Raw genomic sequence first — 70,818 nt, 5'->3', positions numbered from 1 at the left:
CAGGGAGACCTCTCTCACCACCTATCCCCACGCTGGCTCCAGTACAGTACAGCAAAAGCCAGCCACACATCCTCTGCTATTCACTTCCCAGCCCAAACTCCAATTTCTGCATCAACAGCACTGATGGTCTGAGGCTGTTTCATCTGAGAGCCCTGAGGGAGCCCCAGGGTGACAGAGAATCAGGGTGACAGAGAATCAGACATCCATCCTTTCAAGGATGATTCTTCCATTTAATGTGGGAGCATAACATGAATACATTATTATGTCTTGTTGCTTCTAGCAAGCCACAGAATTAATGCCTTGCTAGGTGTGGAGGTTTTCCAGTTCAAATAACTACAGTATCATATGGATTATAACAAACATTTATCAAGGCATTTTATTTTTAAATGGTAATTCTGCATACTTTTAAACTGGCTAAAAGACATAATCTTTACATTCCCTGCAAATGTGAACAATTTTCTGTCTGAGGTTTATCTTGAGGCCATTATCTATACAGGAAAACTTGAGTATTTAACATTACATGGGCTTGCATGCAGGCTACCAGGACCACCTTGCTCAGACTGACCATAATGAGTGTCTGTGTTGGCACTTTTCAGAATTAGTCCACCCCCTACAATGCCCTGGTGTAAATTAATGGCCTGACCAAGGCTCCAGTGTGGATCTCTGGGGTAAGAAGACACTCCCATGTTTGCCTCAGCATGCAGTTCTGAGAACAGCTGCCTGGAAGAGAGCAGACCAGCTTTCCTAACTTCACAAACCTTGTCTTGATACCTTCATATTGCCAAGGGTGATAAGAAAATGCATGCCAAACCCCTTGGAGAACCGACAGAGAGGGAGGTGAGGAGTGTCTTTAAATCAAACAGCTCTCCAGGATCCTTTCTAGGACTGGCTGTTAGTTTTCAGCCCCAGTAGTCTCTGTTAATTCACTTGCTCCCACAGCTGAGCTTTCAGATCACTCAAAACTCCTCCAGGTCAGCAGAGTTCCTCTGCTAGTCGTGTTCTGTAGTCTTGGACAAATGCTTGGTTGACCATCCTCATTTTAGAATAAAGTCAGTTAATTCGATCTGAAGGTGAAAAATCCCCTTGTGCCCTAACTCTCTGCTTCTGTGAATACCCTAAGGATTTGTTTCTTATTCTTTAGAGATAACTGCATTTAAATAATTCACTGAACAGGAATAAAATTTGCTTATGATGCAGTTCCAGGGGGTTTTCTTAACTCACAGCAGACTGGGTGTTCTGCTTCCTTAGAAACATGCAAGTGTTGTAACAATTGAGAGATCTTCTATTACAAAGGGAAATCCATCCAGACATTTTCAGCAGGCAGCTGGCATGTCTTGGAAAGTAAACCTGCTTTTGCATCAGCCCAATACTGATGCTACTGAAGAGAGGGCTGACTATTGCCCAACTTCCAAAACCATTGAAGATCAGCTGAAAACAAGGTTAAAATATGAGAGAAATTGAGCAGTGAACTGACAACTGCAGAACAGTGAGGAGCTACTGCTACTCCTAAAATGAAATGTATTTAAGTCAATTTGGCTATTTGTGTCTCTAAGAATGTGGTTTGTTGAGGGTTAGGTTGGTTGCATTTTTTTTTGATCCTGAAATCTTTCCTTTTCCTGTTGCATTTATGTACTTTGTTCTTTTTTTCTGCAGGTGGAGAATTTGTTAAGAAGTGTTCAGAGGTGAATAATGGTATATGGAAAAGAAGTCCTGTGGCATTTCCAAGCCAGGTATCTGTCATGTCTGTCACATGCCTCAATAACTCCAGCCTTCTGCCCTTCCCTGCTTTTAAATATAACATTTTAGTAAATTAACAAACAATCACAGAGATAGGAAATTTTTTGGAGAAGAAGGTGTTGAGGGCCTTTTCCTTTTCCTCTGTCAGATGTTTCTTGTGGGTCAATAACTCCATCTACAGTTCATCACTGAAATAGTTCCAGAAATACTGGAAACGTGAGCCTGAACCAGGGCACTAAGAAGATAAAACCCAGATTCTATTCACATTGTAAGCATGGGCAGTGAGGAGAATGCACCAGTGTGAGGGTAAGAATGCACAATTTTCATGTGCTTTGCTGAAACTGCTTTTCAGTGGCACTGTGTAGGAGCTGTTCACACACGGCTGGAGTTGTTCTGCAATGGGTGAAGGGCAGCCTGGTTTGGTTTTGGAGACTTCAGGCCCTTCAGGCCAGTGGGAAGCTGCTAATGGGCTTTCTCCAGGGGGATATGAACTCCCTGAGACCCTACTCAGGATGGGCAAGAGGCAGGGATTTTATCCCAGAGCCCAGAGGCAAAGTTGGAAGGGGAAAAAACTGGGTAAAAAAGCTCTGCTCAGTTGCAGACAGATCTGATTTCTCCATTCCCTGAGGAGACAGACAAGCTAGTTTCTCTCTGAAAGCCCTCCTTCCCACCAGCCAACTCAGGACACACTGAAGGCACTTTTCTGAGCTTGAGGCATCGATAAAGCTCCAGGCGCTGGGGTCCAGTGGAGGATGAACAACAGGGGGTCTGATAAGGGTCAGGGATGTTCCCATCCTACACAGAAATCAATTTTCACTCATTATTCTTCTGTTTCTGCTGGTCTTACTTGTGCCAATAGATCTGGGTAGCAGTAAACAAGCATGAAGTCCTTGTGCACGAGCTACAGAGACAGTCTGTGTTCAGTACTTTTACCTCAGTGTGCTCAGCTGTTTGTGCCCTGCTTTGCCCTGTACAAAACAGGCATATTAAAAATTACTATTATCTATTAGTCTAAAATAAAGGGGCAATGACAATGAACTCCAAAAAGGAGGTTAACTACCAATTAGTTACCATGACAGAGGTTATAAACTTTGTGGGCATCAGCTTTAATGTGCATGTCCACATGCGGGCAGAGGTATTGAAACAGCTCTGCTTTCAGAGCTTTCACTTCTTTGGAAGCTGTAGGGGTTCTGTGCTTCTGTGATCATTATTTTCTAGGACTCTAAATAGGCATTCTGGTGTATTCATTACTTCATATTCCCACATATTGTTTTTTTAAAAAAAATTATCAGCCGTAAATTTATTAACAACAGATTTATCTGGTGAGTGGCTTTTAAAAGAAAGCAGTTAAAAATTAAGGACAGGAATAAAAAAAATTGTTTTCTAAGCCCAAAAAGCAAGTAGGAAAAAGAACCAGGGTATCATGGTACTCACAGTATTTTTAGCATGTTACAAATATAAATGTATTTTCTGGCACAGTAGGACTCCGCTATATGAACCATATTGTAGGCGTGGAGGTTAGATTCCTGCAAAAAACATGAAGCAATGCCTTTCATCTTTGTCATTGGTGAATTCTGACTGTGGCACCATCTTATTCCTATGTGATTGTCATTCCACACTGTTTGCTGGCACCTTTTATAGAATCTTCTGTCAAAATAACTCTAAAAACAGTAGTTGAACTAGGCATTTAAGAAAATAATGTGGTTTATTCTCAATGATCATGATAGCTAAACATTTCTTTGTGAATCAATTTTTTCCTAGTGTTATTTGCTCTTGGAATCCTTGGAGATTATATTCTAGTGACATCTGTTAACACTGCTACACTTAACATGTAATTGGGAAGGGGAAAAAAAGAGAAAACAGAAAACAAAAGCCCGTGCCAATCTAAATGTGCTTGAAAGGTGCCAGATTGATAACTCTGGAGAATTGAGTCCTCTGTTTATCCTCTGAATTAGTGCAGCAAAATCAATGGCAGCATAAACTTGCTCCTGTCACCCTGAAATGTCTTGTGCTCGCTCAGCTGTGAGGGCAGCCTGGCTCTGCTCCCCCACAGCATCCTGCTAGGAAGGAGATGAAGGCTGCTGTCCCATGGTGGATGGGCTGCTCTGAGAACCCCAAACTCATTTCAAACCAACCCCTGGCCACCCATCTGAGGTCAAACTTCAGGCTGCACTTCACAGCTCCGGCATAGATCACAAATGGAGATTTTGAATTAAAAGGCTCCGTGGTGCATTTCCAGTCTCTTAACTGTGTAATCCCCTGGTGTGCTTTATTTAATGCATAAACTGCCTGTGACATGACAGAGCCAGAGGCATTACAATCTATCATGTCAAGCCTTCATACATTAGCAGCACTTGTTAGCACCCCCTGGCACAGTGCATGGAAGAGCTCTGAGTTATGCTAATGATCCATGGATAATGGGGCACGGGGAGAGTTCTGCACCCACCTCCCAACCAGTGCCACAGCGCTTTTAGGATGTGTCAGAGTCACACAGGCTTGGCACTGGAACTCGCTTTAATGCAGCTTCAGAGCACCTTATCTTGTACGCTCTGCTTTAATTGAGATTAAATGGCTTTGAAGGTCCAAACACAATTTCAAGGACAATGCAATAGCTCATATCCTCAGTGAAAGGTTTTTAATGTATTTCCTTAAAGCCAAGACAAATATACCATACAAATACATTACACCAGGCTGATGTTAAAGGTCTGTCTCAAACTTAGAGAAGCCAATACAATTTGAATTTAAAACAGAGTATTCCCAAAGCTGTGGCTGGGATGGGGTGAGAGAATTGCAGAGGGGCTTGGGGCCTGCAAGAGCACCAGTAGCAAAGTAACAACAGAAGCAAAGTTTTTTAAAGGGACACAGAAGAACCTGGATCTTGTGGAAAGTCAGATAGGATTTGTTCCAGGGAAGGCTTGTGAGAGTATTCTTCCGGGGGTACATAATCTGAATTCTCTGTGCAGTGTCAAGGCACAAGCAAAACCATCCTGAAAATTTGGGTTTGTTTGTCCCCCTTGCCTTTACAGCACTGCTGTAATAATGGTTTAAGAAAATTTAAATAGGTGCCATATGAAAAGAGAAATGCCAAAACAGAGGCTTGGCTCACTCCCCTTTTTTTTTGTAGTTTCAATTTAATACTTAGCATTTTCTTTAGTTACAAATTTGTCCACTCTGCCTCGCTTCACTGATGATATAAAGGTGCTGCAGTACCTTGGAAGATGTTGCTGCATTCCAATAATGATAACTGTGTAGTTTCATGACCCTCCTGAGCTTACATTTGAGACCTCATTGGAAAATCTGCCATCATATCACAAGGATATGAAGTCTAATACTGCCAATTTTGTGAATTATTCATTAGTCTGAAGGAACAAGAAGCAACAAAGACACAGGCAGCTTCTTTTTATTTATGGTTTTACTACTCGTCATATTTTTTAAGTGAAGGGAATACAATTCTTCCATCTTTTCCACAACAACAGCAGAAAAGAAAAGAAAAGAAATTGTGTGTGCTTGAAAAGTTGGGATTTTGGGGAATATAGTTTCCTCTTTTAGCTAGCATTTTAACATAAGGTAAAACATTTTTTTGACAAGGTAAGTAGAGTAAACAAAGATCAGTGAGAAAGCAGAAATTACTGAAGTACTGGAAAAACTGCTGCAGGCTACTTTTTCACACATTGCTGCTCAAGTCAGGATTATGCTATGACAGTTCTAACTCTCCTGCTGACATCCTTATAGACTCTATTACATTATTTACTTCTTGTAAAATAACATTCTATTACAGCTCCTTCATGTCCTGCTGCTAGTCTAAGTTCAAGGGGAAGAAATTCTGCTCTCCTCACTTCCAGCTCGTTAATACAGCTCTGAGGAGATCATTATTAAACAGACTGATCTGCAGCCCCTATTTCATGGCCCATTTTCTATTGCAGTAACAACTGTATTTCCAGAGTGTTGGTCTTTATTTACATCAACAGCACAGGTAAAATCTGTCAGGCTGTGTCTGGAAGGAGCAGGTGAAGCATCCCACCCTGTGCTGAGGAAGTAATGTCATTTTTATGTCCCTAAGGGGGAAAGCTTTCAGATGTTTCCCTTGCTTTTCCATTGCAGGGAAAAGTGAAGCCAGGCATGCAGTCATACCTGATTTCAAAAGGAAAAGAGCTGATTCTCAGTAGGGCTGCAAGAACATCTGTGGATAAACCGGGGCTAACAGCAGACAGGTTGCTCAAACGCTCTCTGAAAACTGTCTTTTTCAGTGTCAAGAGATATTCAAATACATATCACTGAGTCCCATGTCAGGATTCTGCTGAAACTTGTTTTCTGGTCCATACTTATTAGGACCTAGAAAATTAATTTACCTATCTCTGAATTCTCACTCTAAGACCAGTTAGGTGTGCCACTAGCAAAAGATTCCCTCAGTCTGGCAGAATTCTCCCAAAGCACCAGCCTTTGAAAAGTCCTGCTTTCATCAGTGCCCAAAATCACCCTGGCAAGTCAATCACCTGCCCTTCTCCTTGCAGTGAGAACCTTGAAAGCAGCACTCAGTGCTTGAAGAACTGGCATCAAACCAGACAGCAGTGACCACACGCTTTGAGATGGTCAGGGGACAGGCAGCCCCTGGCACTGCTCACACAGCTCTGAGCAGTGCACTCCATCAGCCTGCCAAACCTGCTTGAATATCCTAACAAAATGGAGGTAGCATTTCAGCACTAATAATGCAGGCAACGTGGTAATTATCTCCTTATTCGGCCCTTGAGAAGAGATAGGTGCTAAAACTCTCAACAAAAAGCGACTCACATGTGCTCCTTCTTGAAGGCAAACAGTGAAACTACTGGAAAATCAGCACTGGATGGAAAGTAAATGAATGGAGCCTCATTCCTTCAACTTTCAAACCTGAGTTTACTTTCTTGACAAAGCAGCAGTAATTCCTTATGGAGGTGGTGGGTCCTGATCGGAGTAAAGCATCTGACCATTGATCTCTGAAGCATGGCAGGGACTGTGTGAGAATTAAGGGTGGCTTTTGCCACTTGCCTCTATGTGAACCAGGATTTGAGTCACTGTCTCCAGCATTTTCAGAGTTTGCTGTTAAGTTATGGCACTGAAATCAGGGATAAATTTACATATCCGAGTGTGCTCTGGCAAAACTGCAGATTGTTAACTGTTTCATGGCAATGGACATGGCTAATTAAATGTATCATTCCTCAGGACAAGATCCTGTGATGTCTTCCACAGAGGCAAGAGGTAAAAGTGGCAGGAGGTCCAATTAAAATTATGCAGTCACCAATTCTACCAGAGTAATCAAACAGGATACATAACTGATATTTCTTTCAGTTATGGGGATATTGGTCAACGTAAAAGAATTTGTTTTGATTATTGGTGCCCTTTGACTTCCTGATATTTTGTTTTACAGCCTTGGTGGGTTGGTCTATGGAGTCCCTGGGTGGGGAGCCCACGGGCACTGGGATTCACCACACAGTTATGACTGCCAAAGGAAAAAGCAGGTCGTTCACTAGTGCTGCAAAATTTCACTTCCCTTAGGCATGAAAGATGATCCCCTTCCTCATCCTCCTACTCCTCTATCTCCCCAGTCTGCTCTTTTTGTATAAGAAGTGATTATTCCCCAGAAAACATGTTTTCAAGGAATTCCAATAAAAATACCATGAATATCTGACCAGCTGTTGAAGTCAAGTGCCTGTGGAATGTTTTTAAGACCCCATGTCCTAACTCAGTTTGTTAGGATTGCTAATTCAATCTTTGAACCAGGGAGTCATTATATTTATCTGTTTGCATTTCGTTTTTATAGACCACCAATTACTGTTATCAAAATATGTTAAATTAACTGTGTTCTAGGGAAGCAGATCATTTCTGTGTAGACTGGTAAATATCCGATTATAAATGAAGCTACCTTCATTTACTGCAAAGGCTAGCACATTCATCAGCATGCCTAATTAAAATTTAACAATTAATAAGCAGTGGCAAACCCTGTACGAAGGTCAGCAGCAACCTAAGCAAACTTATCAAAAATGCAGAGGGGTTTAGAGTTTTTAAAAAGTTCATTCTGTCCTTAATTAACAGATCTAATTACAGCTCTGCCATAGCAAAATACAAAATGATCTCTTCAAAAGACAAGGAGTCAAAGGTTTAATAGTGCAGATAACCTTCTTCAGTACACACTGACCCAAGTGTAGAAGGGAATTTTACCAAGCAGTCAACAGAGTTGATTGGATGGCTTTGAGAGAAATTTAAGCCAAGCAATACACAAAAATCCCCCAACAACAAAGGAATTGAGAGGAAATAAAAACTCTCTTGTGTCTTGGGATTTGAAATAACACCAAGTCAAGACTTTGGGTAATCTCCTTTCTTAGCAAGTTGTCAATGTATTTATTCCATGACCTTTGTGATTAGTTTTGAATAACACTTTCTGTTCCATAGACTCCATGTGTTTCATTATCACCTCATTCAACAAAAATGGACAGTGCAAAAATCAAGGATAATCTAGCAGAGCAGGGCTAAACACAATTAAGAAAAACACTTAAAATTCCTGCAGTTAGTAGTGAGCATTTAGGCACTGAAGGGCAAATTTCCAAGTTTTACTGAAGGGTTTAGTTGTGCACTACTTCTTCAAGAAGTCCAGTTTTCTGTTTCTGAGTTTTCTGTTCTGAGTTTTTCAGGAAAAGGCTGGAAATGAACAGAACTGGTCTCATCAGTAAGCAAATTAAATCTTTCTGGCTGATTTATATGGGCAAGGGTCATTACACGTGGGTAATAGAAAGTGCTGATAGAAAAACTAAACTGCTTAAAATTAATAATACATGGCTGAAATGAATTGTTACTATTCATCTTTACGTTTGGATTAGCAGAAGGAGCACAGGTGTGAGAGGCAAGATGTCTTCAGGGAAGCCTGACCTGTGTGAATATCCTCAGTGTTCCCTTTCATACTCTGCTAGTGACAGAGGGAGTGCAGCCCCACAAACACAGGTATATCAAGGAGAAACAGTGGAATCACAGTAATTTTCTCGGAGAGGCTCAAAAACACAGGAGCCATAGGCACCTTGTGCTGGAATCGAAGTGCAGCATAACAAATTTTTCAACCAAAAGGTTCATTAAATGCAACATGAAAACAGAGAGGCTGTTCTGAGCCATCTCCTTGAACTGGCCACTAGCTTTACCATGACACTATCATGACCTGAATTAATTTGCTGTGGCGTGATAATTTCCTCTTGGCTGTAGGAGGGGGGAAAAATGAAGCCTGCTCGGGCTGATGAGCATTTTAAGACTTCCTTTGAATTAATTTTCTTAAAAAGAATATCACTTTCTGTTTTTAAAGTTCCTGGCTTGAACGGATAGATACCATCAGCCATCAATAACATGCTGTAGCAAGGTGGTCTTGTGCCACTCCAGTGCTGCAGAGTTGAAAGCAGAAATGGTGAGGCTTTTAAACGTCACAAACACTCCTTCTGTACTCAAAGGAGCCAAACATCCTCTGTGGCCATGACACCTTGCCTTTAAAGAGATGATCTGTCTAAAATGTGGGTGCTCAAGAACAGCTTTATCTGACATTTGGTCCTTCCCTGCCTCAGCAGAAAAAACCAGTCTTGATACTTTGCTTAAAAACACAGATAGCAGCAAACACCACATTATCACCTTCCTCTCTTCAGTAACACTTGCTTTAAGATAAGAAATGAACATAATTACTTGTGTTCTGCTGATGGGAAGTGAGCTATCAGAGGCAGGCATTATTACTGTTACTGCTGTTATTATTACCCAAGTAGCAGAGAGTGCTGTGCTATAAAAACTCTTCTAAGCAGTCACTCCCTCTTACAGACCATTAAAGGTTCACTTCACACTTAGATCTCTTTCTTCCAGACTCAATCCTGAACCATTAATTTTGCACTTGGCATTCCTAAAAGAAAGCTTTTTCTTTTTGAAGCAAAACCTTCTCTTGATGTCTGAGTGCACCCTGAAGATGTTAATCACCAGAGACATACACTTAAGACAAAACTCCATCCAGGTTCCTCACATTTATTAGGACTTGAAAACAGCAAGATGCAAAGATTTTTGGTTTGTTTTCCAGCAACATACAGTGTCCAAGCTTTAGACAATATCCTTTTCTCACAGCAATTTGAGGAAGAGCAGCTGTTAAGAGTGTGTGACCCAAGACACTGGGAAAGTGTGACAGATCAGATTGGAAACCAAACCCTTCCTCCTCTCCCTTGCCAAAGTTTACAGATCAACTGGCTCTAAAGAAAAAATATTATGGGGAGACTCCACAGTAAGGGAAAGTACAATCTTTTTGTTGTGCAGATAAGATACCTCTAACGAAGAGACATTTTTTTATGCCATGTATCTATAATTTTTTTCTTATCTTCTCCCTTTCTTTCCTTTTGTTTTTGCTTTTTTTTTTTTCTGTTTTGCCTTTTCCCTCTTCTGTCTTTTCAAAGATTTTTTTGCTGTCAGTTATTCAGCAAAATTTAAAACAAATTCAGAGTTTTTAAAACGTCCTTTAATACTTTTTTGGAAGAGACACCCCTCCCCTGTATGCAGATCTCCTTCCCAAAGTGGTTCCTCAATTTCTTTTAATACCACAATACCGTGAAAGCAAGTGATTGTTAATTTTTGGGTGTCTGTGAAGCTTTTTCTTCTTCTTTTCCTACCCCAGCACAAGTCCTTCTTTAATTAAAGCAAACACATAAAGCAAATGATGAATTAACAAATGGAGACCATCCTTGTCAGATATTCTAAGGCTCAGAAATCCTGAATATCTCATACAATATTGCCCTCTAGTGTTACTTCAGCATCTATGGAGAAGATTCTTCTGTAAAATTGAACAAAAAATGGATGTTCCACAGAGACAGGGCCAGAGCTGACCCTGAGAAGAAGTGGCCATACATCCATGAAAAGAGGCATTTTGCAATCCCTTGATTTATCCAAGGGCTTTACTGACAACCAATGTTTGGAATATTCATTTCCATACAAAGGGAGTGGGGAGAGCAAAGGATCTTTGCTCTCTATATCTCTATTTATATTCCAACAAGAATGCCCCTGATGCCATATGGACATTTTGATCTAATTCCAGTTCTCCTGTGGCTGAAAGTTTCTCAGGGAGTTTAAAATGTTTGGTTTAGCACTGGAGCAATAAAAATAAAATATATGGCAGTATAAGTTCAAAACAACATTGCTGTAGAATATCATGAACAAATTTGAATGTGACTTGTTACAAAAAGGATCAATTAATAGATATTTTTTAATCCTCTCCAAACTCCTATTAGCTTGAGAAAAGTTCTCTGAACTTCCTGAAAGTCTAGAACCCAGATCAGCAGGTAAATCCACTTTCCGCATCCATTGCACTGCCATTTAGGCAATGGTTGGAAGAAAAATCCAGAGAACTCAAATCAAGAGTCCTGAAGTGACCCATGGAAAGTTCAACATCCAGTCTGTTCTCTCACAGGTCCTCTCATCCTGCTCCCAAGCAGGAGATGATGTGCACTTCTGCTGCAAAGATTTTGCTGGCAACATGCTGGTGAAAGCCAGCAAATAACTGTGCTCATTCCTTATTCAAAACCCTGAAACGCCCAAAAAAGGTGGATCATGACTTCCCAGCAAGTTTACAAACAAGAAATGTGACTGTGGCTTTTACACATTTATGTTAGGCCTGATTTTTGTCTCATCCTGATTTCACAGCTGTATCCTGCAGTCAGCTTTGATCATATAATGTGATCTATTCTAATAAAAAGGAGCAGAGGCAGAGCAGTGCAAAGTATCCCATTACACTGTGTGATCTATTTATCTATTGCTTTAAATCTGGAAGGGTCTGTTCTACATGTTCTTTTGCCAACCATTTACAGGCACTGATGATCAGACTCTTAAAGTTTTTTGGGCATTTGCCATGCTCAGTAACTCCTGGAATTTTCAAAATAGCTGAGATGCTTCTGGGTTTTAATGGTCTTTGACAAGGGTAAGATTAAATAGCTTTTCAAAACTATCAATAGGTATTTACCTGCATCTTTAAGAATGAAAAGCCTATCAAAGTGTGACCCTAATCCCCTTCTGAGAAGAGAAGACCACAAGATGACACTGCTGGGTGTGTTGCATCACACTTTTGAAACACATTTGCCAACATTTCTTCATATCTACTTGACCTGCCTGTGAGAAGTTGGCATTCAGACAACTTAAGAAGGATGATTTAAAATCTGATCTTGAACAAGACACTATTTTTCTAAAAGATTGCAAATGTCTGTAACATTTCATGCTCTGAAGCTCATTTTTTAAATGAGCCTCATAACTAGATTTTTATGATGAATCTTTATGATTCAAAGAATTCAAATCCCAGAGTGATTTGCATTTCCCCCCCCCTTAAATATGGATATAACTTTATAGTAATCTTAGGATATGCATTGGTTGTTCTTTATATTGAAGGCTTTTTAAGGGACTTCTTTCTGAAGGTATTGAAATTTTTTCTCTGTTACATTAACAATAGAGTTTTAACTAAGACAGCACTTCAGGAGAGCAGCAATGAAAGGAGAACTCATCTGTGACTTTCAGAGTTTGCAAGGATGTCAGCAAGAGAAAATGCATCTTTTCCTGTGAAGTGGGCAAATTTATTCTGCAAGACTTTGAGAGAAAATAAATTTGGAACTTCACAATGCTATTTATTCAGAGTCACTTTTCAGCATAAAACTACTGCTGAAAGTTCTCATAATAGAGGGTAGGAATCTCATAAGCATCTCAATGCACCTTACACTCCTGCCTCTGTCAAGAGTCAGCAGCCAAGTTGATAACAAGACGTATCTTCTTTTATTTTGCTATAGAGACTCTTAATCAGGCCACTGTTGTCTGGTATGTGTCTAATTTTATGTAGCAAGGAAAAGATGAGCATATCCACACCAACTTAGCAAGTTCAGAGGTATTTTGCATTAGAACTTACAAACAGATAGGAACCATGACTGGAATTACAAAGGTAGATAAGCATAAAAGATTTAGAATTGCATTTCTTTCCTCCTAAATTGTTTCCCTGCACCTTGTCCTTGTGAAACAGAGCAGCAGGTTCGGCACAGGCACAGCACCATGAGTGTCACAGGGTCACAGTCTGAGCAGGATGCAAACTCTGGTTTCATAGATGCAAATGCATATTTAAAGACTGTTCACATTTGAAAAGAAAGCTGCACATGAGGCATATGGGAGAAAACAAGAAACAAGAGAAGTTCAATTTTAAAAGCATTCTGACTGCTATGTCTGGAAAATCTTTGCTGCATTATGTGGAGTTTGAATGTGTACTGAGAAGGAAATTTGGCCCTGGAAATAGTACAGACCAGTGTGTAGGTCTAGCCAGGAGCATGCTGAGCTAGAAGTATTGGGTCTTTGTGGTCTGAGATTATATTTTGTGCCTTGAGTCCCATAAAGCAGAATGACAGAGAAAAGCCTATTTAAGTGTCATTCTTTAACTCAGCAGCTAATGTAAGGGTGGTGGTGGTATTATATATAACTCCAAGCAGATCTCTAGCACCTAATGTGTTTCAATAGAAACAATTTGCTTCAGAACTTGAAATGTTAAGTGATATATAGGGCTTTGAAATAACTTAAACCTTTCTGGATTTGGTATGTGGAATCAAATCCCTCTTCATGTTCTCAGAGTTGTGTCTATTCTGGCTGCCTGCAAGGGCTGAGCACAAGTGTGAGCTGATCTCCAAATGCTGGCTTTCCTCTCACTGGAGAGCAAGAGCAGGCTCCACTTGTAGGGCTGCTCCTTTCACAGCAGAGTCAGGGTTCACACCCTCTGAGGGACACAGCTTGCAGCTGCCAGGAGATGCAACAGCTAATAGGCACTCAAGCTTATTCAGGATCTGGACCTCAAATGTTGGCACTAATTAGCTCCTTAAATCACTGCTAAATGGAAGTGCAGAATAAAAAAACATTTTCCCCTCAATGTGGTCCTTTCCAAATTAGGCTGAGATGTTTGCTGAGTGTAGATAACATCTTCACCATGCTGAAGTTGCACTGTACCTGTCCTTAGCTATGCAGAGAACGTGCACTTCTGGCATCTCTCCTGGACTCTGCAGTATGTTCGCTTTCATTTTCAACCACTTTAATAGTAAAAGACCCTTCCTTGGCAGAGGCTACAAATATCAGAATTCCCACTGTGAGGAAAAGTTTAAATATTCAGAATTCACCTTCAAAGCATTAGTTGAAAATCACAATAATAAATTCTGCTCTTGTCTTTGCCTTTTGTCTTGTGAAGAAAAGCAAAGCCATAAAACTGTTATAAATGAAAGCCCAAATTTATTAATTTAAGAAAAGTTATTAAATGTACCAAATATAAATTTAGAGAATGACAACAAAAAGAAAAGCCACTATCAAAAAGAAAAAAAAAGGTCAGTGCTGAGCCCAGGTTCGTGCTGGGTGAGACACAGGTTTGACCACTGCAGCAGAGGGTCCCCTATGCTTCACCCCGACTGTCCTGTCGGGCCGATTTTTATACGATTTTTTCTTGCCTGAGACAGAGTCCCTTTTCTTCCTTTTTGGACTGCAGTATTCAGGTGGAATTCTTTTCTCTGTGGCAAGTTGAACAATGCATGTCCGGAGAGTGATGAGCACCATGATCACGGGAATTCAGTATTGAGATGTATCTCCCTGATGGCTCTGGCTATCTCAATTTCGGATAATTATCTCATATTTATTGTCTGTCGTGAGTACCTCAGACCACCTTGATGGATGATCCATCTCCAGGCTGGCCATGTTCAATTGCTTGTGAATGGAGTCCTCCCTCCTTTGTCCAGGTGGTTTCAACATTGTGTTGCATTCCCCATTGTTGGCTTTTGTGTTTTTAAAAACCTCTTATAAGAGTATATCTTAACAGTACATAACTATAAAATATATGACAGTTTGCACGAATTATCATACACACATATAACAAAACCTTACGGAACAAAGCTTGTCTCCAACTTTGCCCTTGCTTGGATCAGGTGTACACGTGTGGAACAAGAGTTTTCTTAGCCAGCAGCTGAATGTGTTTGCAAATTAATGTGTCCAGACTAGTCAATTACAGCACTACAGCTAATCACACTAGTAACGAGCTCGTAGAGATCTGGGAGCCAGGATCTGCTCACACTTACTGCTTTTCTTCCTATCTCTTAGCGTGTACTTGGATATCTGCTAGCTTTGGCAAATTCAAGTTGACACTGTCTTAGAGGGGCAAGAGAAGAGCACAGCTGCATGCCCTGCTGGTAATTCCCTGAGAGCCTGAAATGGGCCAGCCATGGAAAATTAAGTCATGCTCTTGGTCTAGTACAAAAAGAGATCTGATAAGTGCTGTTCTAGTTGACTCTTTTTGTGAAGCAGGAGAAGCATTTGGGAGAAAGCCTTTAGGTAAAAACACCATTAGAAAAAAATTTCCATGTATTTTCAAGCTCTGTATTGTGACTCTCAATTACATTTCTTCAGTGGTCAGGTTGAAGAGAATTGTCCCTTTGTTCTGTGAGTTTAGAATAAAATAAATGTTCTTGTCTTTATAACAGGCTGTAACTGTAGGCTTGGAAACTGCAGTTGAAATGTTCTTGGCTTGCTGACTTTGCTTTATCCTCTTAACAGAGTAAATGTTCTCATGTAATAACAAACCTGACAGATCTTCATAATTGATCCTTATCCCTGACATATGAAGGGCACAGGATGCAAAGAGAATGAAGCACTGTAAGTACCCTGCAATGGAAATATTGATTCTCTCAATTGCAGCACTGCCTTTCTCTGTAAGTGCCCACCTCAGCAAGAAGAAATTATGGAGGAAAATGGACAGGGGAAGTAAAATTAGACCTAAATAACAAAAAAATAAATGATAACTCAGTGAGAGCCTGCCAAGGAGTCTCACTGCCTAAGGGTTCAGTTTTACATAGAGCCCTTAACTAGATCAATAGATTCCTTTTGGACTACCAGGGCTTAAAACAAGTATAAGTGGAAGAGGGCTAATAAATCAATGCTGCTTGTACCAGACACAAGTTAGTAGTGTCCAAACCCCTTTATACAGTTAGAGTGATTCACACAGGAGTGATTAGCATGGGCTGAGAAGTGCTCTGGGTAATGGGTAAAGTGCTGTGAGGAGGGCTGCTCACACTTCTCACTGCCAGATTAAAATTAAGCAAGTTGTTCTTTCAAAGCACGATGTCCTTGATAAACAAGGAATGGCAAGATTTATTAAAGTGCAGGCCAATCATTGTTATATCCTGATACTGGAAGAGATAGGTGTCAGGTTCTGTTACTGCTGAAATTTTCACAGCACCCAAATGATCTCTTTGGAGGTGTGTGAGGAGGCACATTGGCACTTAATACGTGCACACCTATTCCCAAACCTGCAAAATGACTGCAGGAACCCTTTAACCTGTTCTCATCTTCTTTTATCCATCGCTGTTGTCTCACAGCCTGCTCCCACTGAGAATGCTGCAGTTGTCTAACGAATTTCACATTCAGATGGTTGAGTCACATTACACTCCACAGGGTCATATAAATGCTCTGAAGCTGACAGTTGTGATTACAAGTTAGTTGGGTAAGAAGAGGACCCCTGGGCACAAATCTCTGATGTACCTGAAAATTTTTTTGGCAGCAGTGACTAAATCTGTCCCAAGCCTACAAGGTCAATTTGCAGCTCAGTTTCCATCCATATTTATCTGCCTCACACATTGAAATTTTGCTATGACAGTGATAAGATCTCTAGGAAACAACTCAAGTAGATTGTTTCCATGCCTAGCCTGTAACCCTCATTCTTTTGAAACAATCTTCCAGGATATGTCATTCTCATGATGATACCATCTTAAGTTAAAAAGGAAAAAAAAAAAAAAGCCACCATGAAAACCAAAGTCCAAAATAAAATATACTCTTATAGCCATAGAATTTCCCTTTATTTCAAATCTGGCTCATAATGTGGCAAGCTTTGTTTGCAGCACTGCCACCAAATGTAGGCACTGCTCTGATGAACAATAAAGGGAAAAGGTTGGCTGCTGGAAGGGACAAAGAATGCAGTGTAACTTAAATTTCCCATGTTACATTATGGAGGGACTTATGAATAGGAAAAAAAAATGCCAAAGACATGGAAAATCCTGTTTGCATATACAGCCTCTTGGCCCCTGAGCACTTCCAGTGCTTGATGATCTCTCAATTGTAGTTCCTGCTCAAAACTAATGTATTTAATCACAGTACTAGTGTGACAAAACACCAGATCAGAAAACAGCATTGACAAAAGGAATCAGTCCTACTTGTGTCACGCCTATTGTAGAAGGCGTGCAATAACAGTATTAGACACGTGTCTTGGTGGTGGGAAATCAGATGAAAACTGCTTTAAAAGTATTCATCATTTAGCAAGTTTAAAGGTATTTAAAATTAGGTGATGTTTGAGACATTTTCCACTGAATCCCTGGAGAGAACTGTTGATCTTGGTCCATGATCAAGGCAGTGCATGGCCTTGTGTTATACAGGGACAAGTATTGATATTTCCAAATGGAAACAGGTTTTAACTAGGATTCTGTCATTCACTAAATGAAATGGTTAATTCTTTTCATCTCTCAACACAATCCACATCTGATGCACTAAGTGTTGGAAAAATAAGACAGTCCTTGTCTGAAGTAGCTGTTTAATATTGAGACATGCAGCTGATATTTTTTTGTCTGGCTTTTTTTTTTTTTCCAGGAACAAAAGAATGTAAAAACAAGGAAGGTTGCTCAATGGCTTGGAGAACCTGGCCAGAGGTGTTTTGTCCCAGACTGTAACATGAGCACTGAAAGGGAGGGGAAATGTTTTTTATGTGTTTCTTAAGTTGTGAAACATCCACATTGTTCAAGAACTTCAGCGTTCAAACACAGTCCCTGCCCCCCACAGCACCAAGGGCTGAATCCAACACATGCTGAGGGCAACAGGAGTCCCTTCCATCAGCTGGAACGGGGCTGGATCAGGCTCAGCACATCACAGAAATGCAAACTGCAGCTCTGGCTTTCAGAGGAGCTCTTCACTATGGCAGCTGAATAAACCCTGGCTGGGTTGGTCCTGGTTTGGATCCTGCCAAGCAAGCCATGTGCTAAAGAGTGGCCACAGGCAGTAGATGCAGGTCAGGACATCTCTTCAGAAAAATCATCCCTGTGCTGTAGAGGTGTTACAATGTGCTCTGTGCAAAGTTCCTGCTCAGCAGAATTAGTGTCTTCAGTATTTAATTTTGATATGAAATCAAAGGCCTTTATTTTCTAGTTACTGAACAGTGTTCCCTAGTATATGCACTGATCTACCTTGAGACCCAAGGCAAAGTTGCTGTAGCTCTATCCATCATTATCCAATTGCTAAAATACCCAGAAAGTGCTATCAGTGTTCTACTGCAAATGTGCCCCCTTGCCATTCACAACCTGCAATATTAGTTCTACAAAATTTCCTTTTTATTTACAGCCCTCTAAGTACATTTCCAGAGCTAGATGATACAGTCTTTGTCAGCAATACAAGCAATGAAATATTACTATATAGCTGGCACCTCTGGAGCTGGAATACAACCCAATCAAACTGACATAACTGATAAAATTCAGTGCTGCAATTCTTGCAAAGACTGAAATGCCTGAGTACAGAATGCTCTGGAAATCAGTATGGTTTTGCCATAAAAAGCCTCTACATCAGTGCTAGGGAGTAATGTTCTTTGTTGCACTGATTCAGTGCTCCATGACAACTCCATTCTAATTAAGAACTGCTCACCAGGACAACTCAAAAGTATTTTAGTGCTTTTAAGTAAAAAATTGAAAGTAATGTGAGCTTGGAGGTGTATGTTTTCTTTTGCTACCAGAAATCCCTCTGTCATTTGCATCAATAAAACCCCTTGATTCTAAATTTGCTAATCCTGTTGGAAATGGTTTTCTCCTACTCTCCCTGAGTCTGGTAAATGGGGATGGCAGGTGAGAGCTACAGTAGGTGCAGGGTGAGATGGAAAGGCAGAGCTCCTGAAGAGGAGGCAGAGGTCCCTGCAGCATGTTAGGTCTGCTGGCTTGGTAGAAACAATCCAGGGCTGCATTCTAAATGTCCCTTCAGCCCTAAGGGTGCTTTGACTATCACTCTTTTCTTAAAAAACTAATTTTACATTCGGTAGCAAAGTATCTCTTGCTATGCAGAAGAAGATAAAGCTTTGCTCTCATGTTACCCCTGCACTTTTGATAACAGAAGCAAATATTTACCCTCTGTATCTTTGCAGCATCTGCAGTGATGTGGTACATAGAAAACCTGTAACAGAACCTGTAATAGACTCTTGCAGTCTATTGAGCCAGAAAACTCACTACCAAGATTTTAACTACTTGGGATGCTTTGTCCTCTCTTCTGCCCCTCAGGAGCAATTTAAATTTAAATGAAAGATGGTTTCAAGATAACATAGTATATGTAAAAGTGTAAGTGTCCAATATCACCAAACCCGATGGGAAGGATGATAAAGCCTGTACTCTGTGCCATGGAAAAATGTTCCATTTGGAACTGAGACTTGCAGCCAAACTCCCTCCTCAGCACATTCCCTACTGCTCCCCACTATTGCTGCAGGGGATGCAGGAGAGTGGGACAAAAAGACATTCCACTTCTTCAAAGCTGCATCTTTCCTTCTTTCATCTCTTCTCTGCTTACTTTTCAATGTTCTTCAGGCCTCCTCTTTAAGGGACAGATTAAAGAACAACATGGGAAAACAAAGGAAACAGAAGAATATTTTATTTTAAAGAAGTATTTCTCAAGACAGTCTGCTCTCAAATTCTGACCTTCAGATTCTCATTTTGTTGTTTCGGTTTTTTGTGTATTTAAACACATTCCCCCTGTCATAAACACTCCTTGTGCTATTTCCAGTGTCAGGTAGGGAGATCTGGCTCTGTAAAGGTACAGTTATAAGGAAGCAGATGGAAGATAAAACACTGGGTGAGATTTTTCTCTCTGTCTAGTCACTGTGTCATTTATTGTACCTTTCCATCTGTCTTTGCCTGCCTTCCAAGGTTGCATTGTGTCCTTCTTTCACTGATGCTAAGTGCCAGAGATTTAACCGAGCACCACACTCAGTTGCCTACAGAGCTTACATCAACAAGAAACAGTATTTAGTGATACTGGATTTGGATCGTGTTCAGTGTTTCTTATTAGATTTTTTTAAAAATATAGTTGTTCATGTGTCTGCAGAAAGCTTTTATGACAGGTTTACTGTGTAGTCCATCTTAACCACAGATATGTTACCTACTGCCTGCTTCAGAGGGTTTTTCCTTCCATGCTCATATTTTAACGTTTTGCAAATTTTTAATCCTTGTTCTCAATTTTCAGCTGGCTTGTCTCTTGCTACTTTTTCATTATTTTCCTTAATAGGATTGTAGACAGATTTTAAGGTGACTTTCCTAAGTTCTAAGCAGATCTCATTCTGAAGTAGATGTTACTTCAGGAGGGACATAAACTTCTTTCCTCTGTCTGCCCAGCTGGGGCACGGAGATGCCAGTGCTCCCTTCCTGACTGCAAGTGCCTGGGGAAAAGGACAATTAAACAGCAAGAGCTGCTGACTGCTTTACACACTATGCTGAGAGTTTTTAAGTGCTGCAGCCTCAGAAAGGCATATAAAACTGGTGGGTTTAAGCTCACTTGACTTTTTTTTTTCATTTAAACACCTGTATTTTCCATATAAGAAGAAAATCTGTATGGGTGTGTATAAATCAGAAGACAAAGTCTGTTGTTGGATTTACTGGCAGCCTTAGGTTAAAGGATTGAAATGGCCCAAAGCAAAAGCACTAAAATGTCCTAGAATGCTGCTTTGAATCATGATGGCAATGTCCAGTGAACTACATGATGTGATGCTAACAATTCCTGCATATGGAAAACGAGGTGTGGCAAGAGAGCCTGGGGTGATGACCAGGTGTTGGTGTCAGGAGCTTTTAGGAGAGGCTATGGTGAATGACCAGGTCAGCTCTGCAACTGAGAGGAGATGTGTGTTTGGACAAAAGATTGGGAGATGGAGATGAGGGTGCTTATATCCCCATGGTCAGGGTAAGATGGTAATTTTAAAGATTTAAAATACAAATCCCTGACATCTTTCAACATCTAGATGGGGTTACTGGTTTGTTCTCAGTGTGGTTCATTCAGCCTTTCTCTGATTTATTGTCCTGGTATAACAATTGTGTGAATTGGCTCCTCAAAGCTGTATGAGATTTCAACAGATTCTCAGCCTTGGGGGATGGAATCCTTCTTCCTCTCTATGTACATCATCCTTGTCCTCTCTCCCCTTGAGGGCAGGGGCACTCATTTCCTCAGGCTTTATTAGTCTCTGAAATGGTGCAGATTTTTTCCAATAATGTTTACCACAAGCTGAACTGGTTTTTGCACCAGTTCAAAACAGTGATAGTATCTACTAAAAGGAGCTGTTGCTCACCTAAAGATAGTTTAATATTCAAGATTGCTCTTTGCTTTCCATCTCATAGAGTTGAACATGTTGGGGTTTCTTGGTTTTACTTCCAACTTTCAGATTCAATTTTTAAAAGTCTTGCCAATGTGTTGCTGCAGGGCCCCAGCTGGGTAATAATTAGCATCAACTCCATGATTGCAGAAGGCTGATCAATTGCTTTATTATATAATTTTATCTGATATTATACTAACCTTATTAAGAAATTCAGTAACTCTTACATCCAGTCTGATACAGCTTTGACCTAACTGGCCAATCAGTCCAAACACCATCTAGTGTCCAATTAAGAAATCACCCTTTGGTAAATAAATCTCCATTACACATTCCACGTGTTCACAACAACCAGTGCAACAAGTGGAAATAAGAATTGTTTCTCATTCTTTCTGTGATCTTCTCACTACCTTCCCCAGGAAAATGCCTGGGAAAGTGTTGTGGTGTGTTTTTATGTTCATAAGGGTTGGATTGACATAGTTGTTTTATCAATGTTAGGTTAGAGTGGTATGTTCCTTGTACCCCCCCATTTCTTTCCCCCACGATTTGTTCGATCCAAGTTGTTTACCCCAGAAGTCCCCGCCACTTGGCTCCCCAGTTAGCTGTCAGTCTCCTCACTCCTCCCTGCTCCTTCCTTGTTTGGTTCTGCCACTCAGGTTGCCAACACCCCTCCAGCTGTCAATCCTGCAACCACCCCCAGTTTCTTGCAGAAGTTTCTATGTCAATCACCCCAGTTTAGCTTCTCTATTTGCTCCCTGATTTTGTACACACCCCTGTCATGCTGTCATTGGTTATTTTGAGCTATGTGCTCCCCTTACAGTTTACCCCCATTGGAGGAGGCAGGTTTACACCCCTGTCTGCCCACGTCATGTTTAAGTTGCTGTAACCCCTGGTTTTGCTGACACTCATCCCTGCTCTCGCGGGGAGAAGGTCTTTGCTCCTACAGTGCCTGGGGGAATAAAGACACTTTGGGCATGCGAGCGGCTGTCTGTGCCTGCCCGTTCCTGCCCGTTCCTGCCCGTTCCGCGTCTCTTTGTCTCCTCCCAGCGTGTTTGGCTATGGAAGCTGTGTAACCCACGCCGCAGCACTCAGCCCTGCCAGGGTGGCAGGAGCCATTCCCCGCAGTGCGCACCCGTGGTGGCCCCCGGCCTTACCCGAGCGGTGCTAGCTGGCGCATGTCATCTGCTCGTGGCCCTAGCTGGTAGCCACCACAGGAAAGTCTGTGCCTGCTCTCCGTAGCCAGAGAGCTGCTGCCACACCAATGTTTTCAATGATAGCAGGACTTTGACTTCTATTCCTCATTCTGTGTCCATTCCCATCATGTTCCAGGGACATGCGCTGATTTAAATGATGTATTAATTAACAAGAGAAGTACTTGGAAGTGGGGACTGTGGTATTACTTTCTAAATGAAAAGAGTAGATATACTTCTATTTCTATTTTATTTGACTGTGCTTACTGCTATGTGCTAGGGTGTTCAGCATATGCACCCAGCTTCAGCTGAACAGAATACACTCTTAATTCAATGATTCTGGAAAAGCCCTGCAGGCTCAAGGCAGGGCTGGGAGCCTGACAGAGCCGAGCTCTGCTGCCAGGGCTCGAGCTCAAGGGTGCTCTGTGCTGTCCTTGCAGTGTCCACGGGGAGCAGTTCTTGTAGGCAGGGGCTCCCCTGACACGTGGTGTGTGGGGCTCAGCAGAGGCTGTTGCAGCTCTGCCAGTTCACATACTGACCTCAAGCTTGCAATGGTTCGCTGGAGGCCAAATTCAGCCCAATTCAGCCTCTCGGCATCTTCTGCCCTTGGGTCCCACAAGCAGCAAGTTTTGGGCATTGTGGGCTAGTTTTGCCAACCAGTGGGGTCTGCTGTGTTTTGGAAGTGCTTTGTTTGGAGTTCACACAGCTCCTGTATTCTGCTTTTATTGAGGAAATTCTGCTCCTGTGGCTGCCTGAGCATTTGGGTCTACAGCACATTTGAGGAAGCTTCTGAGGGTCTGGATCCAGGCTGGTTTGCCTGGACCTGTTCCATTAGCTGATGCTTTGCTTTTCTGCCATCTTCGCCCATTCCTCCTCCTCTGATGACAGTAGTTCCCTATCTGCCTGCCCTGTCTCCAGCTCTGGGCTTTGGGGCCACACTTGGTTTGGCTGTGGGTGCTCTCAGCACCATATCAGTGTCTCAGAGCATGAGGAGACCTCACACGGTTGGTTTCTGTGCCCAGATCAATCACCTCAAATACACGACATCAGCCGTACGTCAGAAGCGGCGGGTGCTGGAGGATGGGAAATGAGAAATGGTGCAGAGGGTGTGGAAATGAGGGCTTGGTGCAGAGGGTGTGGTGTGAGCTCTGCCTTCACAGGGAGCTTTCTGCCAGGCCCATACTCAGCGTGGCTCAGTTCACCCCACAGAGCATTCCCATGAGATGTGCTTTGAAATGCCCACAGGGACCTTGCACAGAGAGCATCAGGGCTGCCTCTCAGCATATGGGGGCAATGTGCCCAACTCTCCTCAGCCTCCCCCTTGCCTGGCTGTATTTGCAGCTGCAACACTCAGTACAGAGCAGCTGCCCACTTGCAGAGGATAATCCTGGAATGGCCAGTCAAGGCTCATCCTGCTGCAGGACTGACAGACAAAACAGCCACCACACACCTTCCTGGGCATGGTGGGACAGTCTCCTGTAGTGGTGTGCTGCCAGCAGTGCCTGGGGCTCTGGCCTGCCTGTACACTCCCATGCATCTGGGGATTCAACTTAAAGGATGGAGGTTCCCAAAAGTAGTTTGCCTGTGGCCACTGGGTCTTGGAAACTGGTAGTGTGTAACAGCATGGACACAAGTGCTTCTGTGCTCACAAACAGTCCTAGGGAACTTTTAATTGCTCAAGAGATGTAACCATCTTTTGTCTGGCCTGGACCAGAGCCAAACACTAAGCAGAGATGATGACCCTTATTTCTGGCCAGCGAGAGCTGATTTGCCTCTCTCCTAGAGCTGATGTTTGCCTGATGCAGCAGTGCCAGGACAGTGTCTGGACACTGTAACCCCGAGGGCCCTTCCCATGAGCATTGCACTCCTGCATGACTAGGGGAAAATGTCTGACAGTCCATTGTACATGCACCTGCTACCAAATACCCAGTTACAGTGCACACCAGGATTCTCTCAGGACAAGGTCTGGAGCCACGGTTGGAGTTCAGCCCCCAGCACTAAAGATGGGATGGGTGCTGGTGGACAGCGATGGGGTGGAGGCCACAGCAGTGGTGAGGAACCCATGCGACTTCCCCATTGAGTTTTGCTCCCTGGATTTTGATGAGCAGTACCTTGAGGAGGAGAAGGTGAGAAGGCAGGTCTGGCCCCCATGTGCATGCTGCCCAAGCTTCACAGCACTCCAGCATTCCCAGGCTTGTGCCAGGGAGATGGAGGCAATCCCCAGGGCAAAGGCAACTCTGCTGACATGCCTTGGGAGGACTTAAATAGTTTTTGTTGTTGGGAGGAAGGGAGAAGACAGAAAATGGGTTTATTGAGTCTGTGCGATGAAAGGCAAGAAAAGGAATCTTGTGTGTGGTTTCTCTTCCCTACACACACAGATCCTGCGGATGGCAGTGGGTTCTGAGTACCAAAAGAGCTTTTTAATGCCTCCATGTGCTGTGGGTGAGACGCTGCCCCCAGAGGTGCTGGTGGACTATGAAACAGAGAAGAGAACAAAGGCCCAGCAGGCAGAGCTCAAGGCCAGGACTAAGACCAAGGCCAGGACTGAGGCTGAGGCCAAGGGCAAGGCAGCACCAGGTCAGAAAAACAGTGAGGGTTTGGCGGTGTCTGTTTTGACTGTGGTCACAGTGGGACTCCAGTCCATACACCCTGAACTCTCTGGCACCTTACTCTCCAGGGAAAGTCCATGCTTTTAGCAGCTGCCTGTTCCCCAGCTTGGTGAAGGAGCTCTTGGGTGAAGGGCTGTGGCATCCTCTACCAACCCTGTGTGTAGCCAAAGCAAGCTCCTATCTGCCTGCCACAGACTGGGGAAATAATCAGGATATTCCCTTGTGTCCCTTAGCCACAAAGACTAGGATTGGATGACTTCCTCAGCCAGTAGGACCAAGTCTAATATCAGTGGCTCTTTGATATTTGCACCTTCCTAGCAACAAAAGAACAAGAACATGTTGCTTTCACCAAGTTTCCTTTCCTGGGATCTGAGGGGATGGGGAGGATGGTGAGGATCAAAGGTAGGCCGGAGGCTGACCTGGTTTTGCACTGCAGCACATCACAGGATTCTCACGTTCTGTCCTGAGTCCATGGTGAAAGGCACTGGCAGTCCTGTCTCTCGGGCTGTCATGCGCCACCTGAGCATTGATGCATCTTCAGAGAGGCAGCCCAGAGGGATTGTTGTCATCATCCATGGGCCACCCCGGGCAGGTACGTCAGCTGCAGCCCAGGGCTGCAGGGAGAGGGCGGGCAGGAGGAACGTATCCTCGTGGGCCATGGTGCTTAAGGCAAAGTCCTCAGCTGAACAGGAGGTGGAGATGATCCTCTTGGCTCTAGAATTCAGAGCTTGTACCCACGCTCCAGCTGCCTCCCTCACAGCCTCCTCTGGAGGAGCACTTGCTTTCTCACTGCCCTTTTAACTTTGAAATCTTGCTGGAGATATTTCCATGGCCTGTCCCTGCAATGCTTCCTGTGCCAGTGTCTCCAAGCATCCTCCTCTCTCTCTCAGGAAAGACAGAGATAGCAGCAGGCCTGTGTCAGTACTATGATGCTGCTTACATATCCATTGACACCGTGGTGAAAGAGGCCATGGCCAACGATGGGAGCCCAGCAGGACTCAGTGCCCGGGAGCTCTGCACCAACGCTGCCATGGAGCCAAAAGGCAACGATGAAGATAATGGTGGTAAGGACCCAGAGCCAGTGCTTGAGAAACCCACCACAACTGTCTACTTCTGCTTACTCAGAGGAGCAGATTTTCAGTCCTTGGGTCTCTTAGGGAACATGGCTGAAGTGCATTTCTGGCTTGTCTAAAAAAAAAAATTCAATTTTAAGGGCTCAGTCAGAGGTTCTTTTATAGCCCCTTTTGCTGCCATTCTTGGCATGTGGTTGTTTTTCTAGGGGTGGTGAAGCACACCTGTCTCTTTCCCAAGTATTTTATATTTCCTCAAAGCTGAATTGAGCTTGCTCCTCGTGGGCAGCAGTTCTGCCCTGCACTTTAACAAAGAGAAAGTCTTCTGAAGTGGCTCATTAAGCCACAGGAAGACTGACTGTGAGTGTAACCTTGCAAGTGAGAGGAAGGGAAGGACAGCCTCCCAGAGCGCCAGTGTGATAGCAACAGGGTACAACTTGGAAAGAAGGAGGAGTAGGTCTATAGATGCTGCTGGAGGATGCTGGACTGTGTGCAGGGAGCCCTGGGGGAAGCTGCAGCTGCCCTTAGTTGGCAGAGCCTAAGGACAGATCCAAGCTGCTCTTAGCTGCTGCTCTTGGAACAAGGATGGCTGATGACATCTGGGTTTATGGTGCAGCTGCGAGTCCCCTGTGTGCAATGGCTGACTTACTCTTCCCTTTATTCACAGGGTAAAGACTGCTACAAGGGAGTGGTCTTTGATGGCTTGGAGACCCTCTTTGCAAGAAGCCTGGAATCTTCTTTGCTCTGTCAAGAATTGTCATCATATCTACATGGTGAACCTACATCAGGATTATGCTTCTTGGAAAGCCAAGGAAGCTGAAAGAAAGAGGAAGAAAGCTGAAAGAGAGAAGGAAGGTGAGCTATCTCAATCCCTCTCAAATCTTCTCTCTCAAGCCCTCAACCATATCTCTGTGTATCTGGATTTGCAGCAGAGCTTGTAAGAAATGTTTTTATTCATCTTTTTACCTTCTGCCTCAGTGTAACCAGCACTCCTGTTAATCTTTTTACCTTCTGCCTCGGTGTAACCAGCACTCATCTCAGAGCTGCAGGAAATCTGAGGTTTAAAGACTCGCCTTAATCTCTAACATTAAATCTTGGGCACAAGTGCCAGCTGCTGTAGCTCAGTGACAAACGACTGTCCTCAGCCTTGGTGCACTTAAGCCAGGCAAAGCCCAAGAACCACACTGCCCAGCCATAGTTTGGGGGATTGTCTGAATTTTGGAGCAGGGATATGAGCTCCCCAATATCTCCTGGTATGATAGTCTGGGTCAGGAAAGGCTGTGAATCCTTGCAGCTGACACAGAGCATCCAGCTCTGCTTGCAGTCACTCATGGTTTCTCCTCTGGTTTAAAGAACTGCAGCAGAAAAAAGCTATTCAGAGGAACAGAGAACATGTTTTGCAAATGGATGAGGATGAGTATGACACCCTCCCTGAGGAGAAGAAAGCAGAAGTGGATAAAATAATACTGGAAACGAAGACTATACAGACGGAGGGGTGAGTAAGCCGTCCATGGGTTACTGCTCAGGGTCCCTTGAGGGTTTCCAAGGACTCTGAGCTCAGAGGTGTTGGATAGCCAAAGGCCAGAAGCAACACAAGGATGGCCACTCTCTTAGCTCCCTGGCTCCCAAGAGAGGAAGCACCTTCTTCTGTTGAGCTAGAACATCATCTTCTCTATTTTAGTGGTGAGCCCTCCTGGCTTACATGCTGCCTGCAGGGAGCTGGGCTCTGGGCTTGCCTTGGCACTGCCTGTAGAAGTCTCTTCAAGTCCCTGATGTTGATTTATGCCTTCTTTATCATCTCCCTTCTTCACCAAAACGGTGGGATTGTGCTATGGGCAGGTGTGGGGCACAGGGTCCTGGTCCTGCCACAGATGAAGTCCTTGCAATGCTGAGCTGCCAAGGTTCTCCTTTTGGTGGGACACCACCCATAAAAGCTCACGTCCTTTAGGCTCCCCTTCCGCTGCAGCAGTAGGCAAGCTCTGCTCCAGCAAGGCAGCCCAGCTCAGGACTCACAGGAAAATTGTGGAGCTGGGAGTGGAGGCTGCTTGAAGCAAGCCTGTGTATCAGGGCTCCTTTCAGCCCAGGCTGAAGTTGGTTTCATGGCGAGGTGACAGACAAAGCTGCTTCAAATTGTTTGCATGGCAGATAGCACTGGTTTGCTTGGTCACAGCTGATTCCAGCAGGAAACCTGGCTGACAGGAGCCTGTCTTGCAGGAGAGGATTCCTGCAGCCTTTGCTTTCTGACTGATAGGATTATTCACATGAAGGGGCAGGCTGTGCCCAGGGAGAAGGGGGCTGAATGAGCAGAAGATGAATTGTAGGAGGGATAAGCAGATGTTAGCAATCTGTGTTCTGCTTTAAACTGGGAAATCAAGAGACAAAGAGTGTTTTCAGGCATCAGCACAGAGAGCTGGTGGATCAGCCTTTGGCATTGGGCTGGAGGTGTCTGGGTGTGCCTTAAGAGGGAGGTTGCAGTCGAGACTTTACGATGGCAAGGCGTAGGTTTGGCTGGTCCTGGAGGTCCTCTTCCACCACGGCACTCACTTGGGATGTTCCCAACCTCTGTGGGTTGAGGAAAATCCACAGAAATGGTCTCATGATTCTGCCTGGCCTCGGGGTCAAGGAATGAATTGCAGGGCCAGCCAGGACTAGTGAGCCCAAGTTTCTGGTGGTGACTCTCCGTGATGTTTTCTATTTTGTTTGCTGAAGGGAGCTGAAGGAGGTGGCTCAAAAGCTTGAGGAGGAGGCAAAAGACTTAGGGGAAGAAGAGAGGCAGAAGAAGGAAAATAAGGGTGTCTCTGTGGGGAAGCAGCCTGAAAAAACACAGAAGGAAGCCAAACCCCCAGGAAGAAGGAAACCAAACCCTCAGAGAAGAAAACTAAGCCTTCAGAGAAGAAGGAAACCAAAGCCCCAGAGAAGAAGGAAACAAAAATCCCAGAGAAGAAGGAAACCAAATCCCCAGAGAAGCAGGAAACAAAAATCCTAGAAAAGAAAACCAAATCCCCAGAGAAGAAGGAAACAAAAATCCCAGAGAAAAAGGAAACCAAGGCCCCAGAGAAGGGGGCACCCAAAGCCCCAGAAAATGGGGACTCCAAAGCCCCACAGAAGAGGGGAACCAAAGCCTCTGGGAAGGAGGAAACCAAAGCCCCAGAGAAAGGGGAAGCTGAAATCCCAGAGGACCCAGCTGAGATGGAGAACTTGATCCTGAGGTTTCAGATCTACGAGTCGTCACAGCAGAACATCGCAGAGGTTTTCTCCTCCTGGGACAGAGTTCAGGGTACTATGCAGTTACCTATGATCCAAAAGGGAAACAAGTCCCAACCTTCAGGTGAAAAACAAAGGTCTAAAGAAGACCAGTAAGCCTCAGGAGAAGGTGAAGAAGCCTGAACGTGAACGTGTAGGCCAAAGGAGTCTTCAGTCATCTCAGCTGGGGATGCAAAGTGAAGCTGCAGAAGGGGCAGTCAGTGACAAGCATTTTGGGGTGCCGTGCCTGGACATCCAGGTCTCAGATCCCAAGGCCATGATCAGGGAGATCCTGAGGGATGGGAAGCTGCCAACAGAAGACCAGGTAAAACCCTGCAAGGCTCAGATCTTGAGCTTGCCATGGTCATGGGCCCTGGAGCATTGTGTCCCCCAGGTGATAATGGCACAGAGCCTTGTCCAGGCCCCTGATGATGTTCCACAATGGCTCTGTACCATCTGTGTGGATGGGGAGGTTATCACCATCCCTCAGATGGGCAGGAAGTGTGAGTGCTTTGTGTACAAGTGTCCCTCCCATCTGTTCAGAGTTTCCCAGCCCAGAAATCATTATAAACAGTCCCAGGACAGGGCAACTCATAGTCATTGTTTTCTTCCGCTGAGTCACTTGGGAGAGGTTTCTCTCCTGGTCCCACTTGTAGCTCTTGATTCTGCTCTGGAGCTTGCTCACCCCACTGGGCATAACAAAGCACTTATACTTCATACAAGTCAAAAAACCCATTGCAAAAGCCCAGTTCCTTTGAAGAAGGAGTTGTGGGCATGAAGGTGACACAAGTATAAAGAGGATTTTCCCTTCTGTTTTAGATGCTGCAACATCTGGGACTGTGTCCCGACGGCCCTCCCCTTGCCCCTGCTGCTGTGCTCTCCATAGTCAAGTACCCAGAGGAGCGGCTGGGCCGGGCAGAGCGTGTGGAGCCCTTCACCATTGTGGCACCGCGAGGTGCTGCTGTGGAAGACAATCTGGTGGGTGCTCCAGTGGTGCCAGGGCAGGGACCAGGCTGGATGGGGGCATGGGGGACAGGTTGGATGGAAAGAGCATTGTGGAGAGGTAGTGAAGATGTGATGGGGCCTTGTGTCTGCAGGTCTTCTTTCTGTCAGAGATGGGACAAAAGAGACAGCTCTGTGGAGACAGAGCAGTTTTGTAAGACAAGACACAAAAAATCACTTAAAACCATCAACTTGCTTTGAGGAGAGTCCTGAGTGAGAAGGAGTGTCCTAGGCAAAGCAAACACCAATAAGGAAGACCAAGTCCATGGGCAGGTGGACTTAATTCCTTATTCTCTCTTCTGTTGGTGAACAAACCCCCATTTTGCTTTCCACCATGGGGATGTCTCAGGGCTCACCTCTCCCTCCCTTTTCTCTCTCCCCTTAGGCCAAGGCCCCAAATGTGAAGGGCAGTTGTGCTGAGGGCCAACCAAAGACAGGTACAGCAGCCAGCAGAGACAGCTCTGCAAAGGAGAAGCAGAGAACAGAAAGTCCCCAGGATTCCTCTGCAACAAGGTCCAAAAGTATGCTGGAAAGTTCCTCAGTCCCCACAGAATTCCTCAGGTGAGGCGCACAGGAGGAGGTGATGCCTCTGCTTCTTTGGTCCTCTTGCCAAACAAGGCCCATCATCCCCAGCTCCACAGTGACCCTGTGCCAGTGCCTCCACGGGATGGCGAGTGCACCCTCCGTGTTTCGTTTGCTCCTCAGCAATGTCTGAAGGCTCCTCTTTAATTGACAGGCTGAAACGGTACCGGTGGGTAGTGCCTGCCCACGGTGAGGTGAAACTGAAGGTCCACTTCTCCACCAAAAAGCCAGGGAAATTTGAGCAGACACTGAGGTTTGAGCTCGTGCAGACAAAGCACCCGTACGAGCTGCCCTGCTGTGGCACCGGCCTGTACCCCAGCATCAGCCAGGACCCACGGTAAGGCTGGCCCCTGGCAGCCCCCACAGCACAGCTGCCCCTGAACTCACAGCCAGGGCTGACCCCTGGGGCTTCTGCCTGGGCAGATCGTGCTGCCTGAGGTCACCCAGCACCTCCTCCTGTGCTGGAGCTGGCAAGGCAGATGGTGCCTCAGCCACCAGGAAGGGTTTTGGCTTTCTGACTACATTTCCTACTTGGAGCATCTCATAGCTCCTCCTTCCCCACTTTCTCTGCCCAGGCTGGTGTTTCCACAGTGGAGGGAGACCATGGAGGCAGATGACATCATCTTCAAGGAATATGTTGAGAGCACAAAGCAATTCCACTTTGGACCGCTGCTGTGTGGGAAATCAAGAGACTGGTATGTGCTGCCTGCTGGGCTTTGCACTTTTGTGGACACACCTAGGGAGAACAGGCTGTCCTGGTGGCACAATCCAGGGCAGTCCCCAGCAGAGTCCTGGGAGACACATGGGTTTGAAGGACCACAGATGTGTGAACTTGAGCAGATAAGAGGCAAATGAGCCTTGGAGGAGCTGCTCTGCCTGCCCAGTGGGTGCCTTGGTGGCCACCTCGGTGGCCAGAGCCACAAGCTGCTGCCAGTCCAAAAGTGATTTGGGGGCAACTTCTGTCCCTCTCCACATCTCAGCTTCACCCCTTAGGAAATGAACTTTATGGTGATTTTTGAAATGCTTTGAGCTCTGCAAGTAGCCTGATCAAGCAATTATTCTGTAGATGGTTTTGTAAACCTTTTATTAATCTGTAATTATTAATAAGATTTTAGGGTTGACCTGCCAATGGGTATCGGGAGGAACGTACAGCAGGAATTACATTTTCCTGTAATAACGTTGCATCCTCACTGCTGGATAAAGTCTGCCTAAACACACTGTCATTGAAGCTATTGTGTATTTCTACTTTTACTGTTACTCGGTTTTTTTAATAATATTTAAGATCTTGTCTCCATAGGAACTCTGGAGGGCTAAGTCTATTTTGACAACCCAAGGAAATGAAATCAAAATAGTTTAAAAAAGCAGATAATCATTAGCCAGATTGATGGATGGTCTGGGATTTCTGTTTGCCTCTTTTACCCTTTCACTCCAAAGTCATTTTCACACCTGAGAGAAGGATCATTTTTTATCTTTTTGTATTTCTCTTGAAAATTGATGCTTTATATTTCTTTCTCAGACTTTGAGCTAACCCATGAAATCCAAACCAGTTTCATGACTTTGATTCTCAAAGTGGCCTGAGCATCATCAGGCTTCTGGGCTGGAGGCACCAAGTCTGGGGGAAGGCATCAGAGTAAGGCAAGGCTGAGCACACGGCCATGCCCCTGACTGGGATCCATTTCCCTCACTTGTTTGTTAGAGTAGGGTCTTCCAGCACTGCTTCCTCAGGTGCACACGGTGCTCTCCTCTGTGTGTGGCAAAGGCAGCAGTCTGCTCTGCAGCCTTTTCCCCTTTTGTGGACAGGTACAAGTGCCAGAACTGTCCCAGCAACTCGGAGAAAATAACCATCCTCAACAACTCCCCCATGAACATAGAGGTCCAGTTCTCCTTTGAGAATGCTGGGAAAGCAGCGACGTTCCTCTTGGACCCTCCCAGCATGGCGCTGAAACCAAAGGAGAAGCAGGTAGGAGAAGGGCAGGCAGAGCAGGCACTGTAGAAGTGCCATGGGGCTGCTCCTCCTGCTCACACACAGAGCTCTTTCAATTTCTTCCTGTGGGGCCGTGTCCAGGAGCTGACCATTTGGGCATACCCCACTTCCCCTGGCTTCCTGCAAGACAAACTCATCTGCAGCATTGGGAAGAACCCGGAGCCAGTGGTCTTCAGCCTGTGCTGCCATGGGGTGCACGTGAAGCTGGAGGTCAGCCCCCTGGAGCTGTCTTTTGACAAGCTGCTTCTGCACAGGTCAGTCATCCCACAAGCACTCCAAAACTTGTGACAAAGAGAAAACGTTTGACTCTGGTTTCCAGGGCATGGATGGAGCTGCTCCAAGTTGCATTCAGTGGCCAGGCTGGTGTGACCATCCAGCAGCTGACGCCAAGTGCCTTCCTGTCTCTGCAGGACTGACAGCAGGACCTTGGTCCTGAGAAACAACACCCTGCTGCCCATGGCCTGGCAGCTCAGTGGGCTGGATGACCTTGCTGAGGACTTCTCCTTGTCATGAGATAACGGCACCATTGATCCCCTTTGGAGCCTCTCTTCTTGGCGCCAATGAACTCGGAACACAGATACCCCCAGAAGGACAGCTTCTTGCTTTTGTCAGCATCGCTCTGCGTCTCTTCCAGTCTGGCGGCTGCCGCTGCTGCTGCTGCTGCTGCTGCTGCTGCTGCTGCCACTGCTGCTGCTGCTGCTGCTGCCGCTGCTGCTGCTGCTGCTGCTGCTGCTGGTACTGCTGCTGCTGCCACTGCTGCTGCTGCTGCTGCTGCTGCTGCTGCTGCTGCTGCTTCTGCTGGTGCTGCTGCTGCTGCTGCTGCTGCTGCTTCTGCTGGTGCTGCTGCTGCCGCTGCTGCTGCTGCTGCTGCAGCTGCGTGGGCATGGCTGAGAACAACATGTCTGTCCCGCCCAAGACGTGCTTTTCAACAACAGATGACAGTACCGTCAATGAAATCGAAGCAGCCGGTCCGCACAGCACGCAGAGGGGCGGACGGGGAGGCAGAGCCTGTCCCGCTGGCACAGTCGAAACCCCCATGGGTGGCAGTGGGCATACCAGGGGATGGACCAAAGGCTTCAGTGGCATCAGCACAGGCTCCCACAAATGCACTTTGGAAAGCGGGGGGCCAGTCCAGGGCCACCCCGTGAAGTCCTTGCAATGCACCTCACAGGAAAAGGCCAAGGACCCTTGCTTGAGCTCAGCCCTCGTTCACTGAACCTTGGGAAAATTTCTGTCAACACCCTCCATGTCTATGATGTGAGCAGAAGGGCTTGGGATGGATCCTGATGGCTCCTGAGGCAGCAGAAGCCTGGTGGAGCTGTGGAATTCCTGCCAACCTGGGCAGTTGTGAGCAGGGAATATTTGATATAATGGTCAAATCTGGTGGGGTCAGAAAGGTGTGTCTGTTGTTCATGAAGCCCCAGTCCCTGCTTTTGGGCAGCCTTCCTTAGGGATCAGCTGGGAGGCTTCCTGCAAAACAACCCCTTGGCACATGAGAGCAACAGCGGGTCAGACAGCTGCACCTTCAGAGGCTTTTGTGGCAGTGCCAGACACAAGGCACCTTTGTACTGGGCTGTTGAGAAGCATCTGGAGCAAACTGGCTGTGTTTGGGCTCCAGTCCACTGCAAACAGCTTCCAGTCAAGTGTCTGCTGCTCATTCCTGGAAGCCACAGGAAAGCCATCCAGCCTCCTGGCTCAGTGCTGGCCCTTGCAAAGGGCTTGGGAGTTCTTTCCCTTGCTGACAAATCCCTCACAACACTTCAGTCTTGGTGCATTTCTGGCTCTCAAAAGAGAAACGTGTTCCTAGGAATAAAGCAAAGGATTTTTCTACCTATTTGCCTTCCCCCAGTAGTTTCAAGTTTGCAAAAAAAATCATGAGATAGCAACTGCAAAGGATAGAAAATGAGGCAGACACTTTCAAAAGTTTGGCTGGGGAAGGCAAAGACATGCTGAGTTTTCTTACCAAAAGATGGTGCTGTCTATATATTTAGACACTGATGCCTCCTAATCAATGTATTGTTTTCATGGTGTGAGAAAAGGTGAATGAGTAGATGGTACTGTTGGAGCTGTGCTCGCTGGGGCAGCAGCAGCAGCTCTGTGGTGATTCACTACCCAGCTGCAGTCACCCCACGTTGCTGTCAGGGCCAGGTCTGAATGAGCCTGGTGGTGCTGACCAGAGGTGACTGCTCTGTGTCCATGGGATAACCCCAGGGTGACTGCAGTTATGTGGAGTTACCAGGGCTTTGCATGAAAACCCAAAGGCAGACCTTGTCCTGTTGTATCTTTTAACTTCTGCCATTCAGCAGCATAAAGCATCCTCAGCTTTTCTGGATTTTAATTGCATCATTAGAAAATAACTCACAAGAAGGGAAGATTCCATGTGTATTTCCATTTTGCTTTCCTGCTGCTGCAGATGAAGCTGATTAACCAAGGAGCTCTTGATGCTCCCTTCACCTGTATCCCTTCAACTGCAAACGTGGGCTTCTGTTTCAAGTTTGCACCTGAGAAGGGCATCATTGCACCAGGTGGGATCCAGACTGTTTGGATCTCCTTCAGTGCCACCGTGCTGGGGAGGTTTGAGGAAGAATTCCAGTTCAGTGTGGCTGGATCTCCTGTGCCTGCAATCCTGACCATCAAGTAAGGACTGTAGGAGCTCGGTGGGCACATCTGGGACATCCCCAACCTTCCTCATTTTGGGGTCAAGCAGAGAAAGAAGGTGTTTCCTGAGGTCTTAATCTCTGCTCTGATCCTGGAGTTACCTTAGTGTGAGGATGCCTCCTGCCCTGTGTGGTACCCAGGAGCTGGAATGACTCTTCCCTGCAGGGATCTTCCTCTGCCTTGGGCCATGGCAGGCAGTGGGATGGATCAGCTTTGGGCAGTAGCTGCTCTGGGATGTCCCCCTGAACAGCCAGCATACACTTTGACCTTGATGAGCTCAGCTTCGAGGACATCTCCTTTGGTGAGAGTTCCCTGGGCTGGGACACAGCGTGAGGGATCTGTGTGTTCCACAATGGAGCACTTGAACATCAAAGCATCCCTCGCTCCTGTTCTGCCACAGCAGCCTCTTCAGGGTGTGAACTCCAGGGCTGCTGGTGCCTTTTGCCATTCTGAGATCCAACAGAAACAAGGCATAGAAAGTCAGTATTTTCAGTCAAATCTCAGAGCTAAAGTGGGGTAAGCCCTTGCAGGCAGCAATCACGGTGAGCAGCACGGGTGTGATGTCCCCGTTTGTTGGGTGAGGTGGGCCATGGTTCCTAATTGCTAATCTCAAAGCAAGGCTCGGGTTTGCCCCCAGCTGAGTGGGCTCTGAGCTGCCACGTGCTCAGTCTGTTTGGCCCAAACCAAGAGCTGCCTTAAGGGTCCTGCAGAGGGAAACTGCATTAAGGTGCTTTGGATCACGTTCTAGTTCCTGACAGCATCCTCACTTTCTTTTGCTGTAGCCTCTTCTCAATGACGACTCACTGTTTATAGATCTTGAAAAGGGTGGGAGTGTTGGCAGCCTTAACAGGGAATTTTACAGCTTGAATTCTCAGAGTAAATCCTCGGTCTGGGTGCACACTCACCACTGAGAAATAACTGATGCTGGTTTGGGGCAGGTGAGGCAGCTCCTCCCCATCACAAAGAGAGAAGCTTGCAGTGTTCAGCAGGGCTAGGAGTGGGCATTTTCAAGGCTGCAGTCTGGAATCGGTGTCAAAGGGAACCAAGTGATGATCAATTCCTCCTGCAGCTTCTCGGTGAGCTGTAGTTCAGACAATAAAGAGCTGAACTCCAGTGACACTTTCATCCTACCAGGATACTCACCACAAGGGTTAAGCCATAATTGGTGCCCAAATGGATATTTGTGTCCTTCCTAGGCTTTCCTTACACCCAGAGCTTTAGTTGAATGTTTTAATGTAGCCTGATAGCAAGGTGTGTTTAACAAATCTGGTCTTGCCAGAAAGCTTTAGCTACTCTGAGACTGTGCTCTACACATGGACCATCAGAAGAATTAAGGCAAAATCTGCCCTTTCCTTACCATGAAACAAGAGCTGGAGGATATCACACATGGGTGATGAGCTTTTGCAAGGAAGAATTTGCTGCTCTTCTCTTCACCAGGTGACCATGTGTTCCAACACAGTGATGGAATTCTGTCGGAGAATGCTGGTGGACCTGGAGGGTGTTGGCGAGGGAATGGCATCACTGGTCATCACAGCCAGGTACCAGCCCTTCCCTGGCCTCCCCCAGCCGCTGCCTTGCACGGGGTTTGCTGGCTGCAGCTCCCAAGGAGAAGTGCTGTCTAATGACCTCCTGTTGTGCCCAGCTGGACATGAGAACAGCGGTGCTTGGACAGCAGCCTGTGCTGAAAAGCACCCCTGCTCACTGCCCAGCACGGTCCTGGGCCCTTTTCTAAAGGGACCAGGAATGATAAATTTTATTGGCCTGGTTTTTGCTGCTTGAGCTGGAGCAAATTTCCCAAGGGCCTCCTCTCCTTCTTCCTGCAAGAGGTGGAGTTGTGCTGGTTGTGGCCACCCTGCACTGGTTTGGGACACACCAAGCAGCCTGCTGAGAGTCAGGGTCTGGTTCTGTCAATGAGGGACATGGCAGGGGAAGTGGCTCACAGAAAGAGTGGTGAGGGCAAGGTCTTACAAGGGGAAAACAGCCCTTGATGTGGCAGGTCAGCTCTAGTTTTCCTCCTTCCTCTGCTTCCTGTTTTGAGCTTTAATGTTCTCAGACTCAACCCAAAAGTCGTTCTTGCTGCAGCAGAATTCCATCCTGCTATGCTGCTCTGGCTGTCATTTAATGACAGGAGGGATGCAGCTCCCTGGTGCTGTTCCCTGTCCCAGGCAGAGCCAGTCAGTGCCTGGGCTGCCATTTTGTCAAGCAAGTGCAACTGGGGACAGTCAGCGCATGGAGCTGTGGAGTGAGGGACCGAGGGAGCTGTAGGACCTGGGAGGGGAGATCACCCACTCTGCAGGGCAGGGGGTGTCTCGTGCCCTCCAAGCAGAGACCAGAATCACAGAGCTCTGGACAGCTGGCAGGAATCTACCCAAGTCCAAGGCTGACAGACTTTGGCAAGATCCTAGCATTACAGCCTACATCACAAAGCTTTATCCTCTTCAACAACAGTCTCGTCCCTGCAGATTTCAGGATGGAGATTGTAAGTATCTGTGGGGCTGTTTTCCAGGGAAATTGACTGGTCAGTAGCTGCCATGACTTGGTTTTTATATGCAAGATTTCCATATGGCCCTGTGTGAGAGGAGGCAAGATACTCCAATGTTCCATCTGAGCGAGGCAAGAGGAACCTGGCTCTGGAGTGCTGTTAGCTGGGGCACCCCTCAGTGAAACCAGGTGCAGAGATGTTGGAGCAGAAACTAGTCTGCATTGTGTTGACAAGTTCTCCCTTAATTTTATCTTTTTCTTTAGCTGTGTGTGTCACATTTTTGGAGCTCTGAGATTGAGAGAAACCTGTACTCTTTTGCTCCCCAGAGAACGTGGACTTCCCTATGGTTTCCCTGTTCCATCTGCATTTGCTTTGTGCCAGACTGCTGTTCATAGTAGAGAGCAGGGTGTGGGGTCTGTCCTCAGACTGCTCGTGGGGAGGCATTTTTCACACCTCCTGTGGGTCAGGCCAGCTGGGCTGTCCACACAAAGACGGGTGGGGCTGTGCACCCCCGCAGCCTGTGATCTCTGTGCCATTGAAGAGCATCTTTGGGCACCAGCTGCAGAGAAAGGCAGTTCAGTATTGGAGGCTGCACAGGGCAGAAGGAGCTGGGGCTGCTCCCCTGGCAGGGGGAGCAGGGCTGGTGCAGCCAGGAAGGGCCTGGGCTGGGTGGGATGTCTGCTGGAGGGGGAGCTCTGTGAGAGGCTTGAGGTTTGTTCTTCTTCATGCTGGGTGTGTTGGACTTGTGGAGTTGGTTAAAACCTGATACTAAGGACTTGTTTGTGGCCTTGAGCCTTTGTGAGAAGCCAGGAGACAGAAAGCAGCTTTCCTTGGCACACACTCCAGAGAAAGACTGGGGAAGGAACACACTCCTGAGGATAAGCGTCCCTTGGGTTGGGCAAAACTGGGTTGATGGGGTGAGTCCATTAAAGAAGAGGAAAAGACAGGTTGTATGAGCTCTGCTGTTGCCCAGTACTGCATTTAAGGAATTTTAAGCCTTTATGATTTTTATCCTCCCCTCCTTAGTCTTTTTTGCTTATATCCCACAAGACACCAGGGTGTATGGTTCCAATCCTAAATGCATATTATGCTTGTCTTACAGGCTCGCAAACCCCACTGTGTTGTGGCACACACTCCCCTCGCCGCGGCACTCCGAGCCGTGCCGGGCTGGGCGGCGAGAGGGAAGAGAACGGGCGGCCGCTCCCCCTGCGAAGCTCTGCTGTCCCAGTTGGTGGCGCGGGAACAGACGAAGGCGACACGGGACTTGGGGGTGAACAGGATGGTTTTATTCAGTGAGCCCCAAGACCTCTTCGGGAGCGGGAGCAGAGGTTTTATACAAGAATTCAGGAGGAGGGGTATAGGAACAGCAACCAATAAAGGAATAGCAGGGGAGGAGTTTAGGGCAGGACTAACATATGACAAAGCTATCAGGGGAAGCAAGGGAGTGGAATAGCACAAAGTAACCAAAAGGGTGTTGAGCCTCACTAAATAGACAGGGAATGCTCTGGAAGCAGAGGAGGGGGCTAGGATGAATGACAGGGAAGGTTCCAGGGAAAGGGGCAGGGAAAGGGAGGATTGACAACTTGGCGATGAGGGGGTTAGGGGAGAGCTAGAGAAGATTGACAACTGGGGAGAGGAGGAGATTAGGGATGGGGGGGTGAACAGATATTGAACAAATAACAAATGAAAGAAAAACACACCACCACATCTCCCCCTTTCTTTTTATAAAAGGAAGGAGAATTCTGTGGTTTAAGCAAATTAATATAACACACAAATAATAGAAAATTCATACACTAAATACAGTAAAAATACAGTAAATACAGTAAAATACAGTAAAATCATATAGCAAATGATGGTTGGAAACACAACACAGAGCAGCAAATAACTAAATTCTGATTTCCCAAAAACAGGAGAATAAGGGAAAAATATTTAAGTTGAAAAACATCAGAAAATAATAACTTAATCATAATTACAACAAAACAACTTACTATTTAATCAAATTGTAACATTACATATTATTAAAAAGATATAAGTTGAAAGACATCAAAAAGGATAAACTAATTATATTTACAACACATGAAACATATAAAAACTTCATCTGGGATATATAAAATTGTCCTAAACGAAACTCCAAATTAAGGGTACAAAGCACAGCAGGATTTGTGACTTCATCTGATTTAGAACTTGATTTGTCACAGCGCTTGTGATGTTCAGCTTCTTAAAATTCCCAGAGCAGAGTCAGGTCAGCGGACAGTGACGTGGTTTGTCCAATTTGAATGTTTGTTTGAGAGGTGGGCATAATATCTTGAGTATTAATTAAATGGGATGATCTTTCTTTCTATAAAATATAACTCAACAAACAGATTATTCAAAAAATAATCAAAAGCAAAAAGAGGAATTCGTAGTTAAATAAAAAGGAACATTGGGTAGGGTACATTAAGGAATAGGATGGGGGGGGACTAGGATGCCGCCCTCTTAGGGGGAAAACAAGATGACGGATCCCCAGTCCCAGGTTTCGACTCTATTTCCTCGGGAGAAGATCCCTCCCGACCTTCCCCCCGGAGGAAGAGCCAGAAGAAGGACGGGGGAATATCCAACCCCGCCTCCCCCAATAGGGACTAGCCTCGTGCAGGGCCATTGAGGGAGGGATGGGACTGGCGGGAAGCCAGGGGCGGAAAAGAAGGGTCAAGGCGGGAAATGGGTCCCGAGCGGCGTGGCCAGCGCCATCTTGGGAGGGGGTGCCAGATACACTGCACTTGGCCTGAGCAGTGTCCGGCAGGGCACTTGGGGCGGCTCGGCCACAGCAATCCCCAAGGGAGGATAGGAAAGGGTTTTAGGAAAGTCCGAGGGGATGGGGATATAGGGATCTTCACAGAAGCCAACAGGGGAAATGTACAGGAGGGGGGCCCGATGCAGCTGGATGTTGGTGCAATGCGTGGGTGTAAAGGGCCTCTTTTAACAACCCTCCCATAATTAACGTGTCGCCTTTAAATGTCTGTCCCACTTGTGTCTTCTCTACCCCCTCCGTCCAGCCCAGAATGGGGAGGGGAGGATAGAGAAGACAATATTTTCGAGGGGAAGAAAAAGCGATCTAATATGGGTTGCCACAAAAGACTGGGCAAAGAATAGCACTCAGTGCTAACCCCCCCCAGAAAAGGAAAACCCACCCGCCTGCCAGGGACATGCAGGGATACAGCCCCAGTCTGGGCGCGGGCGGGGGTTAAAACGCAAAAAGAAAAGCGGCAAACCCAGCCGTCCGTCGGGGCGGCCCCCACCCCGTCTAGCCCACCTTACCCTCCAGGCCCGGGCGGTGATGACCTGAATCTTCTCCTCGACTCGATGGAAAAGTCACGCTAAAACTGGGGATGTTCCTTCCCGGTTTGGCCCTTCCGGAGGCCTGGGTGTTCCCGTTAAACCAAAGCTTGTCCTCGAAGCCTTGGTTTCGGCCACTATCTGCCTCCGGTGGTCTCGCTGCAGATGCCTTTCTTCAGGCTCAACTCGTGAGCCACTGCCAAACCGCACTCTTTGTCCTCGGGTAAGTCCACCCGCTTAAAGCTTCTGCAGCCCAGCGGCCCCCGCAGCGCGGCTGCTCCAGGGCGGGTAGAGAGCGCAGTGGCGAGGACGAAGAACACCGCACCACTGCTTTGCCACTGATCCCAGCACAGGAGTGATCCCTGCTAGGGGTGAGGTGCCTGTGACTATCACAGCAACCCTGGATCACACTGGGAATTCTGCTGACATTGTCCGGTTGTTCCTTGGGAACGACTTTGCAATCCCGTCTGGCTGGTGGCTTTGGGCACTGGCACACAATTGTCATAGACAAAACAGTTGCCCCAGAGCTCAACCTGGGATACCAATTTAAGCAGGAGATCTCTGCACTCCCACTTCTCCTGTCTCAACAAGGAGCAGTTTTGCTGCAGTCCTTCCGACAAGATCTTCTTCAGTGTTCAAAGCACTGACTCCTTCCCTGAAGGCAGGGATTTGTTGCCCTGATTTTTAAAAGTGTTTTATAGTTCTTTTGAATGTTTTAAAGTTCTCATAAAACTTTTTTAGACTTCTGATAATATTTACATATTTGAGAGTCAGAGTTCCCACACAATTTCATGTATAAATAGAATAGATTACATATTTCTCTGTGGGTGGAGAGAAATGATTGATTGATTGATGGATCTTTGGACCAGTGTGGTTGGAGAGGTGGTAATTCCATCCTCCAATCCACGTTCAGCTTTGGAATTCTATAAATATCAAATGTTTGAATAAAACGTGGTCTTTTTCTCTTTTGAACGAACCAAACTTCAGTGTACTCATTTAGTGTCCAGTGGCAAACAGAGATTCCTTTAGAAACATGTGATGGCCAGTTGAGAGTTGTTAGACACCCTCAAAAGCCACCGACAGGAAAGCCATTTGCTAAATTGCCACTGAATTGTCTTTAGTTCTAATAGATTGATGTCCTCACTTGATCAAGTAATGCTCAAGTGATGATGGCAGGCTCCCCCAGAACAAAAGGTTCCAGAAATGGTGCCCAGATGGGGTGGTCCCTCTGTGTGGGTGCTCGTGGGGATGCTCCTCCTGTTAAACTCAGAAGCAAAGTGGCACAAATTAGAGCAGTGATTTTCACTTTAGAGTACCTTTGCCTTTGGGAATGCACCTCAGAGAGGCTGCTCTTCAGCAGTTTGAAATCCCATTCTGGATTGGAAAGTGTCCAGAAGGTAGAGGCAGAGCTGCAGCATCCAGCCCAGCCTTGCAGGCTTCCCTTGCACCTGGCAAGGAGCCGAATGCTGGAAGGCTCCTGCCACCCTCCCCCTGGGTCACTGGAGCTCCTTGCATGCCCCAGCAGCTTCCTGGTGCCTCTGAGTGCAGATCCAACTAAGATCCAGTCGTGTCCCCAGATAAAATCCTGAAGCAGCTCCAGAGGAGCCTTGTTGCTTTGTCTCTGTGAGTTCTGCACTGCCAAAGACTGTAAACCTGTGGGTTTCCAGCCAAACCTGCTCATATTAGAGCCCTTTAGACCTGCTTCTATTTTATACTGCAGTGACAAGATTGAGATCCTCTTTTAGTAGTAAGTTTAGTCATAATGATCCACATCATCAGCGTCATACCTCTCACACCTGACCCAGAGTCTTCTCCCTACGAGTGCCACTCCAATCCCCAGTGTTATCTGGGCCAAAGTACCACCAAGGTAACGTGTTCACTGTCAGAGCATCACCCATGATCATCAGAAGGGTGTTCTTTGGCTTCATGATAAGGGTTTAGAGTATTAGCTGTCCAATTCCCGTGGCAAGGGACGTGGTGGGACTTCAAGCAGTGCTTAGGGCAGGCTATAAATGCTCCAGGTGCTTCACAGAGGTGGACAGAATCCAGTTCTCTATCCTGAAAAGCTTAATCTGGGAGAAGAGGAAGACTGCACAGGATCTCATGGAATGTGCCCCTTGCCTGGGCAGAGAGCTCAGCATTCACAGATTTCTTCACACAGGATATTATTCTCCCTGCTTTATTGGTAAACAAGATGTGTCAAAGCTGATCCTCAAGGTTCTTATGGCTCAGTAGGTTCTTCAAAGAGCTTTCCAGTTTCCCTTGAACTTCTCAAGGTTTGTCTTCTGGAGAATAGACGGATGATTCAATTTCTTTATCCTCAGCAGAAATCGCAAGGTTGGCAGTAGCACTGCAGAAGAAACCATGTCATTCATTCATTCATGTCATTCCCATCATACAGGTATAAAAATTGGCTTTTTATTTTTTTTTAATAATAATTTTTTCTGCTTAACCTCTGTATTCCAGAACAGGAGAGAAATGCTTTGTGGAATCAGACACCAATCAACAAAGTACATGAGGGCTATCATGAATAAGGCCATTTGGAGATCACAACGTTCACCAGTTCAGTTGCTCTTTTTGCATTTACACAGCAAGTGAAGAAGAGTTTGCTGGTGCTTGGCCCTTCACTGATTCTGAATATTCTGACTTTATAGGTATAAACACTTAAATACAAATATCTCTCTCAGTCACAAAAGAGAACACACCACAAACTGCAAATTCAGCAAGTGGCCCAGAAATCTTATAATCTGATTATGGCAGTGTCTTATCTGAGAGCTCAAAGGACAGGGGATGGGCTGGCCACAAGCAAGGGCAACTTTGGGAGAGAGCACAGGTGCTATTCCTCCAATTTCCCAAGTGATAATAACCCTCCCACCTCTCCCACCAGAGCCAGCATGCTGCTGGGAAGCCTTTCAGCTGAAGAGACCCTGGAGAGATGTTGGACACTAACCTGTTGTTCAGCTGTGACGGTGACTCTGTGACCAGAGATGATGAGAGATGATTCCTCCCTTTCCCTTTCTTCTTCCTCCATTTTTTTTCTTCCTCTTGCACTACCCCCTCATCTTCTGAAGGAAAAAAATTTCCATAAATAAAAGACATGGCACATTCCCAATCCCATTTAAGTTGAGAAGACCCACTTCCCCAACACTGGCCCCTCCCAGAAACAATGGATGCTGCTGCTCCTCTCGGAATCCTCACGTTCATTCTCACTTAGCTTCCTCCTCACAGGGGATCATGTCATCCTGTTACAGAATTTCTGAGAGAGAGAGGGCATGATTTATGTCTGGAGTGAGAATTGAACTACCCACTCAGACTAGGCCCCTGATAAGCAGCCTTGATGGGGCTTAGAAGCCTTTGATGCAGTGAGAATTCAGTTGTGGTGCAGTTAGAAATTATGTTAAGGTAACTAGAAAGTAATCAGCTATCAGAGTGTGAATTAGAGTAGAGCTGCAGTGTGAAAAGCCTGACCACCTTAACGCAAAGGTAAACAATGTTAGCTTGCCAATCAGAGTGCCTTTGTAAACTGTAAACTATGTAGAAGTGTATATAAACTGCCATCTTCTCACAAATAGAGGGGGAGAACGTTGCATTAATCATATTGGCTGGATGTGCGTTCTGCCCTGTCCAGCTTTCCCGTTTTATGAGGTCCCTGGCTTTGATCATCCCCTGCAAAGTCATGCACATCCAAGCTGGCACAAAACCCTGCCAGCCTCTCTTGCAGCTTTCCCAAGCTTTTCTGCCTAGCCATCACCTTTCCAGGCCTACAACAATGTGCTGGCAAGATCTGCAGGATGGTTCCTGGGGAAAAGCCTAAATGGACTCAACTGCTCAAAGTCAGGAAGCAACCAGAGAGGCCAAAGTGTTGGTCTGGCAGCCCTGCAACTTCCAGACTTGTGGAGATGGGTGGGAGCTGCCCGATGTGCGATGGTAGGGGGAAAAACAGGGGATCTTCCTGGGAGACCACAGACTGTGCTCACCTTTCAACATCCTGGGTTGGTCCTCGGTAACTCCAGGGAGTGTTCCCTCTCCCTTCAGGAAGATTTCTGCTGGTTCCAGATAGGCCACTTGGACCTGGAAAGTCTTGCAGAAGACACCTAGCTTTCCTGGCAGATAATAGATTTTCAACACTTGCTTCTCGCCAGGTGCAATGCAGCCCTGCAGGGACAGGAGAGGAGGAAGGGACTGCATCAAAGGCTTGATGTGGGATGGCTCAGGGGACAGACAGGCTAAGACAGCTTCTCATCTAGAAGAAACCATCAGAGCACGTCACTTTCTAGCTCCCTTGTGCCCAAAAGCTTGTGCCTCCAACCCTGGGGTGCAGTGAGTCCTCCTGGGCTCTCGCAAGGCTGCAGCCCCAGCACAGCCTGATGTGAGCACAGCTCTGCTGCTCGTGGCATATGCCCTCTGCCAGCAAGGGCCATGCCCAAAAAATAAAACCTCTTTGCCAGGCTCTGTGGAAGAGGACTCAAGTGCCTGCACTCTCAGGAGGGCCAGGAGCTCCTGGCACAGCACATCAGCAATTCCGGCTGGTGCCCAAGGGCCTGACCCCTTATTCATGATCCCAACAAAAACACCTTCTGCCTCTGCAGTTACACCACCCTGACTCATGGTTTCCTGCACACATACAGCTCTGGAAATGCAGGAGCAGAGACTAGGATGAGTTATGGGGATGGAGTGATGGCAGGAAGGGCCATCCTCCTCTTTGGGCTTTCAGAAATGCTGTCCAAGCCCCAGGCTGGGCTCACAGCAGCGAGGTTGAAGGGAAACACGGCTCTGGGTGACAGGACACGGCTGCAGCATTCCTTGGCTCAGCCCTGCACACCGGGCCAGATCCTCGGCTCCCCATTCCTGTTCCCCATGCAGGGAGAAGCGGCTGAGCAGGACAAGCCCTGCCCTGGGTCTCCTGAATTACTCCAGCACACAACTGGCTGCAGCCAAAGGGAGCCCGGCCAAGCTTCCAGCGCCAGGATGCTGCTCCAGCAGCTGAGTGCACGGCCCAGCAGAGCTGTGTCTGCAGATGCCCACAGGAGGAGGGCACCAGCGTGTCACCCCTTGCATGAGACACACACGAAATAATGGGAAAGCCTTTTGGCTTCCCCTTGGTTGCAGTGCATGGTTTTGATTGTAATTCCACCCTAGGAGTAAGTTTTGTAATCCCCCCCCACCCATTTTGTACTGCTATGGCATAGTTTATTCTGAATGGATTGTTCCTTTCCCCCTGTATTGTCAGTTTTGCCCTAGTTATCCATCTCCCCTAAGGCCTGCCCTTTTGTTCCCTGTTCCTGCTCCCATGAATGCCAATCCCTTCCCATGCCTGCCCCTTTCTCTAGAAACTTCCCTATCCATTTTGTACCCTTTGAGGCCCCACTGGCTTAAGCTGTTCTCCCCTGTAATCCCCTATTGGTTTAAACATTGTATTCCCGCCTCGTGTTCCACCCCCAGTTCCTCCCAATGGATTAAAGATTGTAGCCGCCCCTAAGACCTCCCCATACAGAAGTCGATGGAGGGCTTTGTTCCGTGTCTTTCTGTCCCTGCCCCTCCTGGAATAAACACCTTTGCAAACACACAGCAGAGCGCTCCCTGTCCCTGTCCCTGCCCTGGGCACAGCCCAGCCGTGCCGCAGAGCAGCTGTGCCCCCAGCCCAGCCCGGCTCCAGCAGCTGTCGGGGGGCAGCCGCTCTCGCCCTCGGTGTCGGGAGCCAGCCGGGCTGAAGAAACCCGGCACCGCAGCCCCCTTCCCATTCCCGAGAGCGCCAAAGGCACAATACTGCCAGAGCTCCAAGACAGCCAGCAGGACTGAGAGCTGGGATGGTGGCATGCTGACACCTCTTCTCTGTGCTCTTACAGCCCTGCTCCTCCCTGCTCCCCTCACCGCCCCACAAAGCTCCTGCAGAGAAGCAAAGCTGGAAGAGGGCACAGACGCCCTGCATCTTCTGGCAAAGCAGCTTCAAGCCCAAGCAAGGAAGATGCAAATGCTTCTTGGTGCTGGCAGCAGGGAGGCAGGGACAAGGAAGAAAGTGATCCTCAGAAGAGCTAGCACCCAACTCCACTATCAGCACAGCCAGAGAGCTGAGCACTTGTGCCTCTGGCATGGGCTACCTGCCAGCCAAGGCCATGGGGGAATCTATTATATGAGCACTTGCTTGGCCTCTGCCCCAGCAGCAACTGCTTACTGCCCTGTCTCTCAGGGCTGGGACTGGGGCTTCCCCCCCACTTTTTTCCCTCTTTTTTCCTTTAACCCTCTCCTGGGCCACCTGACATAGGGCAGAGACGATGACTTGTGCTACTCACTGTGTAGGGCACGACCACGGGCACACCAGGCAGAGGCTTTGCTGCAGTGCCAGCGCCAGAGTTTGGCACCGCGTAGGCGAATTCAAGTACCCCGGTGTTCCGCAGGGTGACCTCTGCTTTGAGGACTTTGTCAAACACCTGGAGAGAGGACAGAGGAGTGGGAAGTTACAGGCACAGGCCTGATGCTGGCAGTCGCCTTCCTCTTTCTTGGCCTTGAAAACACACGGCCACAATGCAACCCCACAAGTACAGAGAAGGGGTAAAAGCATGTAAGGGCCAGTAATAAATGAACCAGGGGACCAGGTCCTCTGCACTCTGAGGGGTCCCCAACAGCCAGGAGAAACAGAGGAGGTGGCACTGAGGTGTGTGAGATGAACCCAAAAGGTTATGAAGTGAAAGAATGAAAGCCGCTGCTTCTACGTGTTGCTGTTTGTGTTGTTTCGATTTCTTTAGGTTGGTTTGTTGGTGTTGCTCTGAGCTGGCAGAGGGACGGGGTTGAAGACCTCACCAAAAGGAAGTAGGAGGAGAGGGAGGGGACAGAAAGTTGGTGTTGGAGAGGCTGGAAGTTCCCAAGTACCCATCCAAAGGGAAAGGGAACAGGGAGCACCCTGGCCGAGGAGAAAGGGGATAGAAAGATTGCCATTTTGTTGCAGGGTGTGCTTGCTCAGCTCTAGGGGAGGGAGACACACACCCGGCTCAGCTGAATTGTTCCTAATGAACAGTTTTCTTTTGCTTCTACAACTTTGTCCCCATTGAATTGTATCTAAATTTCGTGCATTTCCAAGGGAGGCATTCCAGAAGAAAAGGCAAATATTGGCAAGAAACATATAGGTGACAAGAGAGACACACAGGACAACACAGGCAGTGCCAGCAACTGGAAGAATCTGTGGACTTTGAACTGAAAAGGAGTAAAGTGGGGATTATTCTGGGACATTGTTTTCAGCTAATGAAGTGACTGAAAGCTCAACTTCCTCCCTGGATGATTTGGTGCATCAAGCAAGAGCATTAGACAAGAGCATCCCTATGGGGCCCAAGCCTTAGGAGCAGGTCAGGGGAGGGATATCTCAGGGACATGTCCCTCCAGACATCTTCACTGGGACCCTTGTGTTCCCCAGGAGGCAGTGTTAGGTGCCTTGAAGAGCACGGTGTCCTGTCCCTCGGCCAGGGGGAAAGGGAGGGGAGGGGTGGAGATGGCCATTATAAACCAGCTTGGATGCTGGACATATCTCTCCAGGGTTGTATCCTAAGCCCCAGAGCCAGCAAAGGAGCCGAGAAGGGAAGAGAGCCTGGCATGGAGGTGGCCGTGATGCCAAGACAAGGAGCTGGGCCAGGGGAAGCCTGTGGTACCTGCAGCCCCCAGTCAATCTCCTCCACGTCCAGTTGGAAGCTGGGGCATGAAGCCTGCCCAGTCACCACCACCTCGTAGGTGGGGCCTCCCTCCACGTGGCACAGCGCCCTGACACGGGCGATGATGTTGGCGTGGCCAAAGAAGGTGAAGGTGACCAGCTCGCTCTCTCCTGGCTCCAGCTCACCCCACACCGGCAGCACATCAAAAACCTGGAGGAGGGGAGGAGAGATTAAGATGTTGAGAGTGGAAATGGATGCAGAAGAGCAGCTGTGTCTTGGAATAAAGTGGAGTCATAGCTGGAGGGGCCTATTCCCCAGACACAGCCAGAATCATCCTAATCTCATCCTGTGTCCATGCCACTGACCAGTGGAGGGACCATGGGGAAAATCTTCTCCCAAAATCACTTATCCATGAGGATACACTACATTGAAGTCAACTGGAATGTCTCCCGGCAGCAAGGAGCTCTCTCTGCTGCAGAACTTGTCTCTGGAAACACTCCTCACTGCCTTCAGAAAAACAGGAGGCTTGGAGGTGGGATCCCTTGGAGCAGGGGGAAGGCTCATCTGACTTCTGAGGCTTCTTCCCCTCTCTCTGATTTACGTGCCATTCTCTCAAGCTGCTACAGCAAAGTTCCTCCAAAAATGTCCTGTCAACCACCCGATGAGGTACATGGGAGCAATGCCCTCCACAGGTGCTGCATCGGGAGCATCCTGGGGCAGCCCTACAAAACGTCCCACGTGGCCTCTCCAGTGACCACTTGCTTCAGCAGAGCTTTGTGCTGGGCTTGGGGAGATGTGAGGCCCCTCCAGTGGCAGTGGGGCTACAGAACTGCTTCCCACATTGAAAACATGGACGTGAGACAAATTCCCACTTACCTCCTGCATTCCCACCTTGGGGTGCTCCATCTTGGAGAACTGACTCAATCCCCTCATCCTCCCCAGCCTCCGAGACTCCCCAGCAGGGGATGACAGCACCTGGAAAACAAGCACCACGGGCTGCAGTGAGCAGCTGGCTGGTCTGAGCACGATCACTCTGCTGCGGGCTCCACCACCTCAGCACACCAGGAGCAGCTGAAAAGGGACCTGGGCACAAATCAAGTGTGAAAATGTCCAGGCCATCAGATGAGTGTGGCTCCAGGCCCACCCCCACATGAGACCTGGCCTCCATCTGCACTTCCTACATCAAACTCGTGTGAGGGAACTGGGAGCCCCCAGCACTCAGGCAGGGAGGGCTGCAACTACACAATCTCTGAAAGTCCCTTCCAAGCCAAACCATTCCAGGATTCCAGGATGGCCACTTGAATTTCCCTGGTTTACTTGAGCATACACGGCAACAACCAGGAAATAAAGATGATTTTATGCTTCTATCTGAAAACATTCAGCCACCCTGTCTGTTGCATCTATAGGGCTTTGTTTCTCCTGATTCAGAAAACCTGTGCAGTGTTGAAACAACTGCTGTTTATGTGGGAGCAGGTACAACCCTTCTCCTTAATGCCAACACTGGGCCTTTGAGAAACTCTTCTGCTTCCTTACATCTTTTCTTTTATTGCCTCATGAGCAGCCTCTGTTCCCCCAGTGCAGAACAAGGGGCCACTTCCCACTCCAAAGTAAGGCTCACCAGGCAAGTTGGCAGATCAAAGGCCTTTTTCCTTGTTTGGAGGAAGAGACATTGACTTTGCAAAGCCTTGCTTTAGAAAAGACAGCTCTGGAGCTGTCACTGCAATACCAGCTTTTGGGTGAAGACAGAGATGTGAGCGCTCTAGCAGGGCTGGGAAGGGGGTACATGGAGATCAGGACTCTTCATGGACTGACACACATAGGAAGCTGGAAGTCTTCTCATCATGGTGCAGATGAAGACCTCATTTTACATTGTAAAGGAAATAAGCCAAAAATCCCAAACTCAGCATAGCTCTGGAGGACCTGAGCCAGCTTCTCTGAGCAAAACTTTCCTATTTCTCCCTCCCCAGACACTCCACGTCCAGCTGCCACTCTCAGGGCACAGCACAGAAGGGCAGCAAAAGGGACGTTGGCACGACTATGACTTTTTGGTGGGAAGTTGAGGAGGCAATGCAAGTGGTAGGTGCACAAGAAAATCCACCTCTGCTTCCAGGGAATCCTCTGCATCTGCTGGCTGCTGGGCAGAATCCTGCATCCTTTCCGGGGTTTCGGTTGGCTCCTCCACACTTTTGGGCCTGGAGTATCTCCTTGGAAACACTGCCTTCTTCTTGGGTTTGAATGTAGGTGGTGAAGGGATGAACCTGGAAAATAACGTACCTATGGTTGTGGAGCTGTAGTGGGAGAGAGAGGTGCCTGCAAGAGCAGCTCCTCACTGTGGCGCGGCCCCTGGCTGGGTGCTGTGTGCTGAGCTCAGGAACAGCCACTCCAAAACCAGGCTGGAGCAGGTCCACGCCCGGAGCAGCACAGGGATGATGCACGTACCTTATGGTGTTCACCTGGCGGTCTGTCAGGAATGACCAGTGGTACTGGACGGGAATTGGGCTGCAGTTGGTCATTTCCATAAAGAGCGCTTGCTCTGTGTCATTTATGATGCAGCCAAAGTCCACGGCCTCGGCCTGGAGATGGAGGTTCGGGAAGTGGACTTCTCCCCGAACAGTGATCTGCTCCTCATGAGGATGCTCCAAGAAGCGAATCCTGAGAACCTTCTCTGTCACCCAGCTATTCCGATTGTTCTCCTGAGCTGGGTTAAACTGGATGCAGAGATGAAGTTCCTCCCCTACATCCAGTCTCATGGGCTGCAGGGACATGAGTAGTAATTAATCACCCGTGGGATGACGTCCCAAGCTCTGACAGCAGGAAACAGTAAACGTTCCAAGTGTGACCCCAGCCTGGGTTTCTCAGTTCACCCTCATTTCTTTACAGTGAGGATCTGTCTGCAGCCACCATGCTCTGCTCTGAGATTCCCTCGGGCTCACGTTTCTGTGCTCAGCAGCAATACAAGGGGATAGCTGCTGGAGAGCTGGTATGCTTTCCAGGAGACCCCTTTACTGCATGGCTTGCCTCCATCTGCTTGCCTGCTCCCCTCTCCTCATGTTTTAGAGCCAGCATGGATGTTACCAATTCAGGTAAGATTTTGATTTCTTCAGCAGCTCTCCTGCTGCAGCTCAGGCCAATCCACTGCTGACACTACCGAATAAACCTCAGCTTGAGCACCTCCCAGCAGAAGCGCACCACCACATCCCTCCTCCTCCAAGCCCACAGAAGAAGCCCACAGAGGCTCACCTTGGGATCTGCAGGGAGGGGCTGCTGGTCCGCACTGCAGATCAGGAATGGCTGCTCCAAGTCCAGCACAATGCTGAATGGCAGGGAGCAGGTGTTTTTTAAAGACAAAGGCTGGTACTGCAGCGTCAGGACATCACTGGGTTTCTACAGAAACAGGAGTCAAGGGAAAACAACCTCAAGTGGCCATAGACCTCCTTCCCCTTCCCATGCATTGCACATTTTTCAACCCCAGAAGTGCATCTATTTCTATTTCCTTCCTCCCAGTTGAAGAGTTACACCCTTAAATGCCAGGATGCAATCCAGAGACTTACCTTTTCCACACAGAAAGCGATTGCTGTGGAAGACATTTGCAGAGCAGGGCAAATGAACTCGCAGGTGACATCCACTTCTGCGATCTGTTCCTTTTCCTCCTTCCGCACCAGATTGTGACACAGCAGCTGCTCCTTCACCTCCTGCATGCACGATTCACTTGTCACCCAGTGCATGCTGGCAGGCCCAACAGGCCACACTGGCTTGACACCCACCCATGGGCCATATTCCTGTCACTTATTATTAGGGACTGTCATCAGTCTCCACTCTCCTCAAAAGGTCTCCTTTTCTTTCTGTGCTGCCACCTATTTAGTCTAAATATCTGTGCCCAGGGCTCCTGGAGCCAGAGAATGCATACCAGACATAGCTGGCAGCTTCTCTGCAGAGTTTCATTTCCCCTGGAAAGAAAGGTCCAGCTAGGAGAACACTCCCAGACTGCTAAAATCTCCCCCTCTGAGTTGCTCTCCAGGGGTGCTGCAAAACCTGGCTGCCCCTGGGACACCAGGGCTGGCTGAGAGACTGGGGCAAGCAGTAAGAGAAAAGTTGACCAAAGTCAATTTGTCAATTCTAATGATCCCTGGGAACAGTTTCCTGCCCGGATGGACATCGCACTGATCATTACAGCTGTGTTTGTACACTGTGTTTTCCTCCTCCAGCTAGACCTGCCCTCTGCCCATGTTTGTCTTCAGAGGAAAAGCAATGCTGCTCCCAGACACTGCTGCCATTCACAGGGCTTTTGTTTTACTCCCTGCTTCCCTCGGAAAAACCACTTGAGAGTAGTTTCATTTGCTTCCTGCCTGGCCTTCTAGTCTAAGTTCTTTCCCCTGCTCTTGCTTTCTGCCTCAGCACATGACGCCAGTAACCCCTGCCTGCCAAAGGAGCAATACTTCCTTCAGCTTGTATTTTGGATCAGCAAGTTGGGTTTATGGTAGCTAGGGAAACAGAAAAGAGCCTTAGGAACTGATGGTGGCCAGCAAGGAAAGCAACTGGCCTTAAAACAGTTTCTGGAAGTCACTTGCTCCTTTTCCCAGGCAAATGTCAAGGGGCTGCAGAAGAAGCTGCAGTGGAAGGGATCGGATAGGGAAAGCTCAGCTCATGTCAGGGGCCTCACCTGGACTGTGCTGGAGCAGCCTTCCAGCACCATCTCCACAGTCTGGCCTGGCCTCAGGTCCACCTGCAGCGGCCGGACCTTAAACACGGGGCTGCCAGGTCTGGGGATCTGGGAAGCACCTTTCCTTTTGCTGCCACCGCGGGCAGGGGCACGAGTCCTGCGCCGGAAGGTGCGGAAACTTTCTGTTCTCCAGCGGAGCCGATACATGCGTCGTCCTGTGTTTGTCACTTTGAAATGGAAATGGCAGGGAGTGAAGCTAGAAGAGAAGCGCAGATGGAAAATGTCATGGGAGCTGTTATTTCCCTGGCATCACTCAGATTCAGCTTCACCATGATGGCATTCCCTGACTGCACACTCTGCAATCAAACCTCTGCCCAAAAGGTTGCCCAGGCTCAAAGCTTCAGCCCTGCCAGGTCTTCCAGCTTTTCCATTTCTGTGGCTTGCCAGGATATCTAGCAACTCTCAGATGACACATTTCTGAAGGAATTCCTGTGCCTTCACGCAAACAGAGCTAGGACTTTGAGTACTGAAGAAGATCTGAAGAACTATGGAAAAATTGTTCTTTGATGAACGAACATGAGAAATGGAAGTTTCTAGTCTCCTACCTGAAGTGGGACTTGAAATCGACCACCGGAGGGAGATTGTCAAAGCGAATTGGGATGCCAGTGCCCACAGCCTGGAGAGAGATGACGGTCGTGTTGCTGTTCTCAATGGACACCTCCACCTCCCCCTGGAATTTCAGTGTGTCTTTCAGGTGTGCGATGACATGCACGGGCAGCTCAGCATTAGGGGGGACCACTCCTTCACTGGGTTCAACCCTCCAGCAGGAGCGTTTCCCAGCCTGTAAGACAAGCCAAACACAAACTTAGATGGAAGCCGTGGACCCCGCTCTGCTGTGAGGTGCAGGAAATAGGAAGGCTAAGGAGATGAGTGTAAAAACCACAAACATTTAATTTCCCTAAATGTAAGCTATGGTATCCAGCACAGCAGCTCCCCAAGAACTTATACAACCTGTATTTTACCTTCCTTCAACAGACTCAGGTCATTAGCCCCGTTTTGCTCAACCCAAGGGATGCTCCTCCTCAGGGGAAGGTCACTCCCCCTGCCAGCTCTCTTTGGAGTGCCTGCCAAGGGAAGCTATTTCCTCTCCACTGGCTCCCCAACAGTGGAGCTGGGTCTGCACGAAGGCTCAAGGCCGGAGGAAGGCAGGACTGCTCAAATCCCAGCCTAGCAGCCACACAGCTGGAGGACACTGCTGACAGCCTGAAGAATAACTACAAAGCCAGCTGAGCAAAACCTCAAAGTCTCCTTTCCCAAGGGGCCATCAGCGCTTCTCAACATCCCCTTAAGGCCTGAGGCCCTCGCTTCCCACTGATCATCAGCTGTAGACAGCTGCCCCAGTGCCCTCTGCTTTGGAAAAGACACCTCTACATGGTTAGAGCAGAGCAGGAAAGCAGGAAGCAGAACAAAACCTGCAAGACATGCCCTCTGGGCATGGCATGACCTTCCTGAGCGGTCTGGTCCTCTGCTTTCTCACAGACCTCCCTTTACAGATGGGGCAAGAGAGCTGCAGGTGTCCCGGGGAGGGAGGAAAGGCCTTGCACCAGCACTGCTGTACAGACACAGCTCTGCAGGTCTGGCCTTGGTAGGAGCATGTGAAACCCATCCTTTACACACCACGACCACCCAGCCAAGGTGCATTGATCCCTGCAGAGGCTGGAAGCAGAATTCCATTGTGGAGTCAGGATTGCCCTGGCAATCCTCCATTTTGGGGTAACATTTATCCCCTAAACAGCTGGAAAAGCAGGAAGAGGAAAATTCACCCCGCTCCTCCTCAGCCCAGGAGGCTGAGCCTGAACTCTCACACAACACCTGGTGCTTTATCCACAAATACAAACAAGTCCACAGTGTCAGGCTTGGTTTTAACCAGCTCCAGAAGTTGAACCCACCCAAGACAGAGAAGATCAACTCTCCTTTCAAAGCTTTTTTCAAGCCTCTCCCAGATGCCCCATCCAGCAGGGAGCACATCCCACTCAGCCCTAAGCCACGCACCCTTCCCGGCTGCTCCTCCTGCCAGAGGAGCAGCTGCAGCTCCAGCCCTGTGACTTGTCCCCCTGTGTGACCTCCACGAATGAAACAACCTTCCTCTGCAGGTGGTCTCCAGAGATATTCTGCAATGCTACAGAGACCACAGGCTCTGGGGCTGCACAACCCTCACAGGTGCTTTTGTTTGCAACAGCCCTACTGGTTTGACCCACAGGAGTGCTGAAAGTTGCCTTGGCACGAGCACTTGGAGGGCAGATCTCACCGCCTGCTTTCTGCCATTAACACAAGTTTGGCACAAAGCAAATGCAGATGGAATGGGGGGTGCATGGGGAAATCCATGCCCTCTCAGGAGCAAAGAGCCACAGGCTTCTCTTGAGCTCAGAGCTCCAAAAACATGACTTGCACAGCTGAGTATCTTCCACAAAAGAGAGAACTTGCAAACAGGATCCAGACCCATTTCTGCTCCAGCCTCTCTGCAAACTCTTTCACAGAGGCGTGCCTGAGATCCTGGCTCCACTTGCTTGCACTCGGATGGAATATCTTGCTTCCACTCACACAGAACATTAAAGAAACATTGCATACAAAAAACAAGTCAAGGGCTGCTAGTAGCCAGCACTCTTCCCTGGAAAACAGCCTCACAGACACTTACCATCTTTGCCTGGAAGCTTGCAGGAAGGTCACACTGATTGGCGAGGCAGACAGTTTTGGATCGATCTTTTAAGACTGGGATAGAGCCAAAGTTAATCTCCGTTGGATAGACATAGACAACGGGTCCCTGGCCAATGCACTGTAAATGGATTTCCTGTCCCAGGAAGAAGGTAGGAAAGTTTAAAAAAAGCATGCAACAAAGGCAGTTTTAAAAACATAGCCAGCTCTAAGAGCATTCCTAGCCTGGGGATAACGATGGCCATTTGAAGCTGTCAGTGATGCAGACTGAAACAGAAGGCCTGGAGCAAGTGTGGGGTCTGCAGTGATCCACCTGAAAGCCACAAGCTCCCGTTATCATCAGGGGACAAACAACTGCTGTTTGCCATGCTTGCTTCTTCATACCTCCTCCACATTGCTATTTCCTCCACCTTCTGCCTGCTTTATTCACGGCTCCATCTTGGCCCAAACCACCTCCCTAACTTTTGCTGCTGCACAGCCATCCCTGAACACCAAGTTCTTTAAAATTCAAAAAGCTACACTGCTTGCTGAAACCAGCACAAGTCAGAAGCAAAGCAGGCTCTTCAGAGTAGAGATGAGGCAAGTTAGCTGCCTTCAGTTGGTGCTTATGTGTAATCTTCATATATATGAGTAGGGGGTATTAATCAGTAATTGCATCATAATTCAGGTAGTTTTTCCTTCAAAAAAGAAGTCTGAACTGACTTAAGAGTAGTCTGAAACTCAAAAGGATTCCTCTTGCAAAGCTGGCACAGACGGTGGGGACAACGAACATGGATCCCTTTGCCAAACTACCTGCTCCCACCAGTGGAAACCAGGACAGTTTCTTGAGTCTTGTTGGATTTCCCTGGTCCTAAATACCCCAACTCTTACACAGGACTCAAATGCATAAACCTCACAACACCAGTAAGATTCACTGGAGGGCTTGGAGTATGATTTGACTACAGAAGAAGCCAGCCTCCATCATGTCAAACCTTTAGTGAGGTCTGACTTGAGGGAATGGCATTGACAGCTGCCAGAATGACCTTCAGTCAGAAGGAGCAGCATCCAGAAATAATGCACATCCCTTTGGGACATACATGAGCGTGCAAAGAAGAGACAGAAAGCATGTAGTGTGGCTGGTACCTCCACAATAAGGAACTAAAGCCCTGCATGATGAAGGATCTTTTATCCCTCTGGGAGAAGGGAGGCCCAGGGGGCTGCAGCCTGGCTGATGCTGCCCAAGGCTCCCTGGAAGAAGAAGCTGGAGGGAGGAGCTCTGCCTCAGCAGCTGGCTTAGCTTCCAGGTGACAGTGGGGCAGAAGCAGCAGAGGCAGGGCAGAGCCCTTTGGAGATGAGCAGAATAGCAGCTGGAGGATGCCTGGCCCGGCTTCAGTTAGTGTGTGACAATGGGATAGATCCTCACTGAGGAAAAGGCTTATAAAACCACACAAACCCTTCAGCTGCAGTATTCTTCAAAGGGACAAGAACAGCCCTGCTCACCAGCGTTCCAGGCAATGCGACACACAGGAACGAGAATAAAAGCAACCTTGTCCTCAGTGGTATTGCTACATACACACAGCCACATCCTGCAGCCCTGCTGCCTTTGGTGGGGTGATCCTGTCACAAACCAGACTATTTAGGGATGAAGAGCACCCCTGCCTGGCAGACTGGGCCTGTATTTTGTAGTCACTTTTGCTGTTATGATATGTGCCTCTTTTAGGAGTTCTTTTAGGATCTTCTTTAGAATCCTTAGAATCTTCTTTAGAATCTTCAGAGTCCTCTTTTAGGAGGCTTTAGTTCAGAAATTTCTTGCCTTATCCATTTCCAAACTTGCTGGAAAAAACAAGCAAAGTCTGTGCTCCAGATGCAAGTTGTGTGGACATTCCTATAGTTTTGGCTGGCCTTTGTTGAGGAGATATGATGGGTGGGATCTGAGGGACCTGGCTTTCAGAGAAGCCTCAGTCCAGCTCGGCACAAAACATTCCTTCAGTGTGGTCTGGTATACAGTGCTTGCTTTAGCAGGATTCAGGGATGTCCCTGTGTGATCCTGAACAGCTGTAATGAAGCAGCACTTGTGCTCATCTGATAACACGGCGCAGTGTGAGACCCAGGGGCTGCTCTGGGTTTCAGACTGGGGCTGTTATCCCATCTCCCACATTTGTAACCATATGCTGCATCAGGCACTGAGGTTGCCACCTCTGAGGCTTCCACTCTTCCTCTTTTCTAGGCATAAGCTGCTGCTTGTGCCACCAGTCCCTTCTGTCCTTGTCCACAGCAGCCATAGATCACAAGTTCCTGGAAGAATCCCTGTGCAGCTTACACCCCACTGGGATGAGATGCTCAAGGCACACATCTCCCCTTGCTCTCACCAGTGGGGATCCTCCTCTCCCAAACACAGCGAGCTCGGCGGTGATGCTGCACTCTCCCACCAAGCGGGCCAGGAGTGCAATTAGGATCTCCTCCGAACTGTGAGCCTTGATAATCCCACTTGCCATAGAGTTGCAGTACCACGTAGCAGCCTCCAGACTTCTCTCCTGGAAGGGACAGAATCAAAAGCAACTTCAGAACTGAGGAAACTTTAATCTCCTTAACCTGTACCCACAAGAGCAACTCCCACACGCTTGGAAAAATTCTCAGGAGAAAGCAAAAAGGCAAAAAACAAGATGCAAGGTGTAGGATGTGATCTGCTTCCATTGGTTGTCCCGTGTTGCCACCCCTTTGCGCCCCCACCCTTTTTAGTTGAAGCCAGACCCCATTTTCTCTGGCACTTGTCCCTGGCTGGTTCCTGGAACAAAACCTCCTTGGGCTTCACACAAGCATCCTCTCCTTGGTCCCTTCCCCTTGGCTCCTCGTAGCACCTCCGTGCGAGCGCTGCCCACGCCGCTGCCCACGCCGCCCCCGGGAGCCTCGGCACAGAGCCGGGGCGGCCGCTCCCGTGGCCCTCCCCGCCACAGCGGGGGATTGCCCGCCGGCGCTGCGGCACCAGCGCCGCACGGAAGGTGCTGCACAAACCGGCCAGCTCTGACCAAACCCTTTCATTCCCCAGTAACCCTCTCAGTAACAGCTGAGGGGACGAGATGGATGCAAGGCCAAACCTGAGGGAGAAGGCAGTAGCAGCCAGGAAAGTCGCTGTCATTCACAAGGGTCAGCTTCTTCACACAGGAGACCCCTAGAAAGCAGCGCCCGAAGGACACCACAGGGTCGAGCACTCGCAGTGTAGGAGCGACGCATCTGGGCAAAGAAATGATCCCAAGGGAATTAGAGAGACTGACAGCATGGAGGTAGCAAACCAATGCAGCAGGGTGCTCACAAGCCAGCACATGTTCACCACTTGCAGGAAGGAGGACAGCCAGCCCTTGGGAAGTTTGTTCCATTTCAAGCACCAAATCCCAGGGCAATGATTAATTTATTCCTGCTCCCTTCAGAAAAAGGCCTAGGGCCATGCCTGGCTGTGAGCAGGGAGCATCTCACCATGGGCTGCTTTCTTAGCACTCTGCTCATGTCTAGATGGGCAGATCCAGCTCATGAAGCAACACTCCTCCTCTGGAGCTGCAGCCAGGCAGCGTGCTTGGATGCACGAGGAAGGACAAGCAGGTGCAGGAGAAGTGTTGGTACCTGGCTGTGAGGGGCAGTGCAAACGCCGCCTTGCCAACATCATCCACGTCCAGCACCAGCTCCAGCTTGTACTCTCCAATGGTGTTGGAGCACAGGGTGACCTGGTACAAGAGAAAAGAAGTGTAGCAAGGATTTACTCACTCCCAAAATCTCATCACTCATGGCTGCTGTCCTCCAATTCTTCTTCCATGGTAGACAAAGGGAGGATTTTGCTCTAATTCTTCTGCTGGTCCATAAGTAGAGCACAGTCTTTGGGAGTAAAAAAAGCTCTCTGGCAAGATCAGATTTGCTAAAGGGAGTAATTTTTCACCTGACTACAATGACATAAATGCACAAGAAGCCTGTTGTCTTGAATGGACTGAGTCCAGCTTTACAGCAGGAATACAGCAGTGAATACAACTCATCTGTACAGTGAATACAACTCATCTGCTGCCCAGGAGATGAGAAAGGAGACCAGGAAAAAAAAGAAAACTGCTTTCTACAATGGTATCTCTCTCTTTAATGCAACCTTGTTTTCATCCTTCCTCTGCCCACTTGCAATCAAAGAAATCTCTTTCAAAAAGCACAAGAATGGCTTCAGTACTTGACCATATGGTACGTGATCTCACCTTATGATTTTGGAAACAACACGGTGCTCCTTGAGGAACATCCCGAGGAAGCCAGCCAGCAGAGGCCTCTCCCCAGTGCAGATCTCTCACTCACACAGGGCTCCAAGTGCTCAAAGCTGGCACCAGAGCTAAAGCCCTCCCATACTCCAGGGAAACTTCAGCCCCACCCACTGGACTCTTCCCATACCTTGATATCCTGGGCTCCCAGGGCACGGATGCTCCCCCTGCAGGGGCTTATGGTAAATTCCCTTGGCCTTGTAGGACTTCGGGCTTCCTTCCTCCAAACCTGGCTACTGGGATTGAGTATGTTCATAGAGACGTCAATGCTGGGCTCTCCCAAGCCATCCCCAGGAATGCGGAGGTTGAAGACCATGGGTATCAGGGAGGTGTTAGACAGACGACACTTCAAGGTGCGAGGAAAACCTAAGAAAATGACACAAATATCCACTTAGCCATCAATATTGCATGATTCCTGATGTGAATATCCTGGTGGGAGAAAACTGTGCTTGGATTTTGCTTCTTTGTTATCTGAACTACAGCTCATTGCAGTGGATCTATGGCTTGGCCGGCCAGCTCTGTGTGAAGGAGACATCTCCCACAGCCTGCTTACCAAGAGTCATTTAAACCCACATGACGAGGAAAAACCAAGTGCAGGCACAGCCCAGGGCTTCTCCATGTCCATCAGCAGAGATCACTGTCAGCTCCTGCAGTGACTCCAGCAGGGAGGCAAGAGAGGCACGAAAAGGACAAGTGGCACAAAACAGGCATGAGGGAGGCACAAAAAGGATGGCACAATCTCAAATGCCACTGAGGTGACCACGTGCAGACAACATTCAGCAGGGCAGTTAAAAGAAACAAAGATAAAACAGCTGCCCCCAGCTGAAGAAAACTTAGGAATAAAACCCGATTAATCAGGATGAATCTGCTCTTACAGAACCACATTCCTGCCTGGTGCCTTTCTTTACTGTGCCACTTATTCAAAGGGAGACAAGAAGTGGCCAAACAGTGATGCTGACTTTTTATTCCTTTGGTCCTGTTTGCTCTCACGATGGCAAAAGGGTACCTGAGGCACCAGCAGCCCTGGAAGTAACACCCTGAAGAGGCTGTGCTGGAGAAACACGAGTGATGAATGCTCTTATGTCCAAGTGCTCCATTTCAGCACCACACCAAGCTCTGACACTGTGCTGCGAGCCCAGGGCACACTCACCACAGGAGATGTCACCGAAGTGCAGGGCGGGCACATCAAAATGGAAAGTCGGTCCCATCACGGAGCCCCTGCGAGGACAAAGGCAGGGAGGCAGTGCCTCTGTTAAAGGGAATCACAAAGGCTTCTCGTGCCCTTAGGGAGGGGCTGGCTAATAGCTGCTGGCAGAGCCACCCTGGGTTTCAGATCAACCCAGCACCCTGCGCTCAGCACAGCACCCATGTGGACAGGAGGCAGCCAAAGTGGGCACAGCAGCTGACAGACTATCTGGGAAGGCCTTGGAGCTGAAGTGAGTTTTACTTCTCCTATCATCACATTTCTTCTTTTTTTCCCACCTCTAGCCTTTGCTGAGTGAGGATTTTATCCCTTGCCATGGGATGATGCCCCTGTCCTTGGCACAGTTCCCTGTCTCCCACATCAGCCCTTTCCTGGCTGTGGAAAGGAGCTCCCAGGGCACTCTCTGCACAGGAGCTGAGAGCACGGCTTGTGCCCCACAGCATGGCTGTGAGAGGTGAGGGGAGGCTGCTGCTGCTGCCCATCTGGGATGGATTATTAACACAAGTTTTTACAAACACTGCTGCTGGTGCAGAATCACCCAGGCTGGCCCATCTCCGAAGCCCTGGGGGCCTTGCTGGCTGTTCAGGGGGACATCCCAGAGCAGCTACTGCCCAGAGCTGATCCATCCCGCTGCCTGCCACAGCCTAAGCAGCAGACACCCCTGCAGGGAGGAGTCACTCCATCTCCTGGGTACCACACAGGGCAGCAGGCACGCCCACACTAAAGGATGTCAGAGCCAAGACTAAGACCTCAGGCAACACCTTTTTTCTCTGCTCCCCCACAAAATGAAGTAGATGGAAGGGGATTACCAAGACACAGCTACAGATGAGACCAGCAAGCTCCCAAAGCCCTCCTCACCTGATAGTCAAGGTCACAGGCTTAGGGGATTTATGCACGTAGAAGCAGAATTCTTCCTTAAACTGCCCCAGCATGGTGGGACAGAAGGAGATTTGGATGACCTGGAGCCCGTGCGGTGCCACGATGCCCTCCTGGGGCAGGAAGCTGAAAAAGGAGCCCATGGCTGTGCTTGGAGGGATGAGGCTGAAGGAAGCATCAATGGGCCCTTTGTTCAACAGGACCGCCTGGAGCAGTAGAAAAGCAAAGTGGAAATACATGAGGAATCTTCCTTTCTTACCCCAGTCTGAGTCACTTCCAAATTAAACCATTAACACCTGTAAAAGGCAGGAGATCCCCTGTGCTGCTGCATGGCAGAAGCCAGAAACTACAATTTTGTATGGCTTTGGGGTTTTCATGCAAAGCACTGATAACTTCACATAACCAGAGTCACTCTGGGGTTTTCCCACTGGCACTGACAGTCCATGCTGACCAGCAGCACAGAGGAGCTGCTCAGCATCACCAAGTTCAGTCACAGCTGGCCCTCAGAGCAGCACTGGGCATGGCAGCATTCCCAGTGACATCAGCACAGAGCTGCTGCTGCTGCTGCTGCTCCAAGTGTGCCCAGCCCCACCACGGGCAGGGCACCTTCAGCTTCCATTGCAGCCCAACCTGTTCACTGCAGGTGGGAGAAACCAGAAGCAAAGATGTAGAAAGTTCTTTGCTTCCTTCCCAGAAACACTTTGCTCTTTCTAGAGCCAGAGCTACACCATGGCTGAAGTGTGGTGAGGGACTGCTCAGCAAAGGAAAGCACTGCCAAGCACTTTGACCAGTGCTGAGCCAGGCAGGTGGATTCGTGACTCCCACCAAGAGGCAGGAGGGACATGACTGAAAACTGTTTGCAATGCACTTGAACTCAAATGCAGCCAGTTTGTTCCAGCTGCTTTTGGACAGCCTGAGCACAAAGGTGATTTGTGGCTGGGACTGGAACACGCAGCTTTTTGTCCCAGTGTTGCTTTCATGTGTCAGGCGGTTTTGCAGGAAGCCTTCCAGCTGACCTCCAAGGTAGACTGCCCAAAAGAAGGGATTGGGCTTTCACGAACAACAGACACACCTTTCTGACCCCATCCAAAAGATCGAGATTCCAAGAAACCCCCCCACATTTGACCAAGATCACAACTACCCAAGTTGCCAGGAATTGACAGGTCCACACTGCGGACCTGTGAATTCACTGCTACCCCAGGAGCCACCAGGATCCACCTCAAGGCTGCTGCTCACCTTATATCTGTGGGTTACTCTGATAGAAACCTCCCCAATGTTCAGTTCCTCAAAGTAGGAGTGGAGCCGGGGCCCGAGGCCTTCCCCTGTGAGGAACAGGGGCAGCCTGTTCTCACGGCCTGGGGAGAGATTTCTATTTCAATACAGTAATTCCTTCTGTAATCCTGCATTTTCCAGGCTGCCTCAGTGCTAGTCCCTGTCTCTGAGCTGCATGGGACCAGCTCCTGATGTCCCAGGAGAAGATCCAGACCCTTCTCTTTCCTCAGGAAATAAGGTACATCCACAGACTCCATCTATTCTTCCCCCCCCCTCTATTGAGAGTGAAACTTTAGGAAATGCCAGAAATCTTCTGCTTTCTCCTTCTGGGTGCACCTCAGAGAGTGTTTTTCCCAAGGGAGGAGGAGCACACTAAATACAGGCAGCATTCAGAACAGCTGAGAGGGAAAAAATCAGAATAGAGGAGATGCCCTGGAAGCTGCAGGGACAGTGGGCATGTGCCAGCACTGCCCTGCTGCCCACGGACCCTTGGCAGCAATGACACAGGAGCCCAGTGATCTGGGGGAGTATTTGCACCTCGCCTTCCCTGCGCTGAGAGAGGCAGCGGAAGGAGCCGTACCTGAGATGTCGCAGTAAACCGCTCGCTCATAGGCACGGGCTTCCTGGGGCTTGAAGGACACGCTGATCTCAGCCCAAAAATTCGGCCTGATCTCGCCCTCCTAAAGCAGAAGGAGACAGCAAAACATTTCTCTTCAGACCTCACATTTCTTGGTTTCAACCACAGTCCTGTAAGGCATTCTTTACAGCATCAGCGACAGGCAAGGAGTGAGTAACTCTCATCAATAACACTGAGAACAGAGTTTGGAAGCTTTAGTCAGGCTCCTGCTGCCTGCCAGGAGCCCACAGGGCAGAAACGCTTTTTGCAACCAGCTCTCTGACCTCTCCAGAATGCAGATTACTTCTCTCTTGGCACACCAAGTCAGCTGAGGCAGGGATCAGTCAAGTGACCTTATTCAGGGACGAGGAGGAAGAGGAGGAAGAGAAGAAGGGAGCTTCTCAGCCATCCCTTACCTTTGGCTCAAGGGAGAAAATGCCATCAGAGAGCACCATGGGATCTTCTCTGACCTCTGCCATCTCATTCTGGAGGCTGCGGGTAAGAAGAGCAAAGCGTTCTCCGTGAGTACTGTCCACTCCCTACTCCTTCAGAAAATCATACAACTTCTCCTTTTGCTGCTGATACTGCCTGTGATACTGCCTGCAGCCACAGGAAAGACAAACCCAGCAAGTTGTTTAACAAGCCATGGCTTTGCAGAGAGAAGTGGAAGTGCCACGAGCAGCTCCTCAGCAAAGGGCTGACCCTGAGCCATGGGGTCCCAAATGGATCAGAGGGTCACTTGTTGTTCAGTCCACACTTGCAGGCTCAGGAGAGGTTTCCAAAGGCAGCAGCCCTCAAGAGAACCTCCTGGCTCAAAGCCTCTGTCACAGCTGAGGAAGAATCCACCAGCAACCTCAGGCAGCTTTTCCTGACACACAACTGCTTGGGGGAGGCAGGTGGAGATGGGATGCTTTACTTACCCTAAGCCATTCAAAAGCACCCTGCATCCTCCTGAAATCTCCTGAGGCTGTATGCTATTTTACCCTTGGGCAATGGATGTCACTGAAATGGATCTTTCAAACCTACCTCAGCTCCAGCTGATCCTCCTCTTGCCCACTGTCAACAGCCTTCCACTGGAAGCAGACTGTGATGTCACTCATATTGTGGATGCGCACAGCTGTGTGGTTTGACAGGCTGACGTACGTCTTCTCAAAGCTCACAGTGTACTGGTCCAGCCTGATGTGGGCATCCACAGCTCTTCCATGAAGGCTTGTGTGGGTGTCTTCACCTGGAACAAAGCAAAGGGCAGTCTTTGCTCAGCTCGCTGGTTGATGGAAGCACAAGGAACACAGCGAACCACAGGTAATAGAAAAAACTGTCACAGCTTTTAGCTGAGTGAGCAGCTCCATGGATCAGTACATTTATCACAAGCTGAGAGCTGCATCTGCAGAGCAGGAGGATGTCCTGAACAGCCTGCCAGCATTTCACCCTCTAGAACAGACCCCTACCAAAGGCTCCCTCGTTTCCAAAGCTTTCAAACCTTCATTATTCCCAACCAACTCCTGGGATTCATCTGAGCTCAGACTTCAAGCTCATCATTCCTGTTGCAGGTGAGTAGCCGAGTGTTTCCCAGGCCAGATGTAAACAACAAATATCAGACATGCTCTCTAGAAATGGCATTTCTATGGATCTCTACAAAGATCAAGATGGCAAACTATATGACTACAAACGAGATGACTACAAAAGGAACACCATGAAAACTATCATCATCTCCCTCTTTAAACCCATGGCCACAGCAGCCTTTCTGCTTAGAAAGGGCTCTGCTCTGAGGGATGCAGAGAGTGCCCTCGGCAGTGCCCAGCTCTCACCTGTGTCGTAGTGCACCACAAGGGATGCGGAACAGTCACCGGTCTTCAGTGGCTGAAATCCCACTGTCACCTGCACGGCGTCACCGACGGCCAGAGCTCCCGTGGCCGGAAGGACAGAGAAAGGGCTGCAACACAGAGACAGCAGGACTCTTGGGGACATCTGGGGATGTTATCCCTTCTGCAGTCCACTTCACTTCTGCTCACTTGTGCAAGCAAAGAGCAAAGCAGCCACAGTCAGCAGAAGACAGAACAGACAGGGTCAGAAACAGCCACTGACTCCAGTGTGAGGAGATCCAGCCCTCACAAGATCCTCTGGGATGAAATGACCTCATCTCCCCCATACTCTGCATCCAGCTCTGTGCAATGAGGCTCAAGGGTCATTTGCATCTTGCTTACTTTCATCAAGCATCAGCTCCCCTTACTGACAGAGCTGGGCAAAAGTTATGGCCATGAGCATATCAAGGACCAAGCTGGCAATTTTGTGACCAAGGCTCTCAAAGTTCAGCTCCACTTTTGGTAAATGCTGTGTGCAAGGAGGCTACAATCTACTTCAAGTCCTGTGGTAGAGTTATCTGCTCCAGCCAGACGTTCTTCTGTCCACTGCTGCCTTAACTGCCATGATTAAATTATTTGATTTGGGGAGAACTGATCTCATTAAAAGCTGCCCCCAACCCAAGGAAGACTGAAAAGTTATGGCTAATTGAATTGCCTCATCTGTTCACTAACACCTATTGCAGGAAGAAACCCAAATATCATCTCATCTTAACATATATGACTTTCAAGTGATGGTGTTACAGCTGACATCAAACAGCATTGACTATTCTAATAAATCCAGTCTGTTAGGTTAAAGCAGCTCCATCTCTGTGCTGAAAAATACAGTCAGCAGATCACAAGCTCCATCTTTCCCTCTATCACTGCACCCAGGCTCTATTTAATCCACTTCAATATTTCATTCCTCAAGTTCAGAAACTCTTTAAAACCCTAGCAAGCAGGATCCAACATGCTCTGTAGTACCCATTAGAACATATGGCAAGCACATTGTAAAAGGATACCAGACTTTCTTGGGTATTTCTTTTGGTGGTGACAAAACAAGAGCTGGAAATCCCAGAGAAAACCTGTGCACACATTTACAAGTTCCTGCCTACATATTTGCAGAGTCAAAAGCAGCAGCCTGTTTGAACAGCATCCCAGCAGCCTGCTTCAATAGCTTTGGCAGGCTTTGGTGGAAGCTCCTCTCAGACCCCCACGTTTCACAGCAGAAAAGTCAATTTGCCTTTTGACCTCTGTTTTGCCAGGGGAAAAAAAAAAAAATCAAAGCCACTCAGCTGCCTAAGCTTAGACAGCAGGTCTGTGCTGCATTCCTGACCTCAGCTCCTACAGCAAGACCTCCAGGATCACAGAACCCTCCACTCACCACCAGCCAACTGAACTGGTTTCCTTGCAGATACGGTGTCAAAAATGCATCACCCTCTCCAGTTCAGCCAACAGGAGAAACACTGATTGTCTTCTGAGACTGACAGGACCAGCACAGGCTGTCCGCAGCACAGCTGACATGAGGCATCTCATGAGAGGAGCACTGGAAAGCCACGTGTCTGTGGCCTCCCAGAGAACGGGTCTATTTGGCTGACAGTGGTGAGTAAGCATTTCAGAAACTGCTTCTGCTCAGGAGGGTGCATGCCAGATACTAACATGTTCCAGCACCCTCCAGGAAATCTGGGACAGAGAAAGCTCAATGGCTTCATCCTGTTGAAAACATGAGAAGCAACAGCAAACCCCACACGTCCTGCCCATTTCCAGCCAGGCTGCAGAGCAGCAGCTGCCCTGCTCTCCTTCCTTTTGCTGCTCTTTCCCAACTCTGTTATCACCCAAGGGTGAGATCCTTTGCCCAAGGATAGATGAGCTGCCTCACCTCTGGGTGCTCAGCTGGTAGTGAGCTGCCCGGTTACCCACATTGCGAACCAGCAGGGTTTTCTGGCTGCAGTACTTGACCGGGCATTTGGAGAAGTCCAGCTGGTCAGGGAAGTCCAGGATGGCTCGGGCACAAATGGCCCGAATTGGCACAATGAACCCTTCCCTTTCACTGGTGCAGAGGAGCTGGTGGAAGTAATCCTGCAGGAAAAGAAACTGTCTCAGCACAGGGCATTTATCCCCATGTTCAGCATGGACAAAGAGGATCTCCCAGTTCTAGATCCCGTGCAACTCCACGGAAACCAGCACAGCTCCTCAAAACCCAGGCCAGATGCCCTGAATCCAGCCTTGCAGGTTCATTTCCACTGAAGACAACAATCTTTTGGCACCTCCAGACTCACCTTGTTCTGCTCAGGGCTGAAGAGGATGCGGACAGTGACAGAGAGGCCCGGTGGCACCTTGCGGTACACGCCACTGGGGCCCACCAGCTGGAAATAAGGTGAGCTCTCCAAGGTGACCTTCATCACGCGAGGAACCTGAAGGAGAGACATGGAATGATGCTTTTGCCACTTGCAGAGACAGGTGGGCATGCCCTGGTGCCATCCTTAACCACCCTTCTCCGCTCTCCTCTTCCAGCAAAGCCTTAAACCTCCATGTCCCTGAACTTACCTTGTCCCTGTTCCTCAGAACCACGGGCACTTCACAGACCTCACCAGGAGTGTAGTTCTGAAACACCACCTCTGGTGGGCAAAGCTGAAATGAGCTCTGCTGTGGGTCAGCTGCTGACAACTGCAAGGAGAGCCCAGAGAGAGCAGGGAGAGGTTCAGCTGCTGCGAGGAAGATTCTGCTCTGATCCCCAGTCAAGTACAGACTCTGGGTGAGTACATCTGCCCCACCCACACCGGACAAACAGTGGCGCTTCCACCTCTGCCCTGGGCTCATCAAAAGCTCCTGGAGCACACTCTGAGCAGGCTCATACCAAGCTGCTCTTTTGGCATCCTCCTCAATGATCACATCAAACAGCAAGGGCAGGGAAAGGCTACCTTGTGATGGGAGGTCTCACGCTTGTCTTGAGGCTGGGCAATCAGAGGCAGACTCACCTTCTTAGCTCTGGCCAGCAGCTGCTTGGTGCTGAGAGACATCTCCTTCTGGAAGGCAGAGGGAGTCAGCTAAAAGGCAAAAAACCAGCAAGAGTCTCAGAAATTCCTTTGTTTATGGAGGCTTTTCTTGCACTTACAACCGATGCATAATTTGTGATCACGAGGAACTAGGACAGTTCTGGAAGCCCTGGAAGTTTCCTGCTGAAATACTTTGCACCAATAGATTAATAATACAGAGGGCAATGCACATACTCCAACCACATGGCTGTGTCCCATTAGTCTCTGCATGATTTGCTGTGACATGTCTGGGGACTTCTGCTCTTTGGGCATTTGTTTCCTCACTGGAGTGAGGCAGTGACCTTTTCAGAGAGTGGGGACGAGCTCTCAGAACTCCCCTAACTCCGTCCCTGCACAACACTCAAAGCTCACAGCGAGGAGATCGCACTGCTGGGTGAGTCCAAGAGATGCAGAAAGCAAAGTTGTACCAAGAGTGAGGTGCACAGGAATGTGTCCGAGTTTTTTTTCTCTCTCCTCATTAGCATTTGTTTTCTCTCTCTGGGCTCACAGGCCCCTCCACAGAAGAAAACAGAGGGATCTCCTTGACAGAGCCTCAGCAGTGGGGCATCTTCACTCCAGTGAGCTCCAGACACCAAGGGACCTCTGTGGCCCTGACTCCAGTGCTGCCTGCAGGGCTGGATCTGCGGCCACACAGGAGATGAGAGAGAACAGCTGGCCTGGAAGCTCTTCCAGCTGGGACCAGCCGTGACTCTCAAGGCTTTGAGCATTGTTTGAGCTTCCCCCCCAACATGCCCAGGTGCCCACGGGCAGGTTGGTCAGAGCAGCACAGGTGAGTGTCCAGCCTGACAGAAGGAATTGCTGTGGCAAAGGGAAAGGGAAAGAAGCACTTGCTCAGGGCTTCAGCTGCACATTGGTTTCACTTGGCTCCGGTGGCACAGCCAGGCAGGATGTTGGACTGTCCCTGAAACATCACACAGCCTTCCCTGCTGCCCCAGGACAGCATCCACCAAGAGCAGGAGCAGGGCACAAAGAGGTGGTGAGGGGGTCTGCAGCTTCACAGCGCTGCTGACAGCAGGGGCAGGGAGAGGAGGGACACGAGGGGAGTTTCCAGCCTTAACACAGCCCCAGTGGCTACTCACAGTGTCAGGCTTCAGCCTTTCCCTGCGCAGAAGACGAGGTGCCGGTGTCTTTTTCGGGAATCCAGAAGCCATTTTGGAAGGAGGCTATCCCCGATGAGCAACAAAACTGGAAGGAGCAACAATGGAACTCTGAGAATCCAGAACCCAATTCATGGCACATTCAAGGGATATAGTGGTGCTAAAAATATTTGATATTATTTGAAAGTAGCTGAGTGCTCGTTTGACATAAGTAGCTAGTATTGTTAGACCTCTAGCTGGACTTTATTTGAACGATATGGCTATGCTGTACAATTCAAAGATGGCTCATACTGAAACCTGGAGCTAAAAAGCTGGATATTAATGACAGTACA

General features: G+C 48.0%; 1 protein-coding gene across 1 annotated transcript; it reads right to left on the bottom strand.

Moving 5' to 3' along the window:
• Nucleotides 1-44,504: 44,504 nt before the first annotated feature.
• LOC110479561 (hydrocephalus-inducing protein homolog) lies at nt 44,505-70,576 on the bottom strand. The gene is made up of 28 exons (XM_077786433.1): nt 70,469-70,576; nt 69,255-69,380; nt 68,881-69,000; nt 68,613-68,747; nt 68,213-68,412; nt 66,304-66,428; nt 65,522-65,723; nt 64,912-64,987; nt 64,460-64,559; nt 63,844-63,962; nt 62,590-62,813; nt 61,678-61,745; nt 60,658-60,893; nt 59,863-59,963; nt 59,343-59,478; nt 58,617-58,781; nt 56,252-56,404; nt 54,162-54,397; nt 53,557-53,812; nt 52,448-52,588; nt 52,137-52,280; nt 51,336-51,649; nt 50,995-51,154; nt 49,773-49,871; nt 48,897-49,106; nt 47,550-47,687; nt 45,237-45,414; nt 44,505-44,515 (listed from the first exon to the last, which is right to left on the bottom strand). Exons 1-28 carry the CDS (start codon nt 70,538-70,540, stop codon nt 44,505-44,507), a joined length of 4,245 nt encoding a protein of 1,414 aa, XP_077642559.1. The 5' UTR covers nt 70,541-70,576.
• Nucleotides 70,577-70,818: the final 242 nt, after the last annotated feature.

This window comes from Lonchura striata, chromosome 13 (assembly GCF_046129695.1).
Source record: "Lonchura striata isolate bLonStr1 chromosome 13, bLonStr1.mat, whole genome shotgun sequence".
In the NCBI taxonomy this organism is placed as follows: domain Eukaryota; kingdom Metazoa; phylum Chordata; class Aves; order Passeriformes; family Estrildidae; genus Lonchura; species Lonchura striata.
The sequence above is the reverse complement of the archived record's forward strand: the minus strand, read 5'-3'. Positions and strand labels throughout refer to the sequence as shown.

What these genes read in the sequence shown, in the direction of transcription:
- LOC110479561 (XM_077786433.1), bottom strand. Translation starts at nt 70,540, where the DNA reads ATGGCTTCTGGATTCCCGAAAAAGACACCGGCACCTCGTCTTCTGCGC. An exon ending in GTGAGACCTCCCATCACAAG is followed by an intron (nt 69,001 to 69,254) that starts GTAGCCTTTCCC and finishes CTCTCCTTGCAG; the next exon opens with TTGTCAGCAGCTGACCCACA. An exon ending in CCCTCCCTGCAGATCCCAAG is followed by an intron (nt 51,650 to 52,136) that starts GTGAGCCTCTGT and finishes ATGTCCCTGCAG; the next exon opens with CCCATGAGACTGGATGTAGG.